This window comes from Castanea sativa, chromosome 11 (assembly GCF_040712315.1).
Source record: "Castanea sativa cultivar Marrone di Chiusa Pesio chromosome 11, ASM4071231v1".
In the NCBI taxonomy this organism is placed as follows: Eukaryota; Viridiplantae; Streptophyta; class Magnoliopsida; order Fagales; family Fagaceae; genus Castanea; species Castanea sativa.
In genome coordinates this window covers 67,084,814-67,156,902 of record NC_134023.1, presented here as the reverse complement: position 1 = coordinate 67,156,902, position 72,089 = coordinate 67,084,814, and the positions used below count along the sequence as shown (strand labels likewise).

General features: G+C 37.6%; 2 protein-coding genes and 1 pseudogene across 4 annotated transcripts; 1 reads left to right on the top strand and 2 right to left on the bottom strand.

Moving 5' to 3' along the window:
* Positions 1–22,141: 22,141 nt before the first annotated feature.
* Positions 22,142–23,572, bottom strand: LOC142616995 (UPF0481 protein At3g47200-like; annotated as a pseudogene).
* A 10,729-nt stretch (positions 23,573–34,301) lies between these two features.
* LOC142616994 (uncharacterized) lies at positions 34,302–37,479 on the top strand. The gene is made up of 4 exons (XM_075789710.1): positions 34,302–35,084; positions 35,184–35,696; positions 36,296–36,493; positions 36,637–37,479. Exons 1-4 carry the CDS (start codon positions 34,302–34,304, stop codon positions 37,477–37,479), a joined length of 2,337 nt encoding a protein of 778 aa, XP_075645825.1.
* Positions 37,480–40,055: 2,576 nt separating this feature from the next.
* Positions 40,056–50,621, bottom strand: LOC142615272 (putative UPF0481 protein At3g02645). 3 transcript variants are annotated; one of them, XM_075788006.1, is made up of 4 exons: positions 50,522–50,621; positions 50,160–50,384; positions 40,987–41,743; positions 40,056–40,750 (listed from the first exon to the last, which is right to left on the bottom strand). In XM_075788006.1, exons 2-4 carry the CDS (start codon positions 50,265–50,267, stop codon positions 40,746–40,748), a joined length of 870 nt encoding a protein of 289 aa, XP_075644121.1. In that variant the 5' UTR covers positions 50,268–50,384; positions 50,522–50,621; the 3' UTR covers positions 40,056–40,745. The 3 variants fall into 3 exon arrangements, with proteins under 3 accessions (XP_075644121.1, XP_075644122.1, XP_075644120.1); XM_075788007.1 differs by having other exon boundaries at positions 41,429–41,743; XM_075788005.1 differs by having other exon boundaries at positions 40,056–41,743.
* Between the last annotated feature and the right edge of the window lie 21,468 nt (positions 50,622–72,089).

Here is a 72,089-nt window from a genome sequence, read left to right as displayed (position 1 = left end):
GGCCATGCCCACCACTTGGCCGAAGTGTTGGAGCGCCCTCTTCTGCTGCCCAAGGACATGGAAACCTTGGAAAAAATGAGCCAGCCACAACTATTCCTCTCTTTAAAAAGAGACCTAGCGCTGGTAAGTTTACCCATTTTTAGGAAGATTCCACTTTTAACAATATTCATAAGTTTTTTTTTTACTATTCCTGATTCCATCATACTTTGTTACAGGCCATTCAGGAGGTCTTCGTGGCCGAGAAATTTATAGAAGACACTCGGAAGAAGGCCAGAACTGAGCTTGAAATCAGGCTGGAGACTGAGAAGTCCTTAGGCACAGCCCTTGCTGAAAATGAGAAGCTTACCTCGGAGGTGGCTGATCTAAAGAGAGAGAAGAATGGGGCCGAGGCGAATCTGAAGACAATGAAGACCCAGATAGAAGGGCAGCGCAAGCTCCTTCGCGAAAAAGATGATGAGCTCTCCCGAACCCAAAGGGAACGCTCGGATTTGGAAAAGGAACTTGCGCTGATGAAGGAAGAAGCCAGCTCATTCCAACGCTCTTTACAGAATGCCAAGCAGACGAGCTATGAAGAAGGGGTAGCAACCACCGAGGAGCAGCTAACAGAGGCCTTCGCGGCTTTGTGCCGGGAGTACTGTCCAAAAGTCTGGGGGGAAGCCCTAAACGTAGCTGGAGTTCCTCTATCCTCGGATCTGAGGAAGTCCGAGAACGTTTGGCTTCCCCTGGAGATACAGGAGATTGAAGAGGCTCCTGCTGCTACTCCTACCCCTGAGTTAACTCTCCCTGCTCTGCCTCCAATGGTCCCACAGCTAATTCCAGATCCTACAGAACCTTCAGGTTCCAACAAAGAGCAGGAAGGAGGCGGGGATGCAGAAAAGGACTTGAGCCAGAAAGTGGAAACCAACGTCCTTCCAATGAAGACAGCAGACAAAGGAAAGCAAGTCCTGACTCCCTTTGAGCTGGAGTTGAGAAAGACCGAGGCCGCCAGTATCTCTCAGCAAGACCCCCCTCCAAAAGCTTAGGACCTAGCTTTAGGACTTTTCTTTTTCTACATCTGGATTAAATATGTAATGTACATTTAAGTGATTAATGAAGAACTATTTCGTTTGATTCTCATTTATGTCGCATCCATTTTACTTTATTCTTGTTATATTGGTCATAAAGATTACCATTAGTACATGGTCAAAAAAGGGGCAGAGCAAACAAATCTAACTTCAAGTTTTGCACAATCATAACCTCCAAGCAGTCATTCGCGTGTTATTAAAAACTTAATAAAAAGTGATATGGCTAATATGTTTAAACAATGCCTTGGTTAAAAAAGAGAGACCTTATATAACGATTAAAACCTTATAATGTGTGGTATTGTTTTCAGTAGGATGTAAGATCCGAGGACCATTCCTTATATAAATTTGCTTAACGCTTAAAGATATAGAACTTAAGATCCGAGTTAATGACCAGTAAGGCACTAATTTCCAAGCGCAATAAGAAATTAGCTTTAATCAAGTTTGCAGTCCGAGAACAAGACTTAACCAAGTTGCTGTTTTGATTATTTAGATCAGTAACTTCTAATGTTAATTTTCCCAAAGTAGGAGGTCCGAAGACCCGGCATAACTAAGGTTCTGTTTAACAAATGACAAGACATCAATTTCCACAAGGTTTGTGGTCCGAGGACTACACTTAACCAAGTTTCTGTTTGATTCTTAAGAACAGTAACTTCAAATGTTAATTTCCCCAAAGTAGGAGGTCTGAAGACTCGGCATAACTAAGGTTCTGTTTAACAAATGACAAGACATCAATTTCCACAAGGTTTGTGGTCCGAGGACTACACTTAACCAAGTTTCTGTTTGATTCTTAAAAACAATAACTTCAAACGTTAATTTCCCCAAAGTAGGAGGTCCGAAGACCCGGCATAACTAAGGTTCTGTTTAACAAATGACAAGACATCAATTTCCACAAGGTTTGTGGTCCGAGGACTACACTTAACCAAGTTTCTGTTTGATTCTTAAAAACAGTAACTTCAAACGTTAATTTCCCCAAAGTAGGAGGTCCGAAGACCCGGCATAACTAAGGCTCTGTTTAACAAATGACAAGACATCAATTTCCACAAGGTTTGTGGTCCGAGGACTACACTTAACCAAGTTTCTGTTTGATTCTTAAAAACAGTAACTTCAAACGTTAATTTCCCCAAAGTAGGAGGTCCGAAGACCCGGCATAACTAAGGTTCTGTTTAACAAATGACAAGACATCAATTTCCACAAGGTTTGTGGTCCGAGGACTACACTTAACCAAGTTTCTGTTTGATTCTTAAGAACAGTAGCTGCAAATGTCAGAGGTACTCATAACTTTGAAATATTAACTGACAAAAACCCCTTTTATTAATAATAATACCTTCTAAGATTATTTACATTCCACGGGCATGGTACAATTCTTTCATCTAGGTCAGCTAGCCGATATGACCCTATGCCTGCTACTGAAACAATGCGATAGGGGTCTTCCCAGTTGGGTCCTAGCTTACCCCAAGCTGGGTTCTTAGAAGTGCCTACAACTTTCCTTAGTACCAGATCACCAGGTGCAAGTGGTCTTAGCTTCACGTGGGCGTCATATCCCTGTTTTAGCTTCTGTTGATAATAAGCCATTTGGACCATAGTTGCCTCACGTCGTTCCTCGAGTAAATCAAGATCTTTCTCCAGGAGTCCATTGTTATTCTCCGGGCTAAAGGAGCTCGTCTTTAGGGTGGGAAAACCAGATTCCAGAGGTATCACCGCCTCGGCTCCATAAGTCATAGAGAATGGCGTTTCTCCCGTGGACCTGCGCGGTGTGGTCCAATACGTCTATAGAACATGAGGGAGCTCTTCTACCCATCTGCCCTTCGCATCGTCCAACCTTTTCTTAAGCCCACTGACTATGACCTTGTTAACGGCCTCGGCTTGCCCATTTCCCTGAGGATACGCTGGGGTGGAGTATCTGTTTATAATACCTATGTCACCACAATATTGCCTAAAGGCCTTGCTGTCAAATTGAGCGCCATTGTCGGAGATAAGTGTGTACGGTATACCGAATCTAGTGACAATATTTTTCCAAACAAACTTCTTGGAATCAATATCTCTGATATTTGCTAAGGGCTCGGCCTCAACACATTTGGTGAAATAGTTTGTTCCCACAAGGAGCCGTCTTTTATTTCTTGCTGCTCTCAGAAATGGCCCCACTATGTCCAGTCCCCATTGCGCAAAAGGCCAAGAACTGGAGAGAGGGTTAAGAACCCCACCAGGTTGATGAATATTAGGGGCGAACCTTTGGCACTGATCACATTTCCTGGCATAGTTTTAAGCCTCCCTTTGCATATTGGGCCACTAATAACCCTGAGTCAAAGCTCTGTGGGCTAAGGATCTTCCCCCAGTGTGGCTGCCACAAATCCCTTCATGCAATTCTTCTAGAAGCCCTTCCGTTGAATCAGGGTGTACACACAACAAGTACGATCTTGAAAAGGATCGTTTGTACAGTTTCTGGTCCTCGGACAACTAGAAACGTGGCGCCTTTCGGCGTATCTTATCTGCTTCAGATTTTTCCTCAAGAAGGACATCATTCCTAAGAAAAGATATGACCGGGTCGATCCAACTAGGTCCAGGCCTTATTAGATGGATGCGAGGCGCGTTGGCAATGACAAGAGTGGGCTCCAGCAGATCCTCCACAAGGACAATCCTAGGCAAGTCCTGAGCCGAGGACGTTGCTAACGTAGCCAAGGAATCGGCATGAGTGTTCCCACTCCTAGGGATGTGAGCTAAGACAAAGGAGTCAAACTCTGCTTGCTGACGCTTAACCTGGGCCAGATATTCTTGCATTCTTGGGTCTCTAGCCTCCATGGTCCCCCTGACCTGGCCAACAACTAACTGAGAGTCCGAGAACACATGGACTTCTTTTCCACCCATCTTACGTACCATCTGCATGCCTACCAAGACTGCTTCATATTCAGCCTCATTGTTAGTAGCCGAGAACGCCAATCTCAAAGATTTTTCGAAAACAATTCCCTCGGGGGACGTCAGGACAAGTCCAACACCTGACCCTCTCTGATTGGCTGCCCCATCCACATACACTTCCCAAATCGGAGATACCGCAGCTGTGATCACGCCAACTGATTTTTCACCCATGTGGGCCTCCAAGTCAGCGAGGACTTGGCCCTTCACCGAGGTGCGAGGCTTGTATTTAACATCAAAAGCCCCCAGGATGGTCCCCCACTTTGCTATCCTTCCTGAGTAGTTGGCGCTACGCAGCACTGCCTTGAGGGGCAATTGGGTTAGAACAACCACAGTATGAGACTGGAAATAATGAGGAAGTTTCCGCGTGGCATGAACTATGGCCAGAAGCGCTTTCTCCAAGAGCAAGTAGCGCACCTCGGCTTCACTCAAAGACTTACTAACGTAATATACCGGTCTTTGCACCCCGTTATCATCTCTTATCAGGACCAGGCTGACCGCGTGGACGGCCACTGCCAGATAAGCAAACAAAACCTCATGTGCCTTCGGACGAGACAGAATGAGTGGCCGAGAAAGATATTGCTTGAGCTGTTGAAAAGCTAACTCGCAGTCCTCGGTCCATTAAAACCCTTTCCACATATTCAACAGTTGGAAGAAAGGACGACACCGGTCAGCCGACCGAGATATGAACCTATTCAAGGCGGCAATCATTCTCGTTAACTTTTGAATTTCTTTTGGGTTCCGAGGAGGCTGCAAGTCCTGAATAACCTTGACCTGCACCGGATTTATCTCTATGCCTCTATGAGTAATCATGTATCCCAAGAACTTTCCAGACCCCACGCAGAAGGAGCACTTTGAGGCATTGAGGCGCAACTTGTACTTTCTCAATATCTGAAAAGTGTCGGCCAAATCTTTCACGTGTGAGAGTATTGTTTTGCTTTTCACCACCATATCGTCCACATATACTTCAATGGTTTTCCCCATTTGCTGTTCGAACATTCTGGTCATCATCCTTTGATAGGTAGCCCCAGCATTCTTCAAGCCGAATGGCATGACCTTATAATAATAATTCCCCGTCGGTGTAATGAAGGCAGTCTTCTCCCGATCCTCTAAGGCCAAAGGAATTTGGTGGTAACCCTAGAAGGCGTCCAAAAAACTCATCCGAGGATGTCCGACAGTGGCATCCACCAGTTGGTCAATACGCGGCATTGGGAACGAATCTTTGGGACAGGCCTTGTTCAGATCAGTAAAGTCCACACATACCCTCCACATTCCACTCTTCTTTTTAACAACGACCGTATGGGCCAACCACTCGGGGTAGAAAACTTCTCTGATTGCCCCAGCCCTCTTGAGTTTAAGCACCTCTTCCTTCATAGCCTCGGAATGTTCTCTGGAAGAGCGCCGAGGTGGTTGCATTCTCGGGACAATAGCTGGGTTGACATTTAAATGATGACAAATGAAGCTCGGATCAACGCCTGGAGCTTCGTAAGGATCCCACGCAAAAACATCAATATTGTCCTTCAGAAATTCTAACAATTCGATCTTCTCTTGGTGTGGCAAAAGTATGCCGACCTGGAAGAACCTCTCTGGATTATCAGCTACTGGAAACTTCTCTAACTCTTCACAATGTGTCTCCTCTCTTGTCACCATCCCAGATGAACCAGGAGCTGTTAACTGCTATAAGTCTTTGGTGATTAAAGCCGAAGACTCGGCTTTTGTCTGGTGCAGTACTGTAGCCGATATGCACTGCCTGGCTACCGACTGGCTGCCGAGGATTTCCTCAACACATTCCCCCGAGGGGAATTTAACTTTAACATGTAAGGTAGAGGAGACGGCTCCAAGCGCGTGCAGCCAAGGCCTGGCGAGGATGGCTGTATATGGAGAGTACGCGTCAACCACAATGAAATCCACCTCAACCGTTTCTGAGCCGGATTGAACGGGCAAACGGATCTGTCCCTTCGGCACAACGGCTCTCCCCTCAAAGCTTATAAGCGGTGAATCATAAGGAGTAAGATCTTCCAACTTCAACCTTAACCCCTTAAATAGATCAGGGTACATGATATCTGCACCGCTGCCCTGGTCTATCATCACCCTCCTCACATCATAGTTCCCTATCCTGAGGGTGACCACAAGAGCATCGTCATGGGGCTGGATAGTCTCTACCTTATCCTCCTCGGAGAAACCTAAGACGGGCAAAGTGCCCTTCAACCTCTTCGGCCTGCTACCTACATCCTCGGCCTGAAGATGGGAAACCGCCATCACCCTAGTGGGACTTGAGTCGGTCCTACCAGGTGCAGCGAAAATAACATTGATTGTTCCCAATGTCGGCCGAGACGAATTGTTCCTCTGATTGTTTGAGCCTGACTAGCTGCCCTGACCAGTAGGTTGACACAAGTGCTGCTTCAGTTTTCCTTCACTGACAAGCTGCTCCAGATGGTTCCAAAGGGTCCGACAGTTCTCGGTAGTGTGGCCCACATCCTGATGGTACTGGCAAAAGAGGTTCTGATTCCTCTTCGCAGGGTCCCCTGACATCTTACCAGGCCATTTAAAGAAGGGTTCTTTACGAACTTTCTCCAGCAGCTGATGTACTAGTTCCAGGAATACAGTGTTCATGGCCTGAGGTGCTGCAGAGGCAGACTGTCTGACGTAATCTCTCTTCGGCCTGTTATTGTTGTATCTGTCTAACCTGAAATCCCTTCTCTCCTACGGGATAACCTTCTCATTTCCCTTTCCTTGCTGTTGGTCTTCCTCCACTCTCTTATACTCGTCAATACGGTCCATGAGGCGACGTACACTACGAAAAGGCTTTTTAGTCAAAGACTTTCTCAGGTCGTGATTAGTAGGAAGGCCTACCTTAAAGGTATTAAGCGCCAGCTCATCAAAGTCGCCATCTATTTCATTAAACATCTTCCAGTAACGGTCGGAGTATGCTTTCAACGTCTCCCCTTCCCTCATGGTCATGGATAACAACGAGTCCAATGGCCGAAGTACCCTGCTACACGTAATGAACCGCGAAGCGAATGCTCTAGTAAGCTCCTCAAACGAACTTATAGACCCCGACTTAAGGCCGTTGAACCACCTCATAGCAATAGGTCCCAGGCTAGAGGGGAAAACTTTACACATCAGGGTCTCGTTGTGAGAGTGCACCGCCATCCTCTGGTTAAAGTGACTCACATGCTCCACCGGATCAGTCCGGCCATTATAGATGGTGAAAGTGGGCTGGGTAAACCTTCTAGGAAGCCTTCCTTTCTCAATCCTCCGTGTAAATGGAGATTTAGAGAGTTGGTGCAACGCCCTACTCATAGCATCGTTGCCTAAGCCCCTAGAATGAGGCTTCTTACGTCTGCGAGTTGGCTGGTGCTCCTCCTCACTAGAGGATGTTACACTGGTGGGAGAGCGCGACCTTGAGCCGTAGCCACCTCCCCTATCCTCCTCCGAGGAAGAATTAGATGAGGACGGTGAAAACCTACGCTTAGCATGGCGTAACCTTCTCTTCAAACGATTGATTTCCTTCTGCATGGATTTAGAACCCTCATCGTGGGTGGCGCTACCCCCTCATGAATATGGCTAGCGCCTGGGTATTCTGTATGGACACTTCCCTCACGGTCCCTTCGATGTTCAAGACGTTCGAAATGATCTTCCGGCTGTGATCCCTGTGACTCTGCATGGTGAGCACCTAAGCCTGCCATAGTATCCCCACCTCTTCTAGACTAGATTCCCACAGACGGCGCCAATTGTAAGTGGACAATTGCACCTGGCCCCAAGAACAGTTACGGGCTCAGGCCCAATGAGCCTTAAACAATATGAATTTGTAGAGTGTGGGCTTGAAACCCAGGTTAGAAGTGTTTGAGGATTAAATGACAAGCCAAAGATTGCAAACACTTGAAAACAACAAGGAATATTGTAAATCAACCTGCTCGGACGTAAGTCGAGAACTGTTCTTATATTATCTCTTTCTCTTTTTTTCTTTTTCTTTTAGATTACAAAGAAGGGAGCCCCCTCTTTCTGTTCTAGGTTGCTCTTTAAATACTCCTCTTTTTGATACTTTGTATACGTGTTGCCCCAACTCCCCCTTAGCCTAGATATTTCTTTTCTCAGTGCCTTTGAATAGTAACCAGAAGTTTCCCTTCCACTGTTCAGGTGTCACTTCCCCATTAATGCGGCCAGGGTGGTAGGTGCAGGGTCTTTAATGCGGAGGTGGCAGCTTTTATCTTTGGTATTTCTCTAACATCGGTGCTTCTAGGACATTCAAGGGTTTACCCCCTTTAACCGTTGGTCTTGACTGTGTCATTCCCTAACCTTTACCATGAAATCCCGGGTTCTCCGGTGTCCATCTGAAGGGAAATTCACCCTCGGCTGGATCCTCAGATCCTCGACATATGGGCCGACCCGTAGTACTAACAAGTTCTAAACCCAAGAGCAGGTCGGCCTTCCTTAGCATGGCCCAAAGGCCCACATTTCCATCAGGGTCTTTTTACTCCCCACAATTTCCAAGCTGAACTACACTAAGGCTGTGTTTGTTTTGGCTTCAAACCACTTTCGGAAATGCTTTTTTGTATAAGTGTGTATTTGATTGTTACCAAAAATTGGGTCAAATTGAAAATATTTTTAGGGTTGATTGTAAAATAAGGGACTCCAGGCGTAAAATTATTTCCGTCTTACTTTCATTTCAAGCCATTTACACTCCTCACACAACACTCTCTCTGAGCTTCTCTCACACGCACTCCTCACAGCTCCTAGTACTCTCCAAGCTCACTCACACTGAGCTCCACCCTCTCCCTCACGCTAAACACAGACGATCCTCTCTCTCACGATAGTCCGAGCTCCACCCACAGTCTGCCGAGCGCCAAAGATCCACCCACGGTGAGTTTCCTTTTCCATGTGATCATTTCTTAGTCCGATCCACACACCTCCGACCTCACCTCACCTCCGATCCACACACCTCCAACCTCAACTCACCTCCGACCTTACCTCACCTCCGATCCACACACCTCTGACCCACCCTCTACAAAAGCTGATCCACATTCCCCCTCAAACCCATCTAGCCAAAATCCACCCTCAAACCCATAAACAACCCAACCTCCGACCCACCCTCTCGGATCTGACCTATATATAAATATATATATATATATATATATATTTATTTATTTATTTATTTGTTTATTTATTTATATAATTATCTACTTCATATAATTATTTGTTTATTTATTCAATTTTTTTAATTATCCCTTTTTTATTTAATTATTGATTTAAGAATTTAACTTTTGTTGGTGTTACAATTATACATAAATAGAATGCAATGTGATTTGTTGCTGTAAATATTGATTGTGATGGTATTATTTTGTGTACGTTGTTGATGTTACAATTATATAGAAATAGAATGCAATGTGATTTGTTGGTGTAAAAATTGATTGTGATGGTTTTATTTTTTGTACGTTGTTGATCCAATGTGATTTGTTGGTGTAAAAATTGATTGTGATGGTATTATTTTGTGTACGTTGTTGATGTTACAGTTATACAAAAATAGAATGCAATGTGATTTGTTGGTGTAAATATTGATTGTGATGGTATTATGTTGTGTACGTTGTTGATGTTACAGTTATACGAAAATAGAATGCAATGTGATTTGTTGGTGTAAATATTGATTGTGATGGTATTATGTTGTGTACGTTGTTGATGTTACAATTATACAGAAATATATGTGCATAAAAATTTTGGTACTCGTTATCAATGTGGTTTGGATGTTTTCTGTTTGTGGCTGTTTTTATATATGGTGTAATCAATAGCATACTTGTTTACATACCTCTTAGACCACAGTATTTGTGATTTTTTAGATAAAAGAAAAAACCAAAGCCGCAATTCTTGCCTCAGTTGCATCTATCCTCCTTGTGGGGGTTGCATTGTTAAGGAAATTGCAGCGTATACGACTGCCTAGAGCGCCTTATGTTAATCATGCAGCCGAGAGAGAGGAATACATAAATAGTATTCTGTATGGAAGTGAGAGACATTGTGTGAATCAAATTAGGATGAAGCCTATAACTTTCCACCACTTATGTCACATCTGTACTGAGGGGGGCACGTACGCCTGACTATTCACATGTCTATTTTGGAGCAAGTGTTAATTTTCTTACACATTATTGGTCATAATGTGAGGTTCCGTGTAATTGGTAGTCGGTTATATAGATCGACTGAGACCGTTCATAGATACTTCAAGGTCGTCCTTAGGGGGGTCTTGAAATTATATAGAGCTCTAATAAGACTGCCTAGCGAAGGTACACCCCCAGAGATAAGGAATAGCAGAAGGTTCTACCCATATTTCAAGGTAAATATTGCGACTTGTGTATTTTTGTAAATTGTGAAGATTTGTGTAATTTTAAACCATTATGTTTGTCGAAAATTAGGATTGTGTTGGAGTAATAAATAGTACACATGTTCGTGCATCTATGTCACCTGAAATACAAGGTTTCGCGGTCGCAAAGATGGAACCACGCAAAATGTGTTAGCTGCCATTAGTTTTGACTTAAAGTTCACTTATGTATTGGCTGGATGGGAAGGCAGTGCACATGATTCACGTGTGTTAAATGATGCATTTGCTAGGCCAGGGGGATTTTCAATTCCCGAAGGTATTATAGAATTACTTCACCTTTTTGGTTTACTAGTTTAATAAATATTGTGCGTTTTCCTAAGCATAGTAGTGATTTGGTTTAATTTTTGAATATATGTAGGTAAATATTATCTTGGTGATGCCGGGTATGGTAATAAAAATGGAATTTTGTCACCTTATCGAAGTATGCGATATCACTTGAAAGAATTTAGTGATCGTCCTTCTGAGAATGAGCAAGAATTGTTCAACCTCCAACACTCTTCATTGAGAACTACCATTGAGCGAGGGTTTGGAGTGTTGAAGAAACGTTTTCAAGTGTTGGATGCAAAACCATTTTGGTCTTTTGAAACCCAAGTGAAAGTAGTGTTAGCATGTTGTGTGGTTCATAATCACATTATGGGGGTTGAACCAAATGACCATATTATGGAAGCTGCAATGAACCAAGTAGAGTCTAGTGGCCCCCAACAAGAAACACAGTCACGTCGGGACTCCATTGAAGACAGTAGACTATGGAATGCTAAGAGAGATGAGATATGCTAAGCTATGTAGTCTGATTATACCAAGAGTGGAGAGTAGTACTTTATTTAGATTTCTATGATTGTAATATGTGCTGCAATTTTTTTTTTTTTTTCTATAAGGACAATGTATTTACTATAAACTTCTGGTGGTGTAAGGAAAAAGTATTATCAGCATTACATTGTTATTTCTAGCATTACATTCTTATTTCCAGTGTTAGCATGTTTCGTTCTGCTGTGCACATCTATAAGTGTGGTTGTATGTGTGTTTCATTCGTTGTTCATATTCTGAGCGTAATTACTAAATGCTACTCTCATTTTTAAATGATACTTTCACTTTTAAATGCTACTCTCACTATACAATTTCCATACGTAGTAATGTCGAAGGGAAAAGAGAAGGTGGGCGTCACTAAGCAGTTCAGGTGGCTACCCCCCATAAACACGGCTATGCTTAGGCTACTTGCTGATGAGGCTGCAAAGGGCAACAAGCCATCTAACACTTTCAAGGCCGACTCCTTTGCTTTTGTAGTGAAGGAGATATTTGCTCAATTTGGGGTCGAGTGCCACCTCTCTTATGTAGAGAATCGACTGCGGACTTTAAGGACCATGTGGACCACTATTCAAACAATTAGGAAGAAGAGTGGTTTCGGCTGGGACGATAACTTAAAAATGATAACATGCGGTGCGAAGACATATCCAGAAGAATTCAGGGTATGGCTTCCAACTATACTTTCGTAATATAAATGATAATATATATTTTTGGATTTTATAGTGTCATTCATTTTAGGATTCCATTACTTTTATAAATTTTCAAATATGACTTTCATGTGTGGATCTATTGTAAAATCTGGTCTTAGCATGTGTACATTGTATTTTCAATTGTACTTATCTTCAAAATCATGGGGTATGTAATCTGTTTCCTAATAAATTTTTTTGTTTATCATTGACCTAGATCCGATCTAATGGCATCTATATTGAATTGGATATTTAATTTATGAGTGAAGTGATTCTTGCATTGTTATTATACGTTCCTTTCTCCCTTACAGACGCATCGTAAGCATGCAGAGTATCTGAACAAAAAATTAAGATGTACGATGAATTGGTTATTGTTGTGGGGAAGGATACATCCACGGGTAGCTTTTCTAAGTCATATGTGGATATTGAGAATGAGCCAGACAATGGGGACAATACTGAGTTTGTGGTGGACAATGTGGAGAAAGGTGTGGTGGACAAAGGGAAGAATGCAGTTGAGTCATCCACCACTGGGTCGGGAATTTCCAAGTCCCGCAAAAGAGGGCTTGCACCTTCTAACACTGATGATAATGTGCTGACTGATCTATTTGATCAGCTGAAGGAAATAGTTGTGGCTTTGAAAGAAATCAACCAAGGCCCGGTGGATTACACAGCTCTTTACAATGAGGTCATGACTATGGTGGCGGATGGGTATAGCGAAGACATGCTCACAACTGCGTTTGACCATCTCTATGAAAATAAGAAGGCAGCACGGGGATTTCTAGCCAAGAATGCTAAGCTGAGAAAGATGTGGATAGATAGTTTTTTGTTCACACAACTCTGATTTGTCTGTTTCATGTTGACTGTGATGGTAGCTTTAGGAATTAACTTTTGTTGTAGTACTAGTATTCACTTACCATTGTATTATATATGTAGTCTTTTGTATTATTGGGACGATACAATTGCCCAAATTATGTATTTGTACTGTTCAGATACCATGTGTAGGTATCATTTTTGTACACCATGGAGGTGTAATGCCAATGGTGAAAGATTGATGTGGCTGTTTTGATATAAATATTATGGGTATATTCGGATGATTATTTTTGCACTGTTACAAGTTTGTCTAGGCAATGCAGGTGCTGAATTTGTAAAAGGCATTTCATAAATTCTACAAAATGATCCACAAACCAAACATGGGAATTGATTTTACGTAAAACGGAAAGCATTTTCCGTAAAATGTTTGAACAAACCAAACACCAGAATTGATTTTTCGTAAAACAAATTCTGAGGCAGCCAAACAGCCTGAATACATTTTCCTTTATGGGAAAACAATTTCCCCTAAAATGATTTTACGCTCGGAAATGAATTTCTATTGAACCAAACGCGGCCTAAAAGTCATGATTTACAAACCATTCCAACGAAATGTCATGTTATATTGGTATTGATATTAATCTTTTTCAAAAGGGTCATATTTACTAACACCATATGGTGTCCATTAAAATATTATTTTATGACAAACTTTTTTTTAGGATGTGGAGCCCGTAGAACTAATTTTTTTGAGTTCCATTTAACATTTCAGTTGCTTTTTGGTCCGTTTGGATACAGCTGAAAATTGAAAACTGAAAACACTGTAGTAAAATAATTTTTAAATGTGTGAATAGTAACACGAGTCCCATTTTTAATTTAAAAAAAAAAAGCTGAAAAGTGCATGTATTATTCATGAACAGTGCTGCACAGTAATGAACAGTGTCTCTTGTCCCTCTTTGAAATTTGCGCGCAAGAAAAAAAAAAAAAAAAAAAAAAAGAGAGAAAAAAAAAAGAAAAGAAAGCTGGAAACCCTTTCGCGTTCAGCTATCCAAACCGCACCTTAGTCTCTCTCTTCAATTTATACTTTTTTTTATTAGTTGAACTCCACAACAACTCATCTTTAGCATGCACTACATGGTGCCCTTTCACATTTTCCTTAACGAAAAGGTCATTCTAACAGATGTCGTGCCCATTGAGAAATTTTTTTATGTCAAATTTTTTATCAGCTTTATTGAGTGAGAAGCCAAAGTAAACATTTTGAGTTTCACTTGTGGACTTCAGCTGTATTTTAGTCTCATCAATTTATACTAATTGCAGACAATCTTTTTCAACCCATGTCAAATTCTGCTCTCTCTCTCTCTCTCTCTCTCTCTCTCTGAAACTCTACAACCCGATTAATTCAAAGCCAATTTTTACCTTAATTGTGCTTTCCCTTCTCACCAAAAAAACCACTCTAAACCTTCCCCTTTCCAACACCTTGCAATTTGAACATCTGTGGTCACTGAACCCAACCCATCAAAGTGCCCCATGATTGCTCATCCTTGTTTCAACAATAATGAAAATCCACCCAATTTTTCCTCTGATGCAACACTTTCGCCCGTTAACTTTTCCCATAATATATTACCGCTGGTGGAGCATAAAATGAATAGACATTATCAGTGAAACGCTATTAAATTCATCAAGATTAAAAAACTTGCGGCAGTTGCACGACATAGTAGTTGGTTTACACCTTGAATGGTTAATTCCTTTTGGAAACATGCTAGTCAAAGTACCACAGTGCCAGTTTAGAAATAAATGAGCAGGAGTTCCTGCTGTTCAAGCTATTGCCAGTCAATTATTGAGTTGAACAATACAAATGGAGAATCGCTTTGGTTATCTAAATTTGTTTGCATTTTTTTCTTTGGTCCTTTATTATAAACATGACTACGGATCTGGGATTTGGATAATATGCGTGACGGATTCTCACAAAAGGTTTGAAGGGAAAGATGATTAAATTATATATTTTTTTTTCACCGTAAATGAACAATATGCTGGGATTTAGTCAGCAACAGCACCATATATATTCCAAAATCCAAATATAGTACACTAAAATGTTCACTTAATTACAAGGTAGGTATCTTTCCACGAAGTGAAATGGATAAAGAAATCCATCCTCAACGAATAACAGGAAAACACACACAAATGGGGCAATTAGGCAACATCAACAATCTGAACAGTGAACACCATCATCTTGATTTTGGTTGTCTCAAAAGTCAAAGTAAAGCTGTTGAATGATTTATAAATCTTTTGGAACAAATTATGGGATGTGTTAAGTACAAGGCCCTTGGCAGGTTAATATCTACTCTAAAAGGAAAAAAATTACATCAAGTATAATCCAAAACTAACCTCAATATTTCAATTGCCAAAAATCTCCGAAGTAGCAATAGAAATAAAAAGTTCAACTCATGTGTCAAAATACAAAACATAAAAAATAGTACAAAATATATACTAGAAGCCTGATCTTATTCCAAATTTCTAAACTCCTTTCATGCGCACAATTTCATCAGCAAAAGTCTCAAAACTTTGTATTCTTCATAATCTAAATTTGGAAGGGAAAAGGGAGGGTGGAAGGGGTGGGGGTGAGCTTGACAACTTAATAAGTAACAAAAAACCTAACTAGCTTGACTAAAAATTTAGATAAGCAAAATAATAAATTGTACATATATAAGATCACATTTTATATGCTTAGAAATTGTATCTTAGTTTGATTGGAAACTAACATATAATTTGACATTAGTTTTAAAAATATCAAGTTCAAAAACATCAAAAATCATAATTTATGATGAGTTCTAAAACATCGGAATTTATAGATTACAATAATTTTAAAAAAAAGATATAAAAAATTTCATAAACCTTAAACGATTCACATATCTAATCATATTCATATTCATAATACTTTTATGACTAAGGTTACTCTATATTCCCATGACTAGTTCCATGTGTAGACCCGTGATATGTGCTAAGGAAAACTAATTTCTTATGTCAATGTGTAAGCCCCCATTGCTTGGATCCAAAGTATAATTAGCTTATATAAATGAATTTTCCTAAACTTATTCAGTTTTATTTCAGTTTACATAAAAAAAAAAATATTTTAAAAATTTAAAGTTCAAACAAATATATCATTCAAATCTTGGTTACTTTCACAAAATTGGCTCATCCTTAATTCATGTTTCAACAAAAATAAATCTTCTAAATATATTGCCCGTTGAACCAAATAAATATTTACTATTTTAATGAGAAAGAAAATCTAGCTCATTTCTTTAAATCAATCTAGTTCATATCTTTAAATCAATATAGTGGATTTCAGTTAGTTCAAATAGTAAAATCTTTGATGGTTGAATAAGAGATTTGAAGTTCAATCCCCTCTACACCAAAAACCAATTGGTGTGTTAGTCTGGAAAGAAAGAGCTATCATCAGGAGTAAATGCTAAAGGTTAAAACTATCTCTCTCTCTCTCTCTCTCTCTCAAAAAAAAAAAAAAAATATATATATATATATATATATATATATATATATATATATATAGCTCAAATAATTATATAGAATTTGTAAGGAAGCACCAAAGAATATTTAATTAATAAATAAAACATTTTATTTTTTACAAAGTATAACTAGTTAAGAAAATGTTACCTACCACAAGCAGACGTACAGATTTTTTATACTTCTCTCTAAACCTTTCGTTCTAAGATCCACAAGTACGACACCCAATTCCATCAATCCATATTACTATATTAGTAATACCATTCACTTAACGATCAAATAGTCAACTATAATCTTGCAGAGATACCCGAACATTAAGTTAAACATGTTTTTTATTAGATTATTGCCGATGTGATTAATGAGTGTATGTTTGTTATTATATAGCAAAAGACTTGGAATTTTTTTTAAAAAAAAATTCTTCGAGACCCAAATCTTGTAATAGACCCCATGTTCTTGGTAAATGGGCCCTTGAAAATCTATTTGTAATTAAAAATATAACCTTAACTTGGAACCATCCACAAAAAATGTTAGGCAGAAGGATTAAACTTTGTGTTTAACATCAATTTTTAGCATTAGCTTTTGATTTTTAATTTTTAATTTTTATATATAACTTTTTAAAATTTTATTCTTTTTTACTCTTTCTCATTTTTTAGTTTTTTTAAGATACAAATATATTTTAATGCACTTCTAATAAAAAGGTTTTCACCAAAAAGTTTTTTTTTTTTTTTTTTTTTTTTTTAAGAAATAAATTAACTGCTACACATATACACACTTAATTACAGTCTCTCACCAAGCAAAAAGTTAGATAAACAAAAACTTTCCAGAAATTTTCAATTTGTTGGACTGTAGGAGCGTATATGGCATCAATATAAGAATAGAAGATGCTTGATTATTATTATTATTACTTCTCAGTACTGACAGCCCTGGTAAAAGAAATACTAGAAGGCTTGGTGAGTACAAGATCATATTTATATCACCTTCACATGCCCTTTGGCACGACTCTTTTGCAGTCCCACCCCTGTATATAAGTAATAATCATGAATTATTTATTTATTTTTTTTGAGAAAGATGATATTTTTAATTTGTTGCCCATTTCTAATGAAATATATCCCCAACTTCACTACCTGATATAATAAAGTAATGCTAGGTGGAATTTATTCAAACTTTGAGCTTGAAGATCGAATATGGTCTATCAATATAAACATAGAAGATGCTAAGTTATTATTCCTATTCAGTCGTAAGCACAGCTCTTATTGTAAAAGAAATGCTAAAGGCATATTAGTGAGTACAAAGAGATGTGTCATCTTCACAGCCTTTCAGGCACGACTCTTTGGCGTTCCCACCATTTGACCAATGATATTGATATCTACTGGTGGGAATACTTAACTTAGTTAGGTGGATTAAAATTGCTTATTAATTTTCTAAACATCGTTCAGTGCTATGCAGTTACCAATGCATGTGCATAATTTGTAGCTATAGTACATAAGATAATATATATACACTTTAATGCTTCTTTAATTGAATTCTTTTTTAATTAGCCTTTCCTTATTATGATTTTTTTTAGTGGGTGTGTGTTATGTTTGGAGTCCAAATCTTCTGTCCCACTTTTCCTGCTCCACTCTATACTTCACCAATAAAAACTTGCCACGTGTTTACCTAATTAATTAAATACTATCATTATTGACTTATTAATGCTACCGTTATTAATTAATACTAGTATTTAATTAATTAGATGAACACGTGTCAAGTTTTTATTGGTGGAGTATAGGGTGGAGCAGAAAAAGTGGGACAGAAGATTTGGACTTGTTATGTTTGTGGTGAATATGTGTTTAGTTTGATTAAATAGGGATGTCTTGTGAACATTCCTCAATTTAAAGAATAGTTATTTTAATTCTTTTAAAAAAAATTTAGGGTAAATTGTGAAGTACACCTTTAAAGTTTAGAGTTACTTGAATTTTACACCCTAAAATTTGAGAAGTTGAATTTTATACCCTAAAGTTTCATTCCAACCCTCCTTTAGCAATTCACCTATGTGGCTATTAATTGACACAGTGGTTGACGTCTCAAAAAAAAAAAAAAAACAAAAAACAAAAAACAAAAAACAAAAAACAAAATCACTTCTGGTAGCTTCCAAAACAGCAACGTTTTGGATGAAAACAAAACACAATATCAGCTAGCAACAACCCTGTTTCATCAAAACTAAATTCCCAAATCATCATTGTCAATCTGAAGTGGATCTCTTACTGTCGACGACAAGTTGGAACAAACAAGATGGAGAGGCTTTATGGGTGACTGTGCTCTATTACTTGTCTGTCAATCCCTGGCATGTCCTCATGGCTCAATGCAAAGACATCCAAGTTCTTTTTCAAAAACTTCACTAAATCGTCCTTCAAAGCCTGTCGAAGCTCCTTTCCTACCTTGGTGGATTTGGATGGGTCTCCTTCTACTAGTACAACGTCTTCCGCCTCCTCCATGGGTTTGGGTGGTTCCTCTTCTACCATCCAAGTGGTGATTTTCCCTAGATGCCAGGACCACTTGGTAACATTCCCGAGCTAAAAGTTGGTCCCCAATGATTTCTCTAGTTTCGTGGGGGGTCGGGAATTTCACTTTTAGGCAATATGTGGAAGTTACTACTTTAAGGAAATTAAGGGTTGGTCGTCCAAGAATCACATTGTAAGACGAAGGACAATCGATGATCAAGAAGTCTACCATCCTCGTCACTTGAGCTGGGTAGGTCCCTGTTGTAATCTGTAATGAAATGATGCCCTTTGGATATCAGTCTTCACTGAAGCTAACCAATAGAGATCTGAAAGGCTTGAAGCGTTTTGGATCCAACTTCATCTGCTGGAAAGCCATCATGTACATTACATCTACCGAGCTTCCATTATCCACCAGCACTCTTTGAGTGTTGAATCATTCAATGGTTAGCATAATGATGAGGAGGTCATCATGTGGCTGCCTAATCCCCTTCACATCTTGCTTAGAGAAAACAATGTCGTCATTCCCAGTGCAACGATGTTTTGCCATTATGTGCTTGACATGGACGCTGTTCACCTGTCTTTGGATTGCATTCCTTGGGACTTATATTATCCTCCAATGACTAGTCCCCCAGTGATCACCCTAATCTCTCCCAAGATTGGTTTGATATTGTCCCGATCTTCCTCTCTTTGGTCGTCAGTGGGCTTCTCCTCTATTCGCTGGCGAGCTTGATAGTCTTTCTTAACAAACTTTTGAAGTTTTTCCCATTGGATCAACTCTTCTATCTGCTCTTTCAAATGCCGACATTTGTCCGTATAATGACCATGGTCCTTATGGAAGCGACAATACTTCTTCGTATCTCTCCACTTTAGGGACAAGTTCAATGGTTTAGGCCATTTCAGGGTAGGGCTGTCCCTTATTTGCATGAGAATTTTATCCACAGGCAATATTAAAGGGGTGAAATTTAGCTTCTTCTTTGATGATGCCTCCGGATCACTTTTGCTGGCCTTAGCTTTTATTAAGAAAACAAGGTCAAGGTTGATTAGCCCAGCCTAGAAGGTCGTCGTTATCACCTGCTCGTCAGCCTCATCAATTTCAAGGACTACTTTGTTGAATCGCTTCACATATTCCCTCAGGGTCTTTCATTCTTGCTATTTATAATTAGCAGGTAGGAAGTGGGCCTCTTATGGTGTTGGCCTCTAATGAAGTGACGGACAAAGGAGTCACTCAGTTGGTCAAAATTTGCAATGGATGTTGCGAGCAACTTACTGAACTATACCCGTGTCGCTCCCCTAAGGGTTGTTGGGAATGTCCTGCAAATGACTTCATCTGGGGTCTGTTAGAAGCTCAGAATTGTTTTGAATGCCCTTATATGGTCCAGAGGATCCTTAGTGCCATCGTAAACCTCCAGTTGAGGGAGACGAAATTTAGGAGGCAAGGGGAACTCCAAAACACTGGCTGTGAAGGGTGAGTCGGTCCTCTTGATCATGCCATCCAAGTTTATTGCTGCCTTCCCCTTCATGGCATTCTTAACCTCATCTAACTCCTTTCTCATGTTCTTCATCATTTGGTCACTATCATGAGTTGACTGCGCAGTGTGTTCTGAAGTATCCCTTGTGCTATTTTCTGGACTCTAGGCCTCATCATCGTTGTCATTGCGATTGCGTCGAGACTGCGACATAGTCAAAGTCTCAGGGCACTCCTTCCGCTTCAATTCTTCGTTCTATTTCATCAATTCTTGCACATTAGCAATGACTACTTGAATCTGTTGGGCCATTACCACCGGATCTGGTGGCGTGGTCGAAGTTGAGTCCATCGGTCCTGAGGAACTTAGTCGATAGAGAATTCAACGGCTTATTGTCGAATTCCCCACAAACGGAACCAAACTGATGAAGCAGGAGTTCCCCTCGTCAATATGTCCCTCATCACTATGATGGACAACCTAAAAATCCTATGTCACAAAAAGCACTCAACAAGGGCACCGGTTTAGGGCCTGCCAAGGACTCTCTGATGCTTAAGTTAGCTTATTCTCTTTGGAAAATCTGTAATTTGTATAGCAGTTGTGTGTTCATATCTTTTTACCTGTCTTTCTTAGCCTTATATAGCCTCCAATTGAGTTAATACTCAGTATACCTTTATGTTGCTGTTGGAGCAATTAATGCTCAATGATTGCAAATCAACTCCAAAGTTTTCTGTTTGTAACTGGTCCTTAATTCCGTATTATTGGACGAGGGTAACGGTTTCGAGCTATTCATTGCTTGATCATTGATTGCAGCCTAGAATTAATGCACTTACGCTCGTCCATACTCTTACTCGTCACTATAGTGGACGGTTGCGAGTAACAGATGACCATTTATATGCTACTCGTCAATAGAATTTGTTTACCATTGATCTTTTTAAAAAAAAATTATACAAGATAAAAAATTTTACTCTAACCTAATTGAAGTGTATATATGTGTCTGGAATTCTTTCTTGAAAACTTGAACCCTAGCTCTTGAGCCCCCTCCCACCTCACAAGAATTTTATATTTGTACAGTGACTATCACATTAAATGTATGTGGTGGTGATGCTGATGTTATTTCATTAAGAAAGATTTTTTGAGAATCAATCCAAGCCGCCATGGTTGGAGGAGGTAATACTTATAATTCAGCTTCCTCTGTCATATTTCTAGCAAACTTAGCCAATGAGAGAGTCAAAGAAAAGGGCTATCAAGTGAAGGAATTCCATTCTCTAGAAAACCGGAATAGATCAGTTGTGAGAAAAAGAAAGAAGGCATAGGTTTTTTGAGAAGATATTATTGTGAAATGATGCAAATGAATGGACAAAAATGCACAGAAAAATAACAAACCAAAATATAAAGAAAAAAATAATAATAATATTAGGGTTTCAATAACATATATACCTTTTGAGTATATATTAGTAAACTATTTTGTGAAACTTTTTATGGAAAAATTAAAAAAAAAATGACTAACTTTTTTGACATTTTTTTTTTCTAATTTCTCATAAGCGTTTTCTAAAATGGATGATCAATATATGCGCTAAAGACATACATTAAACAAACCCATCATACTATAATAATCTGAAAGGCACAAGACAAGGTGTATTTGCTTTAATTTTTTTTTTCTTGGTTTGTTTTGTAGCCAAATTTTATTCAAAGAAAAAACACTAAACAAGGTTGATGTAACTAGAAGTGCCATAAATGGAACTTAATAACACCACTACACTATTGCAAATTACAACACAATGTATATGTGCCCAATTAATTGAGAAACAATAGGTCCAATGACAATTTAAATTGAAATAGTGCGCAAAATTCAAAGTGTCATTGGTTCATCAAAAAAAATTCAAAGCGTCTTTAGAAGCCCAACAAATTAAAAAAAAAAAAATCATCTTTTATTAATATCACAAGTAACTGGAGGCATAGGTAGATATCATCTTTCCATTTGTAGCAGCCGTATGTGCTAATCATTTTTGATCTGCTGTCTTTTGAGGTAGCTGCAAATGGATTCCATGCGCTAATCTTTTACAGGATGGATGGTGAAGTAAGTCTTCAAAAAAGTTAAAACAACGACAGCAATAGCAGCAAATAAACCAAGAGTAGACCATGGGTTTCTAAAATATTTGTAAATTATTTCAGCCACCCAGGTCCTTACATTGGTCCTACAGTTGCTCCTACAGTGCTTTTCAATATCTTCTCTAATATTTATGAAAATTGGGAAATCAACAAACGAGCCTGCGGATATCTCTTTGAAAAATTTAAACATCTCTTCGTCATTGCCTACATAGTTGAGAAGTATACGCTTTGAGCGCAGCTCTTTGACATCGGCAGGATTGGCAATGATTGCTTTCAGTAAATTGATGTAAGATGTAATAACAGCATTCTCTGGCTCACATGCAGCACTCAATTCAAAGGCTATCAAGTTGTTCAATAATATTATTCCATCATAACTAAGGATCAAAGGGGGAAGCTTAAGCTGTGCATAGAAAAAGCCAGGAGTGAATTTAGCATCACTAAAAGAAATTGAACGAAGACTATATTGTATAGGCTTGAAATGGATCCCCTAAGCTTTAAGTTCACTAAGGGAACGATATGATGGATAATCATCTTCAAGATTGTGCTCCTTTTCTGAGGTATTTGAAACTAGATTCCTTATAGTACAAAATCCCAAACTGAAACAGGCCAATTCTTTCTTTGGATGAACATTTTTGGAGAATTCTTTTTGTGTACATTGAAGGGGAAATCGATCCTTTGACTTCTCATCCTTGAATTCTGGAATATCTACTCGAGATTTGCACCAAAATACTTGATAAATGACTTGCTTGATCATTTTTGGTACATCTTTTTTATCATTGTATCTAAGGCTCATCAAAAGTTCCAAAACTGCCAATGGAATTTGGTTCTCCAACAAAATCATGTCCCTAATTACAGAAGCATATCCCAAGAAGCTTCCATAATTAACAAATAACTCAATTACCTTGCTCCCCTTCTTATGTACCAAGATGTCCAATAAATATGAAATCAAACAGCCGTCTCGGAGCATCATCAATGCAAGCGTGTCATCACAATACTTTTCCTTTGAACAATCAACGTAACAAGCTCTAGTGATGTTATTCACGTCACGTACCTTATAGTAAAATTCCGGAAACGATTTGCAAGATTCAGATTCTTTAATAAACTTGAGCATGGCCTCAGTTTTGATCGTTTCTATTTCCTGGAGTTCATTTTTGCCATGATGATAAGGACCCAAAGAAATAACTGTGGGATCAAAATAGCAGTCCTTTCTTCTTGGGTTTTTTCGCAGCGCAAATGGGACTTTTGGAAAAGGGACTTCCGTTGGATTTACTTTCTGTTTCTCTTTGGGGACGCCCTCATCGTCCAGAGAGGATATTAGTTCTAGTTCCATTGGTATGTTGTGAACCCAATCAGATCCGGGAGAAGTCAATTCCTACAATCATAAAAACACTACAACAAAATGTATTTTTAGTGACGAATTTTAGTGAGGAAAATTTTTTCGTCACAAAAAAGACCATTTAGTGACGAAATTTATATTTCGTCACTATATATAAAAAAATTAGTAACATTTAGCGACAAAAATTAGATTTCGTCTCTATATGTTGTGTTGAACTATGGGTGCCAAACGAAAATGTGAGTGCCAAACTTAATTCATCTACAGTGACGAATTATTTCGTCGCTAAAAGTTTAGGTTTTTTGCGACAAAAAATTTCGTCGCTAAAGGTGTTGCTCAAAACACTATTAGTGACGAAATCCATTTCGTTGCTGAATGTGACAAATAGTGATGAAAATAAGTCATCGCTAAAAAGAAAATTATAAGAATCCGTATCATTATCAATGACGAAATTGAGTTTGTCGCTAATGACCTGTTTGGATGGAGGAGGAAAGGAGGGGGAGTGGAGGGGAGTAGAGTAGTGCTAGCTAAAAATAGGCTAATTTTGTGTTAAATCTACTTTACTCTACTCTACTCCCCCTCCCTCTCCCTCTCTCCCAATCCAAACGGACCATAAAGGTAACCTATAGTGACGAAATACAATTCGTCGCTAAAAGTTTTATATTAATATCACATTCAGCCACTCTTTTTGTTGTTTCACTTCACACTCACCTGATCTCTCTTTCCCTCGCTCTCTCCGATCCAAGCTGTCGCCACTGTTTCAGCTTGCTGTCGCCACCGTTTCACTTCTCCTTCATCTTGCCGCCGGTAAGTCTCTCAAACTCTCACTCTCTAGAATTTTTTTTTCTTTCCCTTTTCTCTGTTTTTTTGTTTTGGGTTTTGGGGCCTTGGATTGGATTCAAGGAAGGGGAAATGGAGAGATTGGTGGAGCCCAAGTTGGCGCTGAAGAGGATGGAGGTGGGGTTGACGTGGAGGAGGATGATGGCGTCGTCGTCGAATCGGATGTAGTCGGAGAGATCGACGGCGACACCGATCTTGCAGCGGGCACCGGCGGTATGGGTGGGAGTGGCCCCCACGGCGTTGCCGATCTTGCGGCGGGCACCAACAGTATGGGTCATTGTTGGAACAAGACCCAATCCCACTGCCAAAGTTGTGGGCTTTTGAGGTTTGGTGAGATAAGCAAAGAGGGAGAGAGCTTCTTCTTATTAGCTTAAGGTTGTAATGGTTGTGTAACAACTAGTAGCAACAAAGCCTTTGCTTCAAATTGCACTGGTTTTGAGCTTGTGTATAGTGTGAGAAAGCTACTAACTTTAGAGGTGGTGTTGAGAAAAAAAAAAAAGAGGTCTTTCTTGGTTTAGTAGTAGAGGTAGAACAAGTAGAGGCTTGGTAGTGATTTTATGCTTGTGGGGTTTGATCTCAATGTGTTGTTCAGCTAGATTGAGTGCCTCAAGGCAAAAACTTGAGGTCCAGAAGCATTTGAACCGCTTAAACAAGCCTGCAATGAAAAGCATTGAGGTCCCATTTTTTTTTCTCTACACTTTACTTTCTCTTTTCTCTAACTTTCTTGTATGTGTGTGTGTTTTTTAATTTTTAAAATACTATTTGGCCTCTGTTTGTAGTTCTCGAAAACCCAATTGACCAAGCAAAAAACAAAGGCTTAAAAAGTTTTTTTTTCTTTTTTTTTTTTTTTTTTTGTGGACAGAATCGTAGCACCGTTGTTATATACTATATTATATATGATTTTGATCTATGAAGATGGTGGGAAGGTGGGTCCCATAACCCATTGGATTTGTATTTTACTATTCCATTATGCTAAAATTCGAGGGATGGTATGATTTTGATCTATGAAGATGGTGGGAAGGTGGGTCCCATAACCCATTGGATTTGTATTTTACTATTCCATATGCTAAAATTCCAGGGATGGTGGAAGCGTTTCTTGCATATAATTTGTGTTTTGTTGATTAGGCAAATTTAGTAATATTGAAATAGAAGAACCCAATCCTTTTATTCTAAGTTCTAGGCGGCCCAGTTTAATTAACATATACTATAAGCTGAAAGTCAACTGATTCTTCTCTTTGCTCAATCAATTTGTGGACCTTTCTCTTATAATGCTTAAATGCTTAATTGACTTTCTAAAACTTATATAGTTTTTGAAAAGCACGGTTCTAGAATATATAACCGTTGTAATTGTATCAGATGGGAGCTCATTTGTTTCAGACTTGTTTTTCATATGATGAGAGATGCTAACTTTTTTTGGATATGATTTTATACCGTATATGTCTATAGCAAATTAAATAACACTTGTATGATTATTAGAGTTTAGGAATTATAGTTGGTGAATTTATTTGGTGGATTAATTTGTATATTACTTTATTCGATTTCAATACTTGTAAGCATTGTACTTGTGATGTTTGTCATTGGTTTTGTGGTGGGTTGTTATATTGGAGCAAGCGGGTGGCTAGCATGGTGCTATAAGGTGGTTTAAATTCATATTAGGAGTGTGTTTAATTTCTTGCAAATGTGAATGGACCTTGTTAATTAGATGTGATGAATATTATTTTATTCAATTTCAATACTTGTAAGCATTGTACTTGTGATGTTTGTGATTAGTTCTGTGGTGGGTTTATGTGTTGAAGCAAGCGGTTGGCTTGCATGGTGCTATAAGGTGGTTTAAATTCATATTGGGAGTGTGTTTAATTTCTTGCAAATATGAATGGACCTTGTTGATGAGATGTAATGAATATTACTTTATTCGATTTCAATACTTGTAAGCATTGTACTTGTGATGTTTGTGGTTGATTAATGTTTCTTATAATATAGTTAATGTTTTTACTTTAAGATTTTTAATGTAGTACTGTTTTTATATTTGTGCAGATTCCTTATTGGTGACTTTTAAGGGATTTACTTTTGGCATTACTTGAAGACATATGATGACATTTTCCATTAGTTCTAATTATATTATGCTATAATTTTTGTATTATCATAAAACATCTTGAGTTATTGTGTGTGTTGCAAACAATTATTATATGAAAGGAGTTTGAATTTGATACTTCTTTTATTTTTTACTTGTGGAATGTATAGATCTTTTTTTATAAATGTGTTGTTGAAATAAATGTGTTATTCAAATTTGAGGTTTTAATAATGTAATAAGAGGTTACAGGTTAATATCAAAGCTATGAAAAAAATAAAAACAGAAAATAAGTTTTAGCGACGAATTTTTTTGTCACAAATATAGCAACAAAAAATTGTTTTAGTGATGAAATATTTTGTCGCTAAATGTAGCAAAATTTTGTAAAAAATGGGTTTAGTGACGAAAATTTTCGTCTCTATATGTGCTTGGATTTTCTTAAAAATAGTTTTAGTGAGGAATTTTTTCGTCACTATATGTACCCGAAAATAGTTTTAGTGACGAAATTGTTTGTCACTAAATATGATTTAATAAACTGAAGTGTTTTTAGTGACGAAATATTTTCGTCACTGAATAGTATTTTTAGCGAGGAAAACATTTAGCGACGAAACGTTTTCGTCGCTAAAAGTTTTTTCCTTTTAAAAAAATTCGGACTTTTAGTGACGAAATTTTTCGTCACTAGGACTTTTTGCGACGGGGTTTCAGCGACGAAACTCATTTCGTCGCTAAAAGTCTGATTTCGTCGCTAAAGGTTCTTAGTGACGAAAAACTGGACTTTTAGTGATGAATTTTTTCTTCACTAAAAATACATTTTGTTGTAGTGAAATAAAAATAAATAAAAAGGAGGTCATTTGCATAAATTTACCCCAATCACATGATCACGTCCAGATTTCGAGTATAATTGTGGATACTGTACTGAAAAGTGGGTGTAAAGTGATGTAAAAGAATATTTATAGTTGGACTAAAATCAACTTACACCCCATATAAGTTTAAATAATGTTATATCATTCACATGTTACTTTAAATAATGTTATATCATTTAACATATTTTAGATGTGAATTTTGAAAAATTCATAATTAGATTACATTTTTTCTTGTTATCTTTTATACATGCAAAATTTCAAGACGATGAAAGATAAATAACTTTGCCATCAATTAAGTATTTAAATTTTAAATTTTTATAATTTAAAATTATGCATAAAATATGAATTTTCGAATTAAATAGTGCTGAAAAGTTTTATTGTTATGTTTTGTTAAGATTTAAATGTTTTATTTTATAATATTTATTGGAAGTATCTTTAGATATTTGGTAGTTTGACTAAGTCTTTAGATATTTTTTATTTGATCTCAACCAGATTTCATGCTGAGAAAGTGTCTCACGTTGCTGTCCTAGTCTTTAGGAGTTCAATAGTTTGTTTTATTTGTTTCCTAGTTAATAGGAGTTGGTTTATAATGCCTATTTTCATGTGCTTTCAGTTTTGATGTAAAGCCTATTTATAGGCTCTTTCTTTATCAATAAAAATGTGAGAGTTTTACCATTCATATACGTCTCTTTTGTTCTGTATCAGTGGTATCAGAGCCAGTGAGAAAAGCAAGAGAGACAGAGTCCCCAAATAGTATTGATGGCTTTAGATTCAACTTTTGTGCAGGCGGCAATCCCACGTTTTAATGGTCACTATGACCATTGGAGTATGCTAATGGAGAATTTTCTACGGTCCAAAGAGTATTGGCCGATTGTTGAATCTGGAATTCAAGCACCAACACCAAATATAGTCTTGACAAATGCCCAAAAAACAGAGTTGGAAGGGAGAAAGCTCAAAGATTTGAAGGCAAAAAATTATCTTTTCCAGGCAATTGATCGTCCCATCTTGGAAACAATTCTTAGCAAATAAACTTCCAAAGATATTTGGGATTCCATGTAGAAGAAATATGAAGGCTCTGCTAGAGTGAAGCGTGCACAGCTTCAAGCTTTGAGAAGAGATTTTGAGACTCTACAAAAGAAGGATGGAGAATCTGTCACCAGCTACTGTGCCAGGACTATGGAGATTAGCCAAAATGCGCTTTCATGGTGAGAAGATGGAAGATGTCACCATTGTTGAAAAGATATTGCGTTCCCTGACACCAAAGTTTGATTATGTCGTGTGTTCCATTGAAGAATTGAAAGACATAGATGCATTTTCTCTTGATGAACTGCAAAGCTCCTTGCTGGTCCATGAACAAAAGATGAACTGAAGTTCAACTTCAGAGGAGCAAGCTTTAAAGGCTTCTACCTCTACTCATTTCTCAAACTCTTGAGGAAGGGGTAGAGGTAGAGGTAGAGGAAAGGGAGATCGAGGCAATAGAGATGGCAGCAGGCATTTCAAAGCTGATGATGGTCAATTTCAGGGCAAAGGCAGAGGACGAGATCAACATTTTGACAAATCCAAGGTAGAGTGCTTTAGATGTCATAAATTTGGACACTATCGTTCTGAATGTTATACTAGGCTGCCTACAGACAAAGAAAAAGAACCACAATTGAATTTTGCTAAAAAGAAGGAAGTGGAAACTTTGTTAATGGCTGTTCAAGCTAATCAGGAACATGAATCTTATGTTTGGTATGTTGATACGGGCTGTAGTAACCACATGTGTGGAAGTAAGTCTTCTTTTTCTTATTTAAATGAATGCTTTCATTCTACAGTAAGTTTTGGTGATTGATCCACTATGAAAGTGATGGGAAAATGTGATATAGAGATAAAAACCAAGAATGGTTTTGTAGAAACAATTTCTAATGTCTTTTACGTTCCTGACTTGAAAAGCAATTTGTTAAGTGCTGGCCAATTACAAGAAAAGGGTTATGTAATCACTATTCAAAAGGGTGTTTGTGAGATTTATGATCCTACTAGAGGAGCCATTGTTGTTGTGCAAATGAGTTCAAACAGGTTGTTTCCATTGAAGATTACAAGTGTGCAATCTTGTTTAGTAGCCGAAGTAAAGGATTCTTCTTGGTTGTGACATTTTCATTATGGCCACTTGAGTTTTGGTGGATTGAAGACCCTCCAACAAAAGAACATGGTTACGAGACTTCCTCAAATTACAACATCTTCTCAAGTTTGTGAAGAATGTGTTGTTAGCAAATAACATTGTAATCAATTCCCACAAGGAAAATCTTGGAGAGCGAAGAAAGCATTGGAGCTTGTTCATTCTGACATTTGTGGACCGATAACACCATGTTCTAATGGAGGTAAAAGATACTTAATTACCTTCATTGATGATTATACTTAAAAAATTAGGGTTTATTTTTTACAGGAAAAATCAGATGCTTTTTGTGCAGTTAAAAGTTTCAAGGCTAGTGTGGAAAATGAAACAGGAAACACCATTAAGACCTTTCGAACAGATTGTGGTGGAGAATATTGCTCAACCAAATTTGAGATTTTTTGTGAAGATCATGGCATTCGAAGAGAGCTGACAGCAGCTTATACACCCCAACAAAATGGTGTATCAGAGAGGAAAAATAGAACCATCCTCAATATGGTGAGAAGCTTGTTGACAAGAGGGAGAATTCCAAAATCCTTTTGGCCTGAAGTTGTAAATTGGAGTATTCACATCTTGAACAAAAGTCCTACATTTGCTGTTCAAAATATGACACTAGAGGAAGCATGGAGCGGAAGGAAACCTGCTGTAGATCATTTCCAGATTTTTGGGTGTATTGCCTATGCCCATATTCTAGATGAGAAAAGGAGGAAGCTAGATAACAAGGGAGAAAAATGCATTTTTCTTGGTGTTAGTTATAAGTCAAAAGCTTATAAACTATACAATCCTAACACCATGAAAATTGTCATCAGCCGTGATGTGGTGTTTGATGAAGAAGGCACCTGGTCATGGAATCAAAATGGTGTTAAAGAAAGTATTCTAGCAGATTTTGATGATGAAGAGAAAGGACAGCAGCCTATGGAGAATGAGCAAGAAGAGGAAGTCACTCAAAATGCTCCAATAGCTTATCAAAGCTCACTTGCAGCTGAATCACAAAGGCCTCAATGTGTTCGAAAAAGACCAGCATGGATGTATGATTATGATGTAACTGGAATTGATCAATTTGAAGACCCACTCACTCACTTTGCTCTGTTTTCAGATTGTGATCCTACCAATTTTGAAGCGGCTGTCACAGAACCAAAATGGAGAAAGCCTATGGATGCTGAAATTTCAACCATTGAAAGAAATGATACATGGGAGCTATGTGATTTTCCAAAAGGGCAGAAGACAATTGGTGTAAAGTGGGTTTACAAGACAAAACTAAAGGAGAATGGTGAGGTTGACAAGCACAAGGCACGCTTGGTAGCTAAGGGTTACAAGCAGGAGTTTGGTGTTGATTATAAAGAAGTTTGTGCTCCGGTTGCAAGGCATGATACAATCAGATTGGTGATTGCTATGGCAGCTCAAAAATCATGGCCTATCTTCCAATTAGATGTGAAATCAGCATTCCTCCATGGAGATTTGAAAGAAGAGGTATTTATTGATCAACCCCCTGGTTATGTAAAACTTAGCAATGAGCATAAAGTGTATAAATTAAAGAAAGCTCTAAATGGATTAAAACAAGCTCCACGAGCTTGGTATAATCGTATAGAAACTTATTTTTTGAAGGAAGGATTTCAAAAATGTCCTTATGAACACACACTTTTCATAAAAGTTGATGATGGAGGGAAAATGCTCATTGTTTGCTTATATGTAGATGATCTAATTTATACTGGAAGTAATACAGCCATGATTCAAAGCTTTAAGAAATCCATGATGATTGAATTTGAAATGTCTGATCTTGGTATGATGCATTACTTCCTTGGCATAGAAGTAGTGCAATCAGTTAATGGGATCTTTATTTCTTAAAAGAAGTATGTGCAAAATGTTTTGGACAGGTTTCAGATGAAGGATTGCAATCCTGTAAGCACTCCAACTGAGTTTGGCTTGAAGCTAAACAAAGATCATGAAGGAAAGAAGGTGGACAGTACACTTTACAAGCAAATTGTTGGCAGTTTAATGTATTTAACTGCAACAAGGCTAGACATAATATATTCTGTGAGTTTAATAAGTAGATAAATGGAGAATCCAACAGAAATACACTTGTTAGCTGCCAAGAGAATCCTTCGTTACTTGCAAGGAACTAGAGATTTTGGGCTGTTCTACAAGAAGGGTGAAAAGTTAGAATTGTTTGGGTTTACTGACAGTGATTATGCAAGAGATCAAGATGATAAAAGGAGCACTTAGGGCTATGTTTTTATGTTAGGCACAGGGGCTGTATCGTGGTCTTCTAAAAAGCAACCAATTGTCTCCTTGTCAACTACAGAAGCTGAATTTATTCCTGCAACAACTTGTACTTGTCAAGCTATCTGGTTGAGAAGAATTCTTGAAGAGCTATAGTTCAAGCAAGTTGAATCTACTACAGTTTTTTGTGACAACAACTCAGCAATCAAACTCTCTAAGAATCCTGTGCTACACGGAAGAAGCAAACACATTGATGTGAAATATTATTTTTTAAGAGACCTTAGCAATGATGGAACAATCAAATTGGTTTATTGTCGAAGTGAAGACCAAGTTGCAGATATACAGACCAAGCCTCTCAAGTTGGCTACATTTGTGAAGTTGCGTGGTCTACTTGGAGTGTGTTCACATGCTCCAGCAAAAGAAGACTTTGTAAAGGGTTGATTTTTTTTTAAAACTGATATCTGCAGATTTCAGTTTAAGGGAGGGTGTTAAGATTTAAATGTTTTATTTTATAATATTTATTGGAAGTATCTTTAGATATTTGGTAGTTTGACTAAGTCTTTAGATATTTGTTATTTGATCTCAGCCAGATTTCATGCTCAGAAAGTGTCTCACGTTGCTGTCCTAGTCTTTAGGAGTTCAATAGTTTGTTTTATTTGTTTCCTAGTTAATAAGAGTTGGTTTATAATGCCTATTTTCATGTGCTTTCAGTTCTGATGTAAAGCCTATTTATAGGCTTTTTCTTTATCAATAAAAATGTGAGAGTTTTACATACATATACGTCTCTTTCGTTCTGTATCATTTTTAGCATCATCCAAAATAAAACTGGGGCTACAATGGTTGAGCCAAAGAAAAAAAGCAACAGCGCTCAAATGTAAAAAAAAAAAAAATAATAATATTATATTTATGTAGTAATATTTAAATAATTTATTTTCTTTTCTTATTTTTTTTTCTCTTCCTTCCTATTCTTTGCGTTGCCCTCTCTCTCCTCAGACTCACTCGGCCTCTCTTCCTCATTTTCTCTCTTCTCCACCAAGCTGATCTCCTGCCCAGCCGCCATAGACCCACCTCGCCGACTCGGTGCCCAGCCACTAGCCAAGCTCCGACCCACCCTAGTGCCAATCTCCCCACCCCCTTCTACCGAAACTCAAAACCAGACACCACAACCAAAACCCACGGCCAGAGACGACTGAGAAAGAGAGAATGACACCCAAAACCAACAGAAAATCAAGATCAGCGTCGCCACCGAAACTTAAGATCGACCACAACTCAAAACCCAAAACCAACTGAAACTCAAGATTGGCACCGTCATCGAAAACCTATGGCCACCGAAACTCAAGATAAGAACCGCCACCAAAAACCCAATGCCAGAGACGGTAGAGAGAGGGGTCTAAGTGGGACAAAGGAGAGAGAGACAGAATGTAGAAAAGAGGGAGTGAGCTAAGAGAGAACTAAAGAAATTGTTGAGAAAGGGACTCACCTGTCTTTATTGTTGCATGTCTAAACCGAAAGAAATGAAAAAACGATGCAAACTGCGAACTTGGAAGTTGCAGTGGGGAAAAAAACGAAAGAAAAATGAGCTAAAGAAAAAGAAAATGACGGGAAGAAATACATGTATAGATTTTTTAAAGAATATGTGGTGTAGATTTAACCTTGGAAAGGTGAGTCTTGAGGAAATAAATATTTCTTTTTTTAATCTTATATAATAAAATGGTGATGTTTTGTTCAAATCTATTGTTATTTTGGCTGAGTTTGGATACCTGAACGCGTCTAGCGTTGAGCGTTTTTCAACTTTTTTTTTTTTCCTATTCACGGATTTCAACAAGGACAAGATGCACTGTTTATCATTGTGCAAGTACTGTTTATGCCCTGTTCATAAACATTACACGCACTTTTCGATTTTTTTAATTAAAAATGAGACCGGCAGTACTATTTATACTTTTAAAAATTATTTTGCTACAGTGTTTTCAGTTTTCAAACATTTATTTGATAGTTTCTATCTTTTAATCAATGTGATTGCTTTTCTTTTTAGCCACAAAAAAAAATGATTGTTATTATTTTTTTTTTTTTTGTCTTCTTATCTTTAAGTTAAGTTAAGATACTAATTAGACTTGAATTTAAAACTAATTGCCTCTAATATTGAAAAAAAAAAAAAAAAAAAAAAGACATGACCGCCTCCACAACCATTCAATTAAAAATTGTAATTACCGTCCTAAAAGGACACTTGAGTGGTGGTGGCAGTGGTGGTTGTGGTTGCGGTGGCAATGATAATTGCAATTGTGGTGGCAGTGGTTGTGATGGTTGTTTATTGTAGTTGATATATTATTTTATTGTATTGAAAGTTAAAATAAAACCACTGATCTTGGGTGTTTTGTAAAGTGAGAAGGTAAAATAGATAAAGTAACTTTTTGTGGTGTCAAATAACTAAATTTATAGCTCCACCAATGTAAATGCTCTTAGCACAAAATTTGACATAAATGTTAAGAATATATAAAACATGTAATCATTTTTTTCCTCTCCTCGTGTTAGGAGCACTCTCTCTCACCTAGGGTGAGTCTTTCCCTTCCACGGCTATTAGCAGTGGACTTTCAACAACACATACGTCAAAATCAAGTACAGAAAATAATCATGGACTCAAACTTCATTGACAGACTGCAGAATATAAGTTTAACAGCGGAAGAAGGCGAAATACTAGAGGTCCAAGGTACACAACGAGAAAAAATTCTTGAAGAATGCTCACTTAGTTTGTTGGGGTGCTTCCTAACAACCAGACCCTATAATCTGAGAGCAGCAAAGGCAATGCTTCGAACTACATGGAAGCTAGGAAACGATATCAAGATTATTGATGTGGGAGAGGGAGTACTTCAATTTAAGTTCAAGCTAGAAAGCCAACTACAATGGGTTCAAAAAAATGGGCCGTGGAGTTTCGAAAATCACTTACTCGTGCTCCGTAGGTGGGAAAGGGGCATGACGGCGAGGTCCATAACATTCTCAATATTACCTATCTGGATGCAAATATGGGGTTTGTCATTTGACCTTATCAACGAGGAGGCTACATGGGATATTGGCAAAGGTCTCGGTCAGGTAATTGAGGTTGATAGCAAAACCTTCACATCGGAAAAAGCTCGTTTCATTCGAATCCGAGTAGAGATACCGCTAGACAAACCAATTCGAAAGGGAGGCTGTGTAGGAAGTCCTGAAGGGGATCGAGTCTGGGTCGGATTGAAGTATGAACGACTAGTGGGGCTGTGCTACCAATGTGGCATCTTTGGTCACGAGTTAAAAGATTGCCCAACATCAACTGAACAGCAGGAGACTAAGAACCCGTATGGAGAGTGGCTTAGAGCAAAGTACCGTAAATCTGGCAATATCTCAGATCAAAGACAAAACAGGGATCCACGGTCGGAAACGGTACCGGAGTTGACACAGGGACGACGGGGGTAGCCAAATGATGCAAGGGTAACGTCCAAGGGAGGCATTAATGACATTAATGATCAACATAGTAACCAGCGTAATGATGAAGCAGGTGCAAAATCTCATGAAACGGTTGACAGACAAAACAATGAAGACGAGTTAATGCGAGAGGATTTTCAGGAGGTCAATCAAATCCATAAGGAAAGTATAACGGTTGACTATCTGAATGGGAGTGAGGTAGCGAGAAAGGAAGTAAATTCAGCAAAAGCAATTACTCCCATGATTGTAGCCGAAAATTTAGTAAATGTCCAAGTTGAATACGTGGGTGTAACTCAACCAGTATGCAATAACGTACCCCAGGATCAGGAAAAAAAACCACGTGAGATTACTAAAACACAAACCAAACACCACACGGAGAACACGCCAACATGGAAGAGACTAGTGCGCCAAACGAACTCTCCCATGAGGGTTATCACTGCTATTCCTAATAACTCGGGGTCAAAGAGAGGGCAACCAGAAGGGGATCGAGATGACGAAGAAGAGGAGAGGAAAAAAAGGAAGAATGGAGACGAAAGCCATGAACAATTTTGTCAAATGGTGGAGGCTACGGTGCAGCCCCGCCGAGAACAATGAAAATCCTAAGCTGAAACTGCCAGGAGCTTGGGAACCAGCGTGCAGTGGATGTCCTCTCTCACCTTGTGAGGGAAAAAGCTCTCAAAATATTGTTTCTCATGGAAACAAAAAAATCAGTTGACGAGGTGCGAAGAATTGAAGCAGACTTACCATATTGTTGTATGCTAGTGGTTCCAAGTATTCAAAGAAGTGTTGGGTTAGCCCTGTTTTGGATGGAGGAGATAGACTTGCATATCCAAACTTTCACTCTTCATCACATTGATGCTCTCATATTCAATGGCTCATATACCTCATGGAGATTGACAGGTTTTTATGGTTGGCCAAATGGACAAAGTAAACATGAGTCATGGCAATTACTCAAGCATCTTCACACTAGAAATTTGGCTCCTTGGATTTGTGTTGGGGATTATAATGAGATCCTGGCATCAAATGAGAAGCAAGGCAGGTTACCAAAACCATTGATCTAGATGCAGGCTTTTCAAGCTACATTCCTACATTGCAAACTAGTGGACTTGGGCTTTCAAGGTAATATCTTTACTTGGAATAATGGTAGACTTGGAGATGCATTTGTGCAGGAAAGGCTTGATAGAGGATGTGCCACGGTAAAGTGGAAAGAAATCTTTCCAACAGCTCGAGTGACTCACCTCCAATCATCATCTTCTGACCATGTGCCAATCCTTATCACCACACATGATCCAAACCAGCTGAATAGGAGTAGAAAGATACCAAAAAGATTTGATAAAAAGTGGGCCACCAATCCGGATTGTGAGAGAGTAATTCAAGAAGCATGGATGACCGAAGTGGGGCATGGCGGCCTTATGTCAATTCTATTTGAGGAAAAAAAAAAAAAAAAAACAGGTTTGCTTTGGTTACTTCGAGCAGTGTAGCATTTGACAACTTAAAAGCAATAATTCAGGAAAAGCAAAAACAATTGGAGGCCCTATGCTCCCTCAATAGTGCTGATCAATTACCTGCAATTAAGGGATTAAAATTCGAGATAAATGATTTGCTGCTTCAGGAGGAATTGGCATGGTGCCAACGATCCCGATCCATTTGGCTACCGGCTGGTGACAAAAATACGAAGTTTTTTCATCAAAGGGCCAGTCACCAAAGACACAAAAACCAGATCTTGGGGATTTTCGATGATGAAGGTAATTGGAATACTACGGAGGGAAGCATAGCCCAAACTGCAAAACGCTACTTTCAGCACCTTTTCACCTCTTCCAACCCAGAAGAAATTGAAGGAGTACTAAATTCAATGGACAAGCGAGTCACCCCAAGTATGAATGCCTCTCTTCTTCAACGGTATACTCCAAAGGAGATTAGAAAGGCCCTATTCCAAATGCACCCATCCAAGTCACCAAGCCCCGATGGTATGTTTCCATTCTTTTTTCAGAAGTTTTGGCATATTGTAGGGCATGATGTCACAACAGCTATACTATCAGTTTTAAACTCTGGCCATATGTTGAGAAAAATGAACCATACACATATAGTGTTAATTCCAAAGAAAAATGACCCTACACACATGGTGGACTATAGACCCATTAGCTTAGCCAATATAATATCCCGAATCATATCAAAGGTTATTGCTAATCGTTTGAAGTTTATTTTTCCAAATGTGATTTCTAATGCCCAGAGTGCTTTTGTACTAGACCGCTTAATCACTGACAATACTACTGTAGCATATGAGTTACTTCATAGGCTGCGAACACAGGAGGAAGGGAAAGAAGGGGCAGATGGCAGTAAAACTGAACATTAGCAAAGCCTATGATTGGGTGGAGTGGGTCTTCTTACAACAAATGATGCTGAAATTGGGCTTTGATCCTTCTTGGGTCCAGTTGGCAATGGAGACAGTGACCACAGCCTCATACTCAGTTCTAATAAATGGAGAGCCAAAGGGCTTTATCACTCCTACTAGGGGGATACGACAAGGCAACCCTCTCTCACCATATTTTTTTCTCATGTGTGTGGAAGGCCTTTCAGCCTTAGTGAGAAAAGCAGGGGAGATAGGAGTGTTAAAAGGAATCAAATCTAGTCAAAATGGAGTATGGGTATCTCGCCTCTTGTTCGCCGACGATAGCCTTTTATTTTGTCAAGCAACAATCGAGGAAGGCCAAAAACTATTACAATTGTTGGCACAATTTGAGGTTGCATCCAGTCAAGCAATCAATAAACAAAAGACTTCCCTCTTTTTTAGTAAGAACATGAAGCCGGAGGTAAAAGAGCAAATAAAACAACTATTTGAGGCAAGAGTTATGACAGAATGTGAAAGATATCTTGGGTTGCCTATGGCCACGGGTAAATCTAAGGTTAACACCTTTAAAGATTTACAAGAAAAAATCGCCAAGAGAGTCATGGGATGGAAGGAAAAAACTATTTCAAAGGCAGAAAGAGAAGTTCTTATCAAAATGGTGGCCTGAGCAACACCTACATACTCAATGAGTCTATTCAAACTACCAACTTCTATCTGCGACAACATCAATTCCATGATGGCCAAATACTGGTGGGGTCAAAACCAAGAAGAATGGAGGATCCATTGGATTAATTGGACAAAACTGTGCACTGCAAAGAAGGAATGAGGGCTGGGTTTCCGTGATCTTCATGCTTTTAACCTAGCTATGCTAGCTAAGCAAGCTTGGAGATTAATCAAGGATAATCATTCTTTGTTTGATAAAGTTTACAAGGCACGTTATTTCCCAAACTCATTTTTCATGGTGGCTGAGCTAGGGAATAACCCCTCTTATGTGTGGCGTAGTCTATTATCAGCAAGGGAGGTCATTAAGGAAGGCACTCAGTGGAAAGTGGGAGATGGCCGTAGCATTGGAGTATTAAACAGTGGTAACAACTAACAAGTAGCTAGTAATGAATGTTTGAATTATTAATTTGGGATTCATAACACATTAATTTGTAATATACAACTCTTTACTTTTATCAGGGACAAATCTACAATGAGACAAGGAGGCTTTGCTAACTTTTACTTACTTATATATTTTACTTTTCAAAAATAAATTTGTTTTTGAAAGTTTGACTTCTAAGATATATGAAAAATGACTAGGTTATGCAAATTTTATAAAAGCCCTACTCAAATTCATTTGTATGAGTCATTCAATTTTATATGAAAAATAGTATTTAAAAAAATCTAAAAACTTAATCGAAAGTTTCTCTTTACTTCTGTAATTTAGTTATATTTCGCAAAATATGAAAAATTCACTCAAATTTTAAAGTAAATAGCTAACACACGCAGAACTTTATACAATGTGTGTGTGTCTATATATATATATAACTTTGTGATTTTATTTTCATAATATTTTATTTGATAATAGAGATTGTCCCCTAAAAAAGAAAGATTTCTAGTTCCGTCCATACTTATAATTTTATTTTGATTTTCATATTATTTTGTGGGAATTGTGGGCCACAAATAAGGCACGTTAGCCACTTGGAAATCTATCATCTGATAAAATATTTAAAGGGGGATCTATTCATATCCAATTAATCCCATATAGGTTCATCAAAAAAAAAAAAAAAATCCCATATAGGTCTCTACTTTCTACCGAAAAGCATAACGTAAAAAAAAAAAAAAAAAAAAAAAAATGATTGTCACAAGAAACAAATCCAGAATGAATATGTTGTTCACTCGCCTTTCAAAAAAAAAAAAAAAACCCTCTTTGATGAGTCTCACTGTTAAATTAGTTTACAATTGATTTTGTTTTTTTTTTAAAATGATACTAATGTTGAATGATCATCACGTTTGCGTGGTAGTGATATTGATGTTATTTCATTAAGAAAGATTTTCACCAAGCTGCCATATGGTTGGAGGAGGGGATATATACTTCTGAGCTTGCTCTGTCATATTTCTAGCAAACTTAAGCTAGTGAATGAGTCAAAGAAAAGGGCTATCAAGTGAAGGAATTCCATTCTCTAGAAAACCGGAAAAGATCAGTTGTGAAAAAAAGAAAGAAGGCACAGGTTTTTTGAGAAGATATTGTTATGAAATGATGCAAATGAATGGACAGAAACCAACAGAAAAATAACAAGCCTAAAAATAAAGAAAAATAGTAATAATAGTAGGGTTTCATTAAGGAATATTTTAATAAACTATTTTATGAAATTTTTTATGAGAAAATTTAAAAAGTGCTAACTTTTTTGACATTTTTTCTAATTTTTAAAAAATATTTTTTAAAATAGATGATTAATATATGCGCTAAAAGTATACATTAAACAAAACTATAATACTATAGTAATCTGAAAGGCACAAGACAAGGTGTATTTGTTTTAGTTTTTTTTTTTTTTTTGTTCTGTAACCAAATTTTATTCAAAGAAAAACACTAAACAAGGTTGATGTAACTAGAAGTGCCATAAATGGAACTTAATAACACCAATACACTATTACAAATTACAACACAATGTAAATTTACATTGTGTGAAATTCAAAGCGTCTTTAGAAGCCCAAAAAAAATCATCTTTTATTAGTATCACAAGTAACTGGAGGCATAGGTAGATATAATCTTTCCATTTTGAGGAAGCAGTATACGCTAATCATTTTTGATCTGCTGTCTTTTGAGGTAGCTTCAAATGGATTCCATGCACTAATCTTTTACAGGATAGATAGTGAAGTAAGTCTGCACAAAACTTAAAACAACGACAGCAGTAGCAGCAAATAAACCAAGAGCAGACCATGGGTTTCTAAAATATTTGTAAATTATTTCTGCCACCCAGGTCCTTATCTTGCTCCTACAGTGCTTTTCAATATCTTCTCTAACATTTCTGTAAATTCTGTAATCATGAATTGAGCCTGTGGATATGGCTTTGAAACAATTAAACATGTCTTCGTCACTGCTTGCAGTGCTGAGAAGTACATGCTTTGAGCGCAGCTCTTTGACATCGTCAGGATTGGCAATGAGTGCATTCAGGAAATTGATGTAAGATGTAATAACAATCTGTGCCTCACATGCAGGACTCATTTCAAAGGCTACCAAGTTCTTCCACAATATTGCTGTATCATAACTAAGAATCAAAGGGGGAAGCTTAAGCTGTGCATAGAAAAAGCCAGGTATGAATTCAACGTCATTAAAAGAAAATGATTTTCTTTTTTTCAATGAATGAGGATTAGTTATAGACTTGAAATGGATCCCCTTAGCTTTAAGTTCACTAAGGGAACGATATGAAGGACAATAATCTATTAGATCGTGCTCCTTTTTTGAGGCTTTTGGAAATGGATTCCATAAACAAAATCTGTTTGATGGAACAAAATTGAAACAAAGAGTACCTTCTTTCTTTCCATCAACAACTTTGGAGAATTGTTTGTGTACACATTCAAGGAGACAATGAGCCTGTGGCTCCTCATCCATATCTTCTGGAACTTCCTCTAGAGACATTTTCCAAAATACATAATAAATGAAATGCTTGATCATTTTTGGTACTACTTTTTTATTATTGTATCTAAGGCTCATCAAAAGTTCCAAAACTGCCAATGGAATTTGGTTCTCCAACAAAAACACGTCGGTAATTACAGAATTATATCCCAAGACTCTTCCATGATTAGCAAATAGCTCTGATACCTTGTCCCACTTCTTATCTACCACGATGTCCAATAAATATGAAATGAAACAACCGTCTCGGAGCATAATCAATGCAAACGTATCATCACAATACTTTTCCTCCGAACAATCAACGTAACAAGCTCTAGTGAGGTGATTCATGTTACGTACCTTATAGTAAAATTCCGGAAACGATATGCTAGATTCTTTAATAAACTTGAGCATGGCCTCAGTTTTGATAGTGTCTATTTCCTGGAGTTCTCTTTTGCCATGATGATAAAGACCGAAAGAAATAACCGCGGGATCAAAGTAGTCCTTGCTTCTTGGGTTTTTTCGCAACTTTAATGGGACTTTTGGAAAAGTGACTTCCGTTGGATTTCCTTCGTTTTTTTCTATGGGGTAGCCCATATCGTCCAGAGAGGATCTTAATTCCATTGGTATGTTAAAGCGGTTGAGAACCCAAGCAGATCCGGGAGAAGTCCAGTCCTACATTCATAAAAATAAAAATAAATAAAAAGAGGGAGGTTGTTTGCATATATTCACCCCAATCACATGATCACGTCCAGATTTCGAGTGTAATTGTGGATATTGTACAAAAGAGTGTGTGTAAAGTGATGTAAAAGAATATTTATGATTGGGTTTGGTTCAACTTATACACCATGTAACTTTAAATAACGTACAGTGGACAAGAATTTTATAAATTTACTGATAATTTTTTTTTTCCCTGTTATCTCCTGTAATTGCAAAATTTCAAAATGATTAAAATTTTATCATTAATTAAATATTTAAATTTTAAAATTTTATCATTTAAAATTATATATAAAAAATTACTTTATAAATCGTGTTAAAAAATTATATTGCAATTTTTTGCATCATCCAAAACAATAAATCTGAGGCTGCGTGGAGGCAAAGCCAAAACCAAAAAAATATGGCTTCTCAGCGCTCAAATGTAAAAAAAAAAATATATATATATATATATATATATATATATATATATATATATATATATATATATTTATGTAATAATATATATTTATTTAATTTACCAAAAAAAATTGTGGTCATATTTAAATAATTTTTTTTCTAATATTTTTTTCTCTTCCTTCCCATTATTTCCGTTGCCCACTCTCTCCTCAGTCCTCAGACTCACTCGGCCTCTCTTCCTCATTTTCTCTCTTCTCCACCAAGCTGATCTGCTGCCCAGCCGCCATAGACCCACCTCGCCGACTCGCTGCCCAACTGCTAGCCAAGCTCCGACCCACCCCAGCGCCAATCTCCCTCGTTGATCTCCCCACCCCTTCTGCCGAAACTCAAAACCAGACACCACAACCAAAGACGCACAGCCAGAGACGAATGAGAGAGAGAGACTGACACCCAAAACCAACAGAAAATCAAGATCAGCATCGCCACCGAAACTGAAGATCGACCGCAACTCAAAACCCAAAACTAACTGAAACTCAAGATTGGCACCGTCACCGAAAACCCATGGCCACCAAAACTCAAGATAAGAACCACCACCAAAAACCCAATGCCAGAGAGGACAGAGAGAGGGGTCTAAGTGGGACAGAGGAGAGAGAGACAGAATGTAGAAAAGAGGGAGTGAGCTGAGAGAGAACGAAAGAAATTGTCGAGAAATGGACTCACCTGTCTTTATTGTTGCATGTGTAAACCGAAAGAAATGAAAAAAAAAACGATGCAAACTGCGAACTTGGAAGTTGCAGTGGGGAAACAAATGAAAGGAATATGAGCTGAAGAAAGAAGAAAAAAATGGGAAGAAGCGTTGGTGGAATTAAAATTTTAGTCTAAAGTGACAAAATTAAAAGACAATATTAAAAGTAAAATTTATCTAAAAAATATTAATTAATAATAATAACAAAATAAATAAACAATTGTAAGTAAATATGAATATATTTTATATTATTAAAATAAATAAACAAAAATAATCAATTCATATCTATTAAAAAATTTATAAATTGATGGAGTAAAAATATAATTAGTGTTACTTAAAAAATATAATGAATAAATATTTGAAATTATTTTTTGTGATTGGTGACATGCCAATTTATAAGACATAAGTAGTAAAATTTGTAATATCTCTAGCATCATTCAAAGATAAAATGCTGTGAAAAGTATCATAAATAGTAAAAATGGTGTAAATAATGATATAAAAAAATAAAAATAAAATAGTGAAATAGGTGGTTTGGTCACTTTCAAGTTTCAATAAGTAAAAGTCTTTTTTTTTCCTCCATGTGACTACTAATACTACAAAAACGAAAAAAAATTAGTAGTCAGGGGTCAAGTGCCCCCCTCTGGCTCCGCTAGTGGGAAGAAGTACATGTTGAATAGATTTTTTAAAGAATATGTGGTGTAGATTTAACCTTGGAAAGAAGAGTCTTGGGGAAATAAATGTTTCTTTTTTTAATCTTATATTATAAAATGTTGATGTTTGGTTAAAAACTATTGTTATTTTATTTGATATTTTCTATCTTTTACTCAATGTGATTGCTTTTTTTTGGTTCAAAAATTATTTTACTCCAATGTTGATATTTTATTTGGTTCAAAAACTATTGCTTTTTTTGTCTTTTTATCTTTAAGTTAAGTTAAGTTAAGATATTAATTTGACTTAAATTTAAAACTAATTTCCCTAATATTGAAAAAAAAAAAAAAAAGACATGACCATCTCCACAATAATTCAATTAAAAATTGTAATTACTGTCCTAAAACGACACTTGAGTGGTGGTGGCAGTAGTGGTTGCGGTTGCGGTTGCAATGTTGGTGACAATTGCAAAGGTGGTAGTGGTGGCAGTGGTTGTGATTGTTGTTTATTGTAGTTGATATATTATTTTATTGTATTGTTTATATTATTTTATTATGTTCAAAGCTAAAATAAAACCACTGATGTTGGATGTTTTGTAAAGTGAGAAGATAAAATAGATAAAGTAGCTTTTTGTGGTGCCAAATAGCTAAATTTATGGCTCCACCAATCTGGATACTCTTAGCATAAAATTTGACATAAAAGTTAAGAACATATAGAACATGTAATCTAACAATGAGATTTTTTTTTAAAATCAGTAAAAGGTTATTTAGTTGTGTTACATTGCTTAAATTTATACCTGTTGATGCCCATTTTTAAACAAAAATGCCCAACCGCAAAAGAAGCTCAACAATAAAGAAAAGTGAAAGAAAAAGGGAATGGAAGAGGCAAAAGTAAAACAAATAGGTCAAGGAAGCCTAAGAAAAAAGGTAACAAATCCAATGGGCCAGCATGGCAAGATTGACAGCCAGCAAGCCCATGGGCACATTAAGAGGTATCTAGTCTAAAATGAAGACTGAAGAGCTTTTGTTTGAGGTATCTAGTCTGAACTTTTTTTTTTCCCTTTTCCTTTTTGCACTTTAATCTTTCTATTTGCTTTAGTTTTTGTTGTTTTGTATGTTTATGTAGTCTAGGTTTACATTTTTATATGTTTTAAAAGCATGTTAAGTTGTTAAAATTCTCATTTTGAAGTTCTGTTATATCTACTTTGTTTCCAGGGTTTTTGGGCAGAAACCCACGTGCGTATAATCTTGCTTGTGCCTTGATGTATGATTAAGTTTTGTGTTGGGATGAATGCCTTGATGCCATGAGAAGTATGATAGATGAATGCAAGGATGAGGTGAGATGCCATGCTAGATGAATGCTAGGGTATGCCATGATAGATGTATGGTTAGGAATATTTGATACCATGTTGCTTGTTAGATGTATGATAGTGTGTGTGTGAGTTAGATACAAGTATTGAGCATGCCTTTAATAGGGTTAAGACATAAGACACAATGATGGGAAGCCAACCTTAGGGTTGGGCAGTTTTGGGTGCCTAAGATCTTCCTAAGATCGTACCTTAACTCCGAACTCATATCTCTAGTAGCAAGATCAAAAGGTCCTTCCTCAAGAGGATGCTATATATATAGTTTCTAGACCATTGCAAAAACTAGATAGTGACTCCCCTTTTGTGTCCCCAGGGTGGCGCTCCACCACCGGCGGACCAAATGGTGGAGGTTGTACAAGCCACAGTAGTTGTACAAGCACCGCGAAGAAATGATGGCTTTCAAGACACCGGCCCATTGGAGCGCACTCATAAAACCCGTGTCAAAAAGCTCCTTATCGATCCATTCCTTCCAACCCAATGATGTACTTAACCCAAATTCGAAGAGAATGGAAACGAGCAAGACCACTCCGCAACGAATGGTAAGATCGAGTATGGAGGAAGCCAACAGAGCCCAAGAAATGTTGAAACCATGCTACTCTAGGGATAGCCAAACACGGCCCTGCAGGGGAGGCGAATAGTCATCAGAATGGAGAGTAGGGTGAGAGAAAGAGATGAAGTTGTAGAATATGAAGGGGTATTGTGAAAAGAAAAAAAGTGAAGAAGTTGGGACAAATAAAAACAGCTGGTAAGGGAAGTGACGAACCAGCCATCAAAAAAGGTAACACATTAAATGAAGCAGAGGTGGTGTTTTAGAATAGCTGATAAACTAGAAAATTAGAAAAGATAAGCCTGTTCATAGCAGAAAAGTGAGTAAGGTGGGGACTACTATTTAAAAAATCCTTGAAAGAAAATTGCAAAGGAATTTGCATATGATTTGCAGGAGCAATCCACAAGCTCAGGGGGCTAAATGTTGATGCCCATTTTTCGACAAAAATACCCAACCGCAGAAGAAGCCCAACACTAAGGAAATGTGAAAGAAAAAGGGAGTGGAAGAGGTAAAAGTAAAACAAATAAGCTAAGGAAGCCAAAGAAAAGAGGTAATAAACCCAATGGGCTAGCATGACAGGAATGATAGCTAATAGGCCTATGGGCACATTAAGAGGTAAAAGTAAAGCAAAACAAGCCAGGGAAACCCAAGGAAAGAGGTAACAAACTCAGTGGGCCCACATGGCAAAAATGGTAGCCAGCAGGCCCATGGGCACATTAAGAGGTAAAAGCAAAGCAAAGCAAAATGGGCTAGGAAAGCCCAAGGAAAGAGGTAACAAACTCAGTGGGCCTACATGGCAAGAATGGCAGCCAGCAGGCCCATGGGCACATTAAGAGGTAAAAGCAAAGCAAAATAGGCCAAGAAAGCCTAGGGAAAGAGGTAACAAACCAGTGGGCCCACATGGCAAGAATAGCAGCTAGCAGGCCCGTGGGCACATTAAGAGGTAAAAGTAAAGCCAAATGAGCTGGAGAAGTCCAAGAAAAGAGGTAATAAGTCCAATAGGCTAGCATGACAGGAGTGGCAACCAGTAAGGCCACATATATGGTAGGAAAAGAAACAACAGGGGCAGAAGCCCATCGAGTTGCGTGGGAAGGGACTTCTTCCAACACATTGTTCGAGCCCATGAAGGAATAAAGGGCAATGATACAAGCCCAAAAGCCCACATCCTTCATGCCTTGGAAGATAAGCATAAACGCAAGATAAGCAATGGAACGAGACATAGCAATAACGGCAGAAATGGCGTGGGAGCAAAAGAGAACAGATGCAAAGAGTAATAAGGCTCACACATAAGGGTTGGAGCACCACCTACTTGTACCCAACCAATACAGGAAAGGTGAGCATTTAGTCAAGGGATGCAGAGGGTGTGGTTTGGTGGTGGGGAGAAATGAGGTCTATTTTGGGGTTCTTGCCGAGGCTTCTTTTAGGAAAAGTACCTTATTGGGATGGCATTTTGCCTAAAAGAAGCAAGCAAGGGCTTGGGCCACTTGATGCATGCCATAGGGGTAGGTAGAGAGAGAGCCTTTGATCCTTACCTATTCGGGTAAGATAGAAAGGGGGGAGGGGGAAAAACAAAACAAGGAGTTTTGTCCTAGAATGAGGAATGGTGCAGTAAGCACACTCTGGGCAGAGGTAGTGGCCAAGCAACCAATGGATCAGTGGGTAATCCTAGAGAGATGCCCATTAGAAACCAAAAACGATTGGTGAAGCCTTGGGGACAAAAGAGAAAAATCCCATAGAATGAAGTAATATAAAAGGGGAAAGGTAGCCATAGGTAAAGAAACACACGGGGAGGAACATGTGGAGAGTATAGGAAGAAAAAACTAAGAGTAATAGAATAAAGGAAAAGAACGAAAGTGGTAAAAAAAGAAAGAGAGAAAACATGGAAGAAACAGGGGCATGCATCAATAGACCATCCTTTCTCTCCGTCTTGACATTCCCACTCTCTGTAACTCTATAAATCGAGATCTAAAACTATTTAGACCCTTTCTCCAGCATGAATAATTTCAATGGCAGAAACCTGTAATAAGGTTATCTGTGTTGGCGTTTGGTTTCCTTCTTGGGCCAGTTCCTGTTGAATGACTCAACCCAAGATTAGGGAGTGAGCTAACCTCATTACGCTTGCTTAGAGTTGTTGCTATTGCCCTGCAGTGGCTTCTTTTAGCTTATTTAACATTCTCGCTGTTATTTATTTTTCTGTAGTTTTTAATTCTATTCATCATTTTGTTGTAATGTCTTTTATTATTTTTGCGGTATCAGTTTTTCTACTATAATATCTTTTATTATCGCTTTTGTTGTATTAGTTGTTCAGTTGTGGTATCTTTGGTTTGGCTGCTATAACAGCCACTCTGTTATGATGTCACTTATTACACTTAGCCAGCTATATCATTCCCCCTTTAGTCTAAACATTGGGCATATCTAACTTGCGCACAAATTGGCCTTTAGTGTAACCCCATAAGGCCAGTCTCAATTCCCTTACCCACTAGTTCATAGGTCTTGGTACAGTAGAACGGACTTTATCCCATTGACTTGAAAAGGCCCCCACAATGCCATACATAACTTGAAAACACTCTAATTTGGGAAAAATTATCAAATTGCGCACACTTACAACCCCACTATTTTTAATTGCCTATTAACTTTAACGGTCATGTGCTGATGTGCATTTGAAGCTAAACTAACATGTATGCCCTTTTAACAGATAAGCAAATAATTAACAGCCAAGTATGTTGAATGTAAGGATTTGCACTAATGCGCAAGGTGCCTCCTTAGTGTGATTGTCACTCTACAAGTATAAGTTCTTGTGGAGTGGGGGAAAGTAAGGGTCAGGGTTAATTCTCTAAGAGGGAGTTTTAAATACGTATACACTTAGATACGGTTAAGATTTTCTCACTCGCATTGCCAAATCATAAGCAAAACATCATAACGGAGTTTCCTCCAATTGTCATTGGCAAGGTGAGGCTAGTCTTTGAATAAACTTCAGGCACAACACTCATATGATGATGATATCTACGCTTTGGCCTAGTCTGTGTGGGCGGTTGGAATTGCCACCCTTCAATACAGGTTGATACAACTAATATCAAATCATACAAGAAGTCGGTTTAATTTTTAAAGGGCAAATTTGTCCATTTAGCTTCAAAATGTCAATTGTAAAGTAGGGTGTAATCTGATAATTTTGTCCAATTTAGGTTGTAAATTACAAGTTCTTAAAATTTTTAGTGAAAAGTGTAAACCCTCCCTATAATTTAAAGTGGATTTTGCAATTAACACCCCCCCCCCCCCAAAAAAAATAATAAAAAAAGAAAGATGAAACACATTGTTTATTGCCAAACTTTAGCGCATGATCAATTTTAGTCTTTGAAATATAAAGTGGTTTTTTTTTTTTTTTTTAAATCATATATAATCTAAAGTGATAATTTTTTGTTCCTGCATCAAAACGTATCAAATATCTATAACAAAATGATTACATGGCCAAACTAAAAATTAATGTCATCCTTATGTTAGACAAAAAATTATTAGGTGTTTTTGTAGCATGATAACATCGTGCTCCTTCTTCTTACATTCATCGTAGATTCCACCATAAATCTCTAAGTGAAATTCATCATAAATGTGAGATGAAAGAGCATCTAATAATTACTTATGTTAGACACATTATAAATTTAGAAAGATCACTTTAAGCTTGTTAAAAACTAAAAATACTAAAATCATTTATATGGGCTAAAGTTCAAGGGGCAACAGTATAAATCGTATATATTGGCAATAAATTACAATAATTAGACCTTTGTGAAGGTCCTACGCACTTCTTCAAAAACATGACATTGGAAATGACTCTGATTACACCAATGATTATTGTACAATCACTTGCCTTAGTATTTTTTTTGTAACTTTGCTATATATCTTTTTATTAATTATTTTTACCTTTTTTTTTTTCTTAACATGTTATATTTCATTTTGGATAAGTAAAACTAAGCTCCCTTAACATTTCTTGAAATGTCATTCGATCCCCAAGAACCTATCTAAAAATGATACTTCCCGTCAAGGTTTGTATATATGTGTAAAGGTCATATTTATTATGTATTGACGTATCCGTGCACTTTACATGTATATATTTGAGTCTTAAGTTGTGTTTGTTTAGAGTGTAAAAAAAATACGGAAAATATATTACACCATGAGAAGTGTTTGGGTTGGCCGGAAAACTTAATCAAACAGAAAAATTATTTCCGTTGATGGTAAAATATCAAGGCTTGAAGTGTAAAATAGTTTACACTTCTATTTCTCCTTCAAATCACTTACACCTACTTTTAGCTTCTATCCAGACACAGAGAGGAAAAAAAAAGTGTTGATAGTAATAGACTCAGATTATATAACCAGTAATAACTTGCTATATTTGTGAGGAAAATATAGTGAAAATGTTGTGATATATCATTACTCTTAAATACAAAATAAATTTAAAATAAAAACATTAAGAAACAATTTAAGAGCCGATTCTTATAGTTTTATTAGTATAATACACTTTCTACGAAAAAATTTAGTATATTACATTGGCAATATATATGACATTAAAATGCACATGTTAATTAAATTAAAGAAAATTTAATTAATATAATGAAAATTGAACCATAAAATAGACAATAAAAGACAAAAATTACTTAATTTTACTGTCACAACTTGTACTTACTACGTCAGTGGGAACGATTATTTGATCGTTGCCTCTGCTTGTTTCACCGTCATTTATGCTTTCACCCTTTTCCGGAAGAGACTGCCCCATTGAAATAACGTGCGCCATTACGACAATGACATAGGCCTCGTGCTCGTTTGGTTCGACTTTAAGGGGCCAAAAGCGCGTTTTCCGGCTGATCAAAGGATTCCTGCGAGAGAGAGAGAGAGATACCTGTGTGTGTGGCTTTGTGTGGAGGAAAGTAAAAAAAAAATTCACATCAGATCGAAGAAGAAGAGAAAAAAAAATCAAGTCATGGACAGAGCTTAAGTGCTGCCATTAAAACTCACTTCTTCACTAATCAAAAAAAAAAAAAAACTCACTTCTTCAGGCTTGTGTCACTGCCACTTCCAGAGAGAAAAAGAGGGAGTGTGAGTCTGTGGGACGTTTATGAGGCTTTGAGTGAAAAAGCTTTGGAATGTGATATTTAGAGTACAATGCAAGTGGGTAGTTGGTACTTGGTGGGAGTGTAGCTTCCCAGAAGCTTCATGATTCTAATTTCAAAGTATCCCAACACATTCACTTATTCACAAAAGAACCCCAAATTTGAATATTTTTTAAAATAACCAATCTAATTCCCTTTATTACGAATTTCTTTTTAAACCACTATGTTAAATGCATTCATTTATTTTATATCACTTGGCTCTATAATAGTAATTAGTAAATATTTATTTTATTAATGACTAGATAATAATACTAATTTATATATATATATATATATTAGTAATTTTGAAATGGTAATTTAAACCATCTACTAATTTATAGTCACCTTCATGTGACTAACATTAGCATCTAATTTTTTTTTAATCTCTAAAAAAAGGGGTTTTTTTTTTTCATATTATTACTCTTATTATATTCTATAAATAATTGAACTGATACGTGGAGTTAAAGATTACATATTAGTTTAAATATGTACTTACAAGTTATAACTTTAAAATCCTTTTTACCAACAAAGGAAAAAACCTTTAAAACCCTTAATAATTCATATTTTTTTTATCAATAATACTTATATATATTTATTTATTTATAAAAATAGTTATAACCCGAAACAGCATGCAATGGTACGCCAAAATAAGCCGGTACCGAAATATTCCGTTCTAATAGACAAACCGAAACAAGTTTCGAAACGGTATTCATAACATTGATGAATAGTAACTTTGTGAGGAGAGTGAGAGGAGAACAATTTCCGTCAGAGGAGGATGTAATAGACAGAGCGATCAAAATATAATAAAGACTCGGGGCCTTGTGTACTGCACGACAGTAAAATGCCTAATTGATGATGGGCCATAACGATGCATTTTCACATGCTAATTTGGCCAAAATGGCCCAATACCACGATTTTCAGAAATTTTTAGCAAAAAAACACTGTTTTGGAACTAAATAGGGAAATACCACTTTTATGGTACTCAAGTTTGCCAAACTCGAGTACCATTTGGAACTCGAGTTTAAGACACTCGAGTTCCTAAAAGTTTTGCCACCGTGGCACTGCTGAGGTGGAAATTTGGCGAATAAAAAAATAATATGGTACTCGAGCTTGGTATACTCGAGTACCATGCAACACAATACTCGAGTATAACATGCTCGAGTACCTTTTATAAATAAAAAGTCAATTATTTTATTTCTACAGTACTCAAGCTCACCAAGCTCGAGTACCTTGTAACTTTTTTTTTTTTTTTTTTGGATTATCGACAAATAAACATAAACATAAAATGTTGTTTATTTTATTTCTATAGTACTCGAGCTCACCAAGATCGAGTACCTTGTAACTTTATTTTATTTTTTTTTGGGATTATCGACAAATAAACATAAACATAAAATGCTGCTTATTTTATTTCTACAGTACTCCAGCTCACTAAGCTCGAGTACCTTGTAACTTTTCTTTTCTTTTCTTTTTTTTGGGATTATCGACAAATAAACATAAACATAAAAATAAGTAGCTTTTTTATGAATTTATTTATTTAAATAGAAGCATTGTAAAATACAGAGATTTTAATTTCAAAATATAAATTTAATTTCTACATTAAGTAAAACTGTTCACTGTTTTCTCATAAAAATTGTTCACTCTCTTTTTTGCATAAATTATTTTCTATTCACTATTTAAAAAATTGTTCGCTGTTTTCTCATAAAACACCTAGTAAAATCGTGTTTTCTAAATTTAAACGCCAAATCTGAATGCTTTTTCATGTTTGAATTTCACAATAATTGAATCTATTTTTCTGCATTGATAAAATCTACTTCTACATTAATAAAATTTTCTCTCTGCACATCATGTTTACTGTATATTCGAATCTGCTTACTGCATTCATAAAATTTGTTTTTTGCATTAAGTAAAGCTGTTCACTGTTTTCTCATAAAAATTGTTCACTGTTTTCTGCATAAACTATTTCTAGCATTCTGCATAAAATTATATTTTGTTCAGCATTATTTAAAAAATTGTTCACTCACTTTTCTGCATAAATTATTTTTTGTTCACTATTTAAAAAATTGTTCGCTGTTTTCTCATAAAACACCTAGTGAAATCTTATTTTCTAAATTTAAACGCCAAATCTGAATGCTTTTTCATGTTTGAATTTCACAATAATCGAATCTGTTTTTCTGCATTGATAAAATCTGTTTCTACATTAATAAAATTTGCACTCTGCACATCATGTTTACTGTATATTCGAATCTGCTTACTGCATTCATAAAATATGTTTTTTGCCTTAAGTAAAATTGTTTACTGTTTCTGCATAAACTGTTTTTAGCTTTGGCGCGGTTATTGCTCTTAAATGGTTTTTGTGTTTTTTTAAATATGTAACCATATGTATAATGGACAAACTCCATGAATGAAAATGAGTGATTCATATAAATCACCTAATGGTAAGTGCCTCAAATAATTCGAATTTGTAAAAAAGCTCGAATTAGTAGAGGAAAGTCAAATAAATTTGAAACAAGAGGTATAGAAAAAGTCATGTTTCTTTAGCAATTTTATGAAACAAAGTCTAATAAGATACATAGCTACAATTAACATTGAATTAAATAAAGTGTCTATTACACGTGGAACAAGAACTTCTAGACAATGTCACTTTGTAAGAAATAGAAGTGGTATCAACTAAAAACATAACAAAAGTGAAATGTCCTACGATATTTAAAAGATTTTTTTTAAAAAGATTTTTTTTTTCATAAAAAAAAAAGATATTTGTTTTGTGATGCGTTTGGATGGCTATCAAACTATCTATCATTTTGCCATTTTGGAAGGAGTTTAATAGAATGATTATATATATATATAGAAGGATTCGTTCAAAATTTAAATTGAAAGAAATGAATCAAATGATACTCTTAAAGTGTGGATGAAATGTTTTCAAATCTCATTGTGACATTGGGAACATTTAAAATCCTGTTCATGTAGTGTTTTTCCAGCCTGTATTGACATGACAAGCCCTAATAACTGAAATTATAATGCTTGGAATATGAAATGAGGTTATAAATGCACCACAATAATGATCTTATTTCTGCCCCTAATAATTTCATAGATTGACTAAGCTATGAGTCGCAACATCTCAACATCAAATCGTTCAATGCGAAACAAGTTTAGATCTACTTCAACAAATGGATTATCACAAGTTCTAGCAAATCAGCAACTACAAACATACACAAATCACTATGGAGGGAAATGGGTTGGAAAGAAGAGAGATTTCCTTAATATGCCAATATACACGTACGAGAGTCTTGGAAGTGTCAGGCACATCATGGTCGGCAAACCTACAAAACTAAGTACAGATACCACCGCAATAGAGTTCACCGTAGCAGAACCACCATGGTCAATCCTATACGAGAAGAGGTGTGAGTTGGAGGTGTATTGTCGATGGCATGGGTTACGAGTTCCTAAGGCACGCTCAGCTGAGTTACCTAGAAATGAACCTTCCAACATACTTGCTTGTCTTGAACAAGTGAACAATCAAATGCAAAGGTGATTAGACCGTTTTCATGCAATCCAAAAAGCTAGGAAGCATCTAAAGGGGAAGGCGTAAGAGCGAGCCATCAAGTCTATTAATGAAGTTACTGCGTTAGATGATGAAAGAGATATTTCAGACTTCTCAGATTCAAGTAATGATGATTTCCAAAAATTTCTACCTACGAACATTAAACGTTGTTGTTAATGTCTACACGTTATGTGCAATACAAAATGTTGTTGTTAATGTCTGACAACTGATGATTATGTACATTCAACTTTTGCAAATATAAAGTGATGTGGGACGAAAACGCTGACTGTCCCTGGACGGTCATCACCTCGACAGCCGTCCAAGAGTTATCCTCAGGACGAGGGTAACGTACAAGGACGTCCAGAGAATGATAGTGAAGCTACATCCTTCGTCCAGGGGATGCGCGCGACCTGCCCCGAGAGGGCTCGTCCACATAAAACTTCGTGGACGAGTATGCTACACTTGGAATTTAGGGACACTCAACGAAGGAACTCCAGGACGAGGAGATCATACTTAGAAGAATCTCCGAACATAATGTGACAATCCCTTATCCCACGCATAACCGTCATGTATCCGTTGCGAAACAAGAGCATAACTTCCAAACGGTTATGCAAGTTACGTCTGATTTCTACCTCTCCTTGAATCTAGGAGAAGTTCCAATTTTGATAACTGCCTATAAGAACACTATATAAAGGCTGCTACAGACAAGGCCAAGGTACGTTCATTTTTTACTCCAAAAAAGTTGGAACTCAGACTACATAGAGGGAAAAACTAACTTTGCTATCGGAGGATTTTTGGCCGGTAGTCCCGGTCGCCTTTGATACGCTTTTCTTTCCTTTTCAGGCCGTAGAAAGAACCAGTAGTCCTTTCAAGTCCGAAGCATCCAACCTACTGATTTTCTTCGAATCATCAGTTGGCGCCGTATGTGGGAAAAGACTGTTATTCTATCCCAGACAAAAGGTTGAATGGTTCGAACAAGATCAAGGGCTACCAGCCCAAGCCACCAGGAGAGTAGGGATGCCTCCAGCAATCCCCTTCGCGATCGCAGATCAGCGCCTGTAATGCAACCGCCTTCTATTCAGCACATACAATCCATGGCCGCCGCTATGGCAGAACTAACGTGTCAGAACCAGGAGTTGAATAAGGAGATCAACCTCAGGAGGCAGCGTCAAGGACACATGGAGGGAAGGGCCCCAAGTCAGGAAGGGGGAGGGGAAAATGTAGAGTCCAAGGATCAAACAAGGGGTACCGCTTCAAGAAGGGTGCCGCACTTGGAAAAAGAAATGGACCAGATGAGGAAAGCCATGGAGGAAATGAGGGAAAATATGAGGCGAGTAAACCCAGTAGATGATATGGTCCACCGAACGGACTCCCCTTTCACAGCTTCCATCAACAGTCACCCTCTACCCCCGAAGTTCAAAATGCCTTCTCTAGACTCGTACGATGGAAATCGCGACCCTTGCGATCACATTGCAACTTTCAAGACGACCATGCACCTGCAGGGGGTCCGGACGAGATCATGTGCGAGCTTTTCCCACCACACTCAAGGGACCAGCGCGAGTATGGTTCAGCAAGATTCCCCCAAACTCAGTGGGATCATTTGAAGAACTGAGTAAACTGTTTGTCAACAACTTCATTGGAGGACAGCGTCACAAGCGTTCCTCCTCTGGCTTGCTGACCATAGAGCAAGGGGACAATGAGAGTTTGCGGTCTTTTATCACCCGGTTTAACAGAGAAGCCTTAACGGTAGACGAGATGGATGACAAGCTATTGCTAGCCGCTTTCCACAATGGGGTTAATTCTGACTTGTTCATTCATAAGCTCTACAAGCAGGAACCACAGACTATGGCTGAGCTTGTCCATTCAGCCCAGAATTTTATGAATGCTGAAGACGCTATCATAGCCAAGAAAAGAAAGAGCGCAGAGCACTCGGGAATGGGCCACCATCGCTATCCGAACCAGGGACCTTATTCGAAGAAAGTTGGAGTAGACGAGAGAAAAGATAAGGATAGTAAGAAGGCCAGTTCCTCCGCGAGGAATCAACAATACACGCCCTTGACTATGCCATTAGAGCAAGTTCTTATGCAGATCAAGGATGATCCGTCTTTGAAGTGGCCGGACAAAATGAAGGGAGACCCCAACAAGCGTAATAGGAGTAAGTACTGTCGTTTTCACAGGGATCATGGGCATGATACGGACGAGTGCTTTGACTTGAAGCAGCAAATTAAAAATCTCATCAGACAGGGAAAATTGAGGAACTTCCTTGGACGAGATCAGAGAGATGAGAAAATGAAGGCCAAGGTGGAAGAATCATCACGCCCCCCGTTAGGAGAAATAAGGGTAATTATAGGAGGGAGCTCGGCGGCACAGTCGTCCAAATCAAGGAAGACATACCTGAGGGTGGTGCAGAACATCCAATAGTCTGGACGACCTCCTAGGACAAAGGAGGTAGACCAACAGGCTGTTACTTTCACGGATGAGGAGGTAGGACGAATTCACCACCCACACGATGACGCGATAGTCATTACCCTACTCATCTCTGACTACACGACCAGGAGGGTACTGATTGACAATGGCAGCTCTGCAGACATTCTCTACTACCCCGCGTTCCAACAAATGAAGCTAGGACGAGATCGGCTTCGACCAGTGAACTCGCCGTTGGTGGGATTCGGAGGAATGAAGGTGCAGCCTGTGGGCACCATTACGTTGTCGGTGGTTGTCGGGACGTATCCACAGCAGATAACCAAGGAGGTGAATTTCCTTGTTGTTGATTGCGCATCGTCATACAATGCAATCATTGGAAGGCCAACTTTGAACAGCTGGAAGGCGGTAACCTCCACCTACCACCTATCCGTCAAATTCCTGACCGAGCACGGAGTAGGCCAGGTACAAGGAGACCGGCTAGCTGCCAGAGAATGCTACCTAGCCATGCTGGCCATGGACGAGCACATGCAAGCGATGAGTATAGACAGAAGAAGGGTCGTGGCTGAGCCCACTCAAGCATTAGAAGATGTCCCTTTGGACGATGACCAGCCCGAGAAATCTACCAGAGTTGGGGCAAGCATGGAAGAGGGGGCGAAGCACGCTTTGGTTCGATTTCTGAAGAAAAACCTCGATGTCTTTGCATAGAGTCATGAGGACATGCCTGGCATTGATCCGAGCGTCATTACCCACAGTCTGAACGTGTGTCCCTATTCGAAGCCAGTGCGTCAGAAGAGAAGAGTTTTTGCTCCCGAGCGAGACAATGCCATCAAGGAAGAAGTGCAGAAGTTGGTCGCCGCGAATTTTATCCGAGAAGTTCATTACCCAGACTAGTTGGCGAACGTAGTCATGGTCAAGAAAGCCAATGGCAAGTGGCGGATGTGCGTAGACTTCACTGATCTCAACAAAGCTTGCCCCAAGGATAGCTATCCATTGCCGCGCATTGACCAGTTAGTGGACTCGACGGCAGGTCACAGGATACTTAGCTTCATGGATGCTTTCTCAGGGTATAACCAGATTCAGATGAATGAAGAGGATCAGGAGAAGACCTCATTCGTCACGAGCCAAGGGTTGTATTGCTACAAGGTTATGCCCTTCGGTTTGAAGAACGCAGGGGCGACTTACCAAAGGTTGGTTAACCATATGTTCCGTCCTCAAATCGGGCGAAATGTGGAAGTTTATGTGGACGACATGCTGGTGAAGAGCCAGGACGAGGATAAACATCTGGACGATCTTCAAGAGACTTTTGATACGTTGCGACGATACCACATGAAGTTAAATCCGAGCAAGTGTGCCTTCGGGGTTTCATCGGGTAAATTCTTGGGGTTTATGGTGTCGCACAGAGGAATTGAGGCAAATCCAGATAAAATCTAAGCGATACTGAACATGGAGCCACCAAGAAATATCAAGGAAGTCCAGTCTCTTACTGGACGAGTCGCTGCCCTCAACAGGTTTGTATCGAAAGCTACTGACAAATGTTTACCTTTCTTTAAAGTCCTTAGGAAGGCTTTTGAATGGACGTAAGAGTGTCAGAAGGCCTTCCAAGACTTGAAGACGTATCTAATGACGACCCCGTTGTTGAGTCCGTCTGTACCTGGGGAAGAGTTGTACTTATACTTGGCAGTGTCCCCACACGCAGTAAGCTCAGCGTTGGTCAGAGTAGAGGGGAGAGTCCAGAAGCCGGTCTATTACACAAGCCACGCGATGAGAGGGGCAGAAGGACAATACCCGATAATGGAGAAACTAGTCTTTGCATTAGTCACAACTTCCAGGAAGCTGAGACATTATTTTCAGGCACACGTCATCAACGTCTTAACAGACCATCCCATAAAAAAGGCGATGAGCAGGTTGGAAGCTGCTGGACGGTTAGTATAGTGGGCCATTGAGCTCAGCGAGTTCGATGTCAGGTACCTCCCGAGGAGCACAATAAAAGTGCAAGCGTTGGCAGATTTCATTGCAGAATTCACCCCCAGTCAGGACGACCTGAGCAAGGGCGAAGGAAATGAAGTATGGGTGGTAAATGTAGACGGATTATCCACACTGTATGCAGGAGGGGTCGAAATTGTACTGAAGTCCCCTGAGGGTGACAAGCTGGAGTATGCGGTCCGTCTACAGTATCCAACTACCAACAACGAAACTGAGTACGAGGCTCTACTCAAGGGGTTGGAATTGGCCAAGTCCTTAGGGGCGGAGTCGTTAACAATCAGAGGAGACTCTCAACTGGTCATTAACCAAGTAAATGGGATGTGTGATGTCAAAGAAGATCGAATGAAGAAGTACCTTAACAAAGTGAAACGCCTTGCCCGGAAATTTTCAACCATAAGTTTTATTCAACTTCCCAGGGAGGAGAACGCTGAAGCAGACGCCTTGGCAAAGGCCGCCTCGGCAGGAGTCATAGACGAGTTCGACGACGTCCAGTACATGCCGAGCATAGACATCCCTGATATACAGCAGATAGGAGGAGGTGAAAATTGGATGAGTCCAATAATAATCTATCTCAAAGATGGGAGGCTTCCAGAAGACAAGGATGAAGCGAGAAAGTTAAGGGTCAGGTCGGCCAAATATGTCATCATAAATGAGGTGCTGTACAAGCGAGGCTTTTCTCAACCCTACTTAAGATGCCTGGCTCCTGACAAGTCAAACTATGTTCTGAGGGAAGTTCATGAAGGATCGTGTGGAAATCATTCAGGGGCAAGGTCCCTCGTCCATAAGATCGTCCGTGCCGGCTACTATTGGCCAACAATGCAGGCAGACGCTAAAGCCTACGTCAAGGTATGTGATCAATGCCAGCGTTATAGCAATGTGCCCAGACAGCCGTCAGAGTATCAGACCCCAATGACAGCCCCATGGCCCTTTGCACAGTGGGGACTGGATATCCTAGGTCCTTTTCCCATAGGAGTCCGGCAAATGAAGTTTTTGGTGGTAGGAATAGATTACTTTACCAAGTGGGTAGAAGCCGAGCCTCTTGCAGCAATCACTCAGCAGAACGTGAAAAATTTCGTATGGAAGAACATCCTATGCAGGTTCGGAGTACCCAGGGTATTAGTATCTGACAACGGGCGTCAATTTGACAACGCACCCTTCAGGGACTTCTGCAATCATTTTGGCATCAAGAATCACTACTCTTCACCCTCCCATCCACAGGCAAATGAGCAAGCAGAAGTAGCAAACCGATCCTGTCGAAAATCATCAAGACTCGGCTTGAGGGGGCAAAAGGGATATGGCCAGACGAGCTACCGGGTGTTCTTTGGGCCTATAGGACGACCGCACGAACTCCAACAGGAGAGACCCCGTTCAAACTAGCCTATGGGAGTGAAGCTGTCATACCAGCGGAGGTCCACATGGCAAGTCACCGAGTGATGGAGTACCAGGAGAAAGACAACGGGGAACAACTTCGCCTCGACCTCGATCTTATCGATGAGGTAAGAATGGATGCGGAACAAAGGACGGCAAGGTACAAAAATCTCATGGTCAGACAGCATGACGCCATGGTGAAGCCCAGACGGTTCGATATGGGGGACCTTGTCCTCAAAAGGGTCTCCTTGGCGACCAGGAACCCAGCTCATGGAAAACTGGGACCCAATTGGGAAGGACCCTACAGGGTAATCAACTGCAAAAGGCAGGGGTCCTACTACCTGGAAGCCCTGGACGGGCGGAAGTTAGAGCATCCTTGGAACGTGGAACATCTGCGAAGGTACTATCAGTGATGAGCGGGGACGAGGGAAGTCAGTGGCAAAATTTCAATTGTGATTTGCGTGTTTGCTTATATTTGCTTGTGCTTTTACTACTATTATGGTGTGTTATGAATAAAAGTGCACTAGTTCTTAAACTTCTGCACTACTTACAGACTAGCTTATGAAAGATGATGCTATATACTTGATATCTTAATAAGGCACTAGCTTATAAACACGTGCCAAGTTTGTGAACAATGTTCATATAATAATATGGTTTGGATTTCTTATGTACTTGAATTCCAGTTTCCTTGATAATATCCACGGACGAGGCAAAGCCTTAGACAAATAAAATCTCGGGACGAAGGCCTTCTCGTCCAAAACTTTCCTTTAAATAAGGATAAGACAAAGAAAAAATGCTAAGGCCTTCTTGTCCAAAACTTTCCTTTAAATAAGGATAAGACAGAAAAAATGCTAAGGCCTTCTCGTCCAAAACTTTCCTTTAAATAAGGATAAGGCAAAGAAAAAATGCTAAGGCCTTCTCGTCCAACGCTTTCCTTTAAAAAGGATAAAGCAAGAGAGAAAGGCCAAGGCCCACTCGTCTAAGAAGGAAAATTAAGATTTAAGATATAACATTCCAGAGACGAACACTCGTCAAGACGAGAAGACATAACATTATAAACTACTTACGAGAAGGCGAATAAAAATTGCCTAAAGGACAGGCCAAAGTAATGCAATCGTCATCAGTCCTAAGTGGGTTGTCCATAGAAAGATTGTAGACGGTCATTCAACACTTAGAGCATAGTTTAAAGGACAATGACATAAATTATAACAAACAAAAAAGATATTCTTTAACTTGAAAAGGGTAGACGGCCATCGTCCAAAAACCCTTATAAAGTAAGCAGTAGAAGACATTGTTCATAAGCTCGTCTAGAATGCTCTAGACGAGGAAATTGTACTTGAATAACATTTCAGATTCTCAAATACATTTTAAATAAAATAAAAGAGAAAAGAAGAAAGCTAAACAACAATAACTTCTTCAAGGGGAAGGGGCATCAGCATTAGGGTCGTCCTAGGCTGGTCTGGTGGAAGCGTCGTCCTCAACGTTGACATCGTCTGAACCTGTGTGGACGAGAGAACTTGTAGCAGCAGCAAGGTTGAGTTTGATGACGCTAAAGTCAACTTCAGGAAAGCTGTCCATAGCGTCCATCCTAAAGTCCTCAAACCCTGCTGCATAGTTCGTGTCCATCAGGTCAGTAAACTCCTTGGACGCCTTGAACTCCTCCACCGCCTCGTCTTTAGCTTTCTTCAGAAGTTGGCTCAACTCGTCGTTTTCCTTTTGAAGAAGTTCAAGACGCTCGTCCTTCTTGGCAGTGTCAGACTTCAGCTCCCCCACCAAAACCTTGAACTCCTCAACCTCGTCCTTGGCCTTGTTTGTCACCTCTGCCCACGTCCTACAGTCGTTTTTGATCTCTTCTATTCTTTTCTCTAGAAGGATCCTCGTCCTGTCCAACTCAGTGGCCTGCCTGGACGCAGCTATGAACTTGAACATAGCCTACATAAAAGAAAAGGAAGTTCAGATGATAGAAACAATGTTGGGCAAACATGGGCAAATCAAGACGAGGCAAAGATAGTCACCTTGAAGAGATCGTGGACGCCAGAATGCTCGAAATCTTTCAAGGACATATTGTAGCACGCAGCCACGTCCTCGCCTTTCACAGCTTCTTGAAAACGTTCCCAAGCCAGATCCTCGTTCCCCAATAAGTTAGTAGAAATCCCTTGAGGGGGCTGGGACGAGTCAAGAGCAGAGGACTTGGACGGAGTGGCGCTTAGGGGCGTGGACGAGTCAACATCAAGGACCAAGACGGGCAGTTGGGAAGTAGGCTCAGGCCTAGCAGTTTCAGGCCTGGACGACCCAGACTTAGCTTTCTTCCCCCGACGACTTGGCAGGCTAGTCAAGTCCACATGCTTGGACAAGCTTTTCCTTTTCTCCCTAGAAACAAGATGAGGTTGGGGTTGAGGCTCAGATCTAGCTGCCTCATCGACGACTTCCTTCCCCTTGTTTCCCTTCATGGTTGCCATTCCTAAAAATAAAAAAAATAAAAAAAAAATAAAAATTTAGAGAAAACATATAAATAATAATAAAACAAAAATGGAAAAGACATGTCTTAAAGTGCAACACTCACATCTACGGGTGGTTAGCTCGTGTGCTAAGGCGTCAACAGACGATTCAGGGCCGAGTCCCCACTTGTGTAAACGCTTAAGAGTCACTAACGAGTGAAAGTCTCGTTCAGAATGTAGACGGACCCTGTGGACGCAATCACGGTGGAATTTGCTCAGGGAAGGTTATCCAACGGCTGGAAAGGGAAGGAAGAAGTTATGGTTAGATCATCGTCCAAAGAAAAAGTGCAATAAGAAAGAACCAAAAAAGAAGAACATAACATACCTTCTGGACGAAGGTTCCCTACGTCTCCAGTATAAGGAGCAAACGAGTCTCTACCAATCTCAATAGGATGCCCTGCCCAAAAACCAGAGACGAAGAAAAATTCCGTCTTCCAGTTTCTGTCAGACGAGGGCAAAGACTTAATCAGTCTACAGTCATTGCTCCTGGCTGTGAACTGATGGAAGCCTCGAGATTGATTTATCTCGGAGGGTTTATAGTAGTACAGGAACTCGTTCACGGTGATAGGACGGTCCCTGTTAAACACCTCCATCCATAAGACTTGCATGGAGACAATCAGTCTCCATGCATTAGAGTTAAGCTGACACACCCCCAAGCCTAGCCTGGTAAGCAATTCCCTAGCAAAGGCATTCAAGGGAAGTCTAAGCCCCCCTAACAGATAAGCCTCATAAATGCCTATCCCAAAACGAGGCTGGCAACACCACTCACCTCGGATAGCTAACCTAGGGTTTAGATCATTAGGAATCTGAAACCAAGTCCTAAGGGCATCTAATCTTCTCTCGTCCGTCCTAGAAGGAACCTCTAGAGCGCAACTATACACAGTTTCCCGTTCGTCCAAAGGGGAAGACGGCGGGGAACTCGTCGAGGTGTCAGCACCAGAGGCTGTCCTCGTCCTAACACCCTCTTGGAAGATTTCTACGGGGATCCCAGGAACCCCAGATGTGTATTCCTCGGTTGTATGACCACTACTACTACTGACGTTACTGGAAGTATCATAACTAGAGTCGTCATGGTACTCGTCTATGGCCTTGGCCACACTATCGCTAGACGAGCAGGAGGCCATTGAAAACACCCTAACACTTCAAAAGGAAAGCTAAGATAAGTATAGAAAGATTACCTGGCTCTAGACGAAGGACACTAAAGATGTTGAGAGTATTTCTTAGACGAAGCGACGAACAAGAGTGTCAAAGTAGAGAATTCGAAAAAGTGAAAGGGGCATGAGAGGGAAACCACTATTTATAAGTAGAAAAGTCTCGGTAATCGCAACGACGGAACCAACTAAAAGGTGACCCGTGGCGCATGCCTCGAAGGAATAAATACAAATAACTGGTCCCCTGTGGATGCGCGACACATGGCGCATGATAAAAAAAGAGAGAGAAAAGAGGGGTTAAAGGGGGATGAACTCGTCCTAAAATCTGTCGATACGTTGCATAACTCCTGGACGAGGGGGCAACTGATGTGGGACGAAAACGCTGACTGTCCCTGGACGGTCATCACCTTGGCAGCTGTCCAAGAGTTATCCTTAGGACGAGGGTAACGTACAAGGCCGTCCAGAGAATGATAATGAAGCTACATCCTTCGTCTAGGGGATGCGCGTGACCTGCCCCGAGAGGGCTCGTCCACATAAAACTTCGTGGACGAGTATGCTACACTTGGAATTTAGGGACACTCAACGAAGGAACTCCAGGACGAGGAGATCATACTTAGAAGAATCTCCGAACATAATGTGACAATCCCTTATCCCACGCATAACCATCATGTATCCGTTGCGAAACAAGAGCATAACTTCCAAACGGTTATGCAAGTTACGTCTGATTTCTACCTCTCCTTGAATCTAGGAGAAGTTCCAATTTTGATAAGTGCCTATAAGAACACTATATAAAGGCTGCTTCAGACAAGGCCAAGGTACGTTCATTTTTTACTCCAAAAAAGTTGGAACTCAGATTACATAGAGGGAAAAACTAACTTTGCCATCGGAGGATTTTTGGCCGGCAGTCCCGGTCGCCTTTGATACGCTTTTCTTTCCTTTTCAGGCCGTAGAAAGAACCAGTAGTCCTTTCAAGTCCGAAGCATCCAGCCTACTGATTTTCTTCGCATCATCATAAAGATTAACTGTTCATTAGTTTTGGCTAAGTTTATATGAAATCACTTGCTCATTTTTTCCCTGCTGTTCTTTGTTGCTACATATGATTCTTGTGCTTTGGTTGGACAATGTCCTCTACTTTGTAATGTAGGAAACACCTTAGGAAGTGAAATGCCTCCAGTTAGATATGTTGATGTTTCCAATATTCTGTTTGTGTAATTTGAAATGTTACACACATAACACTTATCACCCAAATTAGATTTATTGTACATTACTTGTTGAGCCCTGACCAGAAATAGCCATGTGCTATCACTTCTAACCAGTAGTCATAGATTATGGGAAGAGCGTTTTGAGTAGCATCCTTGAAAATGACCAAAGATAGTAAACAGTTCTACATGTGCTGTTCAACAGCTCGGTACTATTGAGCCCTGACCAGAAGTACCCATCCACACTCACATGAATACACAAATATGCAACCCTTTGTAATGCACCATTTTCAAGGATGCAGAGCATCCCTGGAAAGTTTTTGCATCAATTTTAGGGGTGAGCTGTCCACCATTGCTACACTGATGTTTGCAGTGCTACATGTGCTGCTCAATGATTTGGTACGTTCTTTGATTTTCCATTGAGTTTACACGATTTTGTTCATTCAACAATTTTGAAATTCTCATCAAATCAAGATGATCAGTACATTAGTAAACAGTTTTAAATTGAATTTTCACAATTTTGTACATTTGACAACTTCAAATTTGGAAACAAATTTGGATGATCTATACATCTAATGTAATTAATTTTCCATTGAGTTTACTTAATTTGGTATGTTCTTCAATTTTCATTTGAATTTTCACGATTTTACACACTCAACGAATTCGAATTTTTCAACAAATTCGTATTATCTGTACATCTAATGTACACTATTGGGTACACTCATGGTCGCTCCAGAAGCTTATAAACCATGAGTGGGAGGGTTCTCTAACCGATATGGGACTTGGTGTCAAGCCTGCAATTACAAGGCCAGCCCTTGGTCCGGGTGAAAATCCTGCCTGCACTCGGGGACGAGGACAAAACCGTGAGGGACTGGCTCTCCAAAGCGGACAATAACCGATTAATTGGGGAAGTTACCTCACAGTATTTCTTTTTTTTTTTTTTCCTTTTTTTTTCTCCTCCACGTATGTACCATATTTCCTTCTCTTTTTTTTTCCCTCTTTATTTCTCCTCCACACATGTACCCTTTGTCTTTTTTTCCCCCCCCTTCTTTCTTCTTTTTTTCCCCGCCACTTCCTCCAATCTCCAGAACGTTCCACAGAGCTCTTACTTTTTTTTTTCCCCTTTTCTCTTAGCACTTCGTCTGTAGCACCCACGCACTGCTTCACCTTGATCTTCTTTATTTTATTTTTTTTCTCTAAATTCAACCACTTACAAATGAGATGATACAAATCAGGAAGATTCAGATTAGGAAGATTCACCTAAGGTAATTTCTCTTAATTTCAACAAAAATTGTCAATACCTCTCTCTCTCTCTTCGTAACCCCAAAACCAAATGGGAATTGAAGTCATGCTTTGTTCACGTGCACATTATTATGTTTGAGCTTGACTCGTTTAATAATCATGCTTATAGTTGGGATTGAGCTTGGCTTGTTTACTAAACAAGTAAACATAAACAAGCTTTTTATCGCGCCAATAGAATCCAAAATGAAAAAACTAATATGAATTAGCTCATTAAAATCATCCTCAATTCCACCTCAACTCTCATAGCCATTTTTTTATAGACAGTACAGTGTCTCTTCTATATCTTACCTGAAACCACCTTCCATCTTCAGAAGCCACATTTCTACAAAACATCTATTATTGATATGCCCACTTTTTCAATAATCTACATTCACCACTCGCCCATTAAACTCAAGATTGCAACAGCCAAACATTAACACAATTCCATTCTTTATGGATTGTAACCATCAATTTATCCAAAAATTAAAATATAAACAAAAACAAAAACAATAGGACTCGGTGCTATCTGGTAACTTTAAGTTTTGCCTTTATGCTCTTTTCTCAATTAGTGCTGGAAATTGATGGCCTAATCAAGGGTCACGTTTCTTGATAAAGCTGAGAAGTGTAGTCCAACATGTTATGATAGAATAATACTATGAAAATTATAAATTAAATTAAATTATATTATGTAAATCTTATAATTGAGATGTTGTCTTTTAAAAAAAAAATCATCTACTTCTAAATACCAAATAAAAAGTTAATGAAAAAATTATCTATTATATTGATGCGATACTAATCACATGGAATGTCATATTAGTTTATAAACCATTTTGCAGTAAGACTAATGGTAACTTTAGTGTTTCACATGTAATGTCATATTATTTTATAAACCTTTTTGCAATAAGACTAATAATAACTTTAGTGTTTTCTATATATGTTGAGGCTGTTCAAAACTTGATTTGGACCAACAAGCCCGTGGAAGCCAAGCCATTGAGACCGCTAAGTGGTGCTGCCGGCAGTGAACGAGATGGTCGTCAATGGAGAATTTGACTTTCCAACATTGATCATAATGGTTGTTAGCTTATGTTGTGAGATTTTGATGTCAAACCACACGGCCACTGAAAACAATAAAAGGTCGGTGAATCAAATTTTTCATAAACTAAAATCGTTTTATCTAAATAACTTAGACAATGTAATTTTAACTATAATTTATTAATTACTAGCATTGATTTTTTTAAGGGTAAAAGTTTTTTTTTTGCAATGTTTATTATATATATATATATATAAAATATGAATTAGTTAAATAGGTTGTAATTTTATTATTTTCTAAGACAAAAAGTCTAGTGCCACAAAAAAAGGCATAATTTGTATCGCAACTCACCAAAATTTGTCGCCATAACTCACCGCATAGTAAAAAAAAAAAAAAAAAAAAACACTGCTTTTTTCTCCCAACTTGCATCAAAAGCAAATGAATCACTATATGGAGTGTCGGTCCTTTAGGGACTAATAATTTCTCATCCTTAGGGCCTAGGGCAGTAGGGCCAATACAATTTTTAATTATATGTCACCGGCTAGTATTTACTACAAATATAATGACATGCACAAATAAATTTTTTGACATGTAGCATTATTTATGCATATCTTACCAATTAAATATAGAAACTTGCCATGTATTAATGTAGTATGTTTCAAAAATAAGTAAATGTAATCGTAGCATTCATCCACCAATTTTCAAATTTAACTTTTTGTGGGTTCTAGTTAGCTCAATCTCCGCTTACACTAAAAACTAAGTGATGTCTTGGTCTGATGAAAAAGAGCTATCATCAAGAACGAATGCCATAGGTTGAAACTTTCTTTAAAAAAAAAACTTTTATAATATGTTATAGATAAATAAATAGAGCGGGTTTCTAAAAAAATTTCTTTAAAAGAAAATAATTTTAACTAGCCATTTTTTATAATTTATCTTATAAAAATACACGTTACATTCTATAACCACTTCACATTTTAGTCCATTAAATTTAAAAATTATTATTTTAATCTATTAATTTTGATAACATCGTGCATTTTAGTCCTTTTATCTATCACCATTAAAAAGTTTGTTAACTCCTTTGAAGCAACTTCATTTCAAAATTTTAACATTATAAAACACTTTTAAAGATTTTTTTATTTAAAAAAAAAAAGAAGACAAATTTTAGGGGACTAAAATGGCAAAGTACCACCTCCTAACCAAGGGTCATGTTTCTAAATGACCTGACATGTTTCATGGAAGTGTAGTCCAACAAATAATTAAGAATAATGTTTTAAAACCTAACTATTATTATATAAATTTTATAAGTTGAGGTGACAAAAAAGTATTATATTTTTTTGATAATGACACTGACTATATTCACTAACATATCAATTTGTAAGGATTTTATAATTATATTAGTAGTATTTTTAGCATTTTTCAAATATTTTGACACTCTTGATATTAATTTTCATAAAGGAAACAACTAATAGAGGAACCAAAATCCAAAAAATCACCCAAGACACCATTAGTTTTTCTCTCCAACTAAATCTCGTAATACAACTAATCTCAAGATACAAATCCAATTTTTTGAGCTTGAGACTTGCGTTTCAACATAATATTAGGAGATCTTGAGTCATTATGATTTATGAAGGTAATTGAAGAAATATTTAGATAATGTTATAAACTAATCTCAAGAAAGATTAAAGTATTACCGTAGTGATAAAAAAAAAAAGATAAAAAAAAGGTAGTACTGTATATGCCCTCTGTTTTGGCGCTAGAATTGAATTCTCATTTGTTGTTAAGTAAATTTGGTTTGAGAAGTAATTCTCAATCATGGAAATTTCTAGTATGCTATTTTAACTAGCTTGTAACCTCATACATATGCATGGATATACTTAAAAGATACATATTAAGATGCATAATATAATTTTTACACATATATTTTAAATATTATTAATAGTCATTCCAATTTTTTTTTTTTAACTCTTTAAAAAATCTTATAAGAATGTTATTAGGTAGAAAATGTAAATTGTTCATTTTTTAAAATATTTTTATGTTAATTAATTCTATACTTTTTGGTTTTTGTACTCAATGCCTCACTTGAATGGATATTTATGATATGGTCTCACATTTGATTCCAAAATTAAGAAATAAAACTCTCTTTAAAAATAAATAATTTAGAACACATAGAGCAAAACCAGATTTCAATTGTAGAATCTAATTGAATGTTCTCTAAGTTTTACCTATTAATATATATATATATATATATATATATATATATATATGACTTATAAATTTGAATTGTTTTTAGTTATATAAAAAAAGACTCATAAATATAAAATCATTTAAACTCTCTCTTCCTCTAATTTTATATATAGTGTTAGATATATGACTATGTATTTTATTTTTTATTTATATTGGATTATTTGTTTTCTACTCTAAATTAACTCATTTGACACAAAAATTAAAAAATTTCGATTAAATGAAACCTGTGTCATAAAATCAAACTCTAATTAAAATCCAATTTTTATACTGAACTAACTAACTTGGTACAAAAATTTTAAAATTTTGATTAGATAGGACATGTGATACAAAATTAAACTCTAATTAAATTCAAATTTGACATCTAATTAGATTTTATTTCAGCTTTACCTATATATATATATATATATATATATATATATATATATATATATATATATATATATATATATATATATGACTTATAAACTTGAATTATTTTTAGTTCTACAAAAATAAAAAAAAGTTTATAAATATAAAATCATTCAAAAATTATGTTTTTTATGGTTTACTTGTATTGAACTCCTCTTTTTTTACACTAAATTAAGTCATTTGTTACAAAATTAAAAAAAAAAAAAAACTTAGATTAGATGGGACACATGTCGCAAAATTAAATTCTAATTGAAATCCAATTTTTACATTGTATTAATTCACTTGACACAAAAATTTAAAAACTTAGATAATCTTTCATAAAGTTAGTGCACTCTTAAATCTCCTAATGGAGATAATCTTTCATAAAGACCTTATATTTAATATGATGAAACATTTTATGCATGTTTTTTCTTTTCTTTTTTGTGAAAAATCGTAATGTAATTAGTAATTTTACTATAAAAGACTTACAAACCCGTGTGTCAATAACTGTAATTGGTCTCATACAAATAACATAATCAATATTTTTTTTTAATTATTTTTTATTTATGATTTTGATTTTGATATATTTATTCCAAAAAAAAAAAAAAAGGCATACATAGTAAAGTTTTTAAAAGTTAAAATATCCCTCTTTTTCTTTGTACCACCTGAGGCAAAACCTCGTTGTTGAGTTAAAAGAAATAATTATTCTATTTTCTTTTTCCACTTTGATTGTGGATTGGAGGTGTAGAGAAGAATGGAAGATACAGTAAGCATTTAAACAAGTGAGAGGGGGGATGTAGTACTACTATGCGAAGATGTGAAGAGTAACCTACTAAACCTTTACTTTTGTTAACTTTGTTATGCTATAACATTTTTTTGAGTTACTTAGCAACAATTTGAAATGTATAATGTGGGCTTATTAAAGATATAGAAAATTAAATATACGTACATTTGGTTAAATAAAAGCCTTTTAAAATCTTATACGTTTATGTGTGTGCCTATATATATATATTTGAAATAAAGAAGTGATGTCATAGTCTTTGGCTAGACTACCATATTCTTAGCCCATAAGATATCTTGAAAACTCTCTAAACAGATAGTATGGTAAATGAAAGTTGAGACCTCTTATAGCATGTGTTTCAAGTTCATTAAGTCAGCTATCCAGATGTCCCCAAAGAAATATAAAAAATAAAAAAAAAATTATATAAACTTGAGATTAGAAATAGTCTATTTATTGATAAGTTTTGACATTATAAGGTCAATGAATTAATTTTTTCATAAACTAAAATCATTCTATCTAATAAACTCATAATATATATTTTCAGCTATAATTTATTAATTATAAGCATGGATATGTAAATGGTATAAAAATTTAGTTGTAATGTTTAATATACATGAAAAAAGAATGAGTTAATCAATTATGTTGTAAACAAATTCAAGCTTTTTCAACAACAAAAATGAACCAAAGTTTTATATAATCTCATCCAATGATGAGCCCAAGTTTGGCTTGTATTTGAAATAAAAACTAAATATAATCATGAGCATTTAATACTTGTATCTTTGACTCGTTTATAACCCTACGTGCTACCATGCATGACAATAACACATATTGATGAAGCTTAATGTTGTTAAAAAAAAAAAAAGAGTTTCTCCTCATCCACAAGTGTTAGCTTGATGTCTCATTCTTTCTTTTCTCTCAATAATTTATACTTAATAAGATTTAGGGCCTATTTGTCTCCCCTCTCAAACTTACATTTTCACATTTTAAACAATATTATACATATTTTCACACTTTTTTACTCACATGCATTTCAAAAAACTATAAAAATCTCATCTCAACTACTCTACAAAAAACTACTCGACGATTTGGAGGAGGCTATGGCTGGGTTGTGATGTGGGGGTTTAAGTGGCCGTGAGTTTGCTGAGTTGAGAAGAAAGAGTGGAAGTTTGATTATTTGTTGGATCATCTTAGTTCAGAGAAAGAGAATGAGAAAAAGACAAGAGGAAGAGTGAGAAAGAGATAATAAAAAATAATAAAGAAGGGATATTTAAATAAAGTGGTAATTTTTTTTTTTTTTTTTTTAAATTGAATCAGTAAAAAAATATCATTGCAGTGATGGGGCGGCGCGGTGAAAGAGTTGGTAGTAGTGGCGATAGTGGCAGCGGTAGCGGTTGTGGGTGGTTGTGATTGTTGTTTATTGTAGTAGATATATTATTTTATTATGGTAGATATATTATTTTATTGTGATATTTATATTATTTTATTGTGTTAAAAGTTAAAATAGATCCACACAACATGTTTTGTAAAGTGGATAAACAAAATAGATAAAATAACTTTTGGTGAAGTTATACATCTAAATTTTT

Excerpts from the sequence above, each read along its gene's own strand:
- LOC142616994 (XM_075789710.1), top strand. The coding sequence starts at position 34,302 with ATGGACTCAAACTTCATTGACAGACTGCAGAATATAAGTTTAACAGCG. Across the intron at positions 35,085-35,183 it reads GGGATCCACGGTCGGAAACG|CGTAATGATGAAGCAGGTGC; the intron begins GTACCGGAGTTG and ends CATAGTAACCAG. Across the intron at positions 36,494-36,636 it reads CCAATCCGGATTGTGAGAGA|GAAAAGCAAAAACAATTGGA; the intron begins GTAATTCAAGAA and ends GCAATAATTCAG.
- LOC142615272 (XM_075788005.1), bottom strand. The coding sequence starts at position 50,267 with ATGGCGCACGTTATTTCAATGGGGCAGTCTCTTCCGGAAAAGGGTGAA. Across the intron at positions 41,744-50,159 it reads TAATCGTTCCCACTGACGTA|GACTGGACTTCTCCCGGATC; the intron begins GTAAGTACAAGT and ends TTATGAATGTAG.